At 43.7% G+C, this 72,089-nt stretch overlaps 1 protein-coding gene and 1 non-coding gene across 2 annotated transcripts; one reads left to right on the forward strand and one right to left on the reverse strand.

Annotated features, from left to right (window-relative positions):
• Nucleotides 1-1,874: 1,874 nt before the first annotated feature.
• Nucleotides 1,875-41,122, reverse strand: TMEM47 (transmembrane protein 47). The gene is made up of 3 exons (XM_038760449.1): nucleotides 40,701-41,122; nucleotides 22,170-22,310; nucleotides 1,875-5,340 (listed from the first exon to the last, which is right to left on the reverse strand). The coding sequence occupies exons 1-3, from the start codon at nucleotides 40,924-40,926 to the stop codon at nucleotides 5,162-5,164; spliced, it is 546 nt and encodes a 181-aa protein (XP_038616377.1). The 5' UTR covers nucleotides 40,927-41,122; the 3' UTR covers nucleotides 1,875-5,161.
• LOC119940471 lies at nucleotides 12,154-12,291 on the forward strand. The gene has a single exon (XR_005454949.1). It is a non-coding gene; the product is annotated as a small nucleolar RNA SNORA7 (small nucleolar RNA).
• Nucleotides 41,123-72,089: the final 30,967 nt, after the last annotated feature.

The raw sequence follows: 72,089 nt of genomic DNA on the forward strand, positions 1-72,089 counted from the left end.
TTCTCTCATGGGACTCACACTGTTAATCCCCATTTTACAGATGAGGTACCTGAGGCCCAGAGAAGTGAACTGACTTGCCCAAGATAATATATCATACACCCATGCACTGATGGTGGAATGACTATGTCCCAGCATGGCTCAGTGGAAATAGCCTAGGTTTGGGAGCCAGAGGTTGTGGGTTCTAATCCTGACTCCACCACTTATCAGCTGTGTGACTTTGGGCAAGCCACTTAACTTCCCCGTGCCTCAGTTACCTAATCTGTAAAATGGGGATTAAGACTGTGAGCCCCACATGGGACAACCTAATTACCTTGTACCCCAGTGTTTAGAACAGTGCTTGGCAAATAGTAAGCGCTTAATACTATTATTATTATTATTATTATTAATAATAATAATAATCCTGCCCTGTCATTTGATATTAATATGTGGCTCATGTGAGGATATTCTTATAAATCAAGGATTCATAGCCCTGTAGGACTCCCAGCAGTTGCTCTAAAGACCTTTATATTTGGTGCATGAAAATTATACCAAATATAAGATATACGGCATCAGAAGCAGCATGGTGGAGTAGTATCAGAAATAGCACGGTACTTGGCACAGAGTAAGCGCTTAACCAAAACAATTATTACTTATTATTTGTCACATGTTTAACTGACATGTAACACATCCATGTTTACCACACACACTCACCCATACAAAAAAACCCATCCAGGCTCTGAAGCTCTTGACACCGTAGAAATATACCGTTAAATGATTTTCTAGGGTGACTTGGCAGCAAATAGTAGTGAACACTGGTCATATGCTCCAGGGATAGGTTTGGAAAAAAAAATACTAGTCCAATAAAAATAATCCCCTAGAGGAAATTGTTTTTTTGTTTTTCACTATGTGAAACATTCTTCTAAATTCAAGATGGTGAAAATATGTCTTGACAAACATATCCCGGCTTTTCTTCTATTTAAAAAGTCTAGAGATGAAAGGGGATGCTAAGTTCAATATTTACAAATTCATGCAGATGTTTCATATTTGCCGTAGGTTTTTCAATGTAAGAATATAACACATGATTAAATTTAAGACCTTCACAAAACACTTCTGGCTTCTGCCCAAAGTGAATTTTATTGCAGCAATAATTTAAATTGCTTCCAAGTATATTCACCAATTATGTTCACCCCAAGTTTCTTCGAATTCTAGAGCTTAGTTTTGTAGGTCCTTTGTTCTACTTTTAAACTAAAGCTGGTTGTTTCTAAAGAAATCGATCAGAAGTAATGTAGGAAATGTTGTCTTGCTGTTGAAATCACACAGAAAGAAACTAAATTAACTTTTTCAATCATTCTCTTTTCTCAAAAATATGGGGTTAGCTGATATAGAAGGACAGTACACCAACTTCCCTTCCACTTCTCAGCTACCAGCATTTTTAGTTTAATGGATATCTTTGGCCATGGGCTTCTTTACTTCTCATGTTCTTGCTTAGTGGCAGATAAGAAATGAGAAATTCAAAGAAAGAGAGAAAAAGGCGGAGAATTTTGAAATCTAGATTTTAAGCAAAGAACCATCAGATTTAGACTCTCCATTTAGATGGTCCACTAGAAAGAGCACAGGCCTGGGAGTCAGAGGATCTTGGTTCTAATCCCACTCCACCATTTGTCTGCTGGTGACCTTGGGCGAGCCACTTAACATCTCTGTGCCTCATTCTGTAAAACAGGGATTATGACTATGAGCTCTATGTTGGACAGGGATTTAAATGACTAACCTGATTAGCTTAGTTACTAGCTTAGTTCCCAGCACTTAGTTACAGTGCCTGGCACATAGTAAGCGCTTAACAGATACCATTAAAAAGAAAATGATTTGTATGGTGTCAAAAAGGCAGAGGGCCAGAGTAACCATTATTATTTTTATTTTTTCACATAGATAACTTCAAGTCAGCTACAAAAGTTGTGAAACACAAAAATGGAAGTAGAATTTAAAACTTAAAACTGTTTTAGAGATAAACTCATTTTCCCCTTGATGAACAAAAAAATGAACTAGTTTCTGTGGATTCGCACTTCATAAGAAACATACCATACGGTTTTAAAAATAAATATAGAACAACAGTTAGATAAATTAATACCACCAATAGCATGAAATACATTTAGTTTTGTTTAAGACCGATGAAATCTCTAGGCACGGTTTTGGGCATTATAGAGGACAGAGAGGCATTAAATTGGTGTGCGCTGTTCTGTACAAAAATACAGTCTGAATAAATTACATTGCCAGCCATAAGATTAGACTCCACTTACCAGTCAGTTTGTTGCATGTTTAATAATATACAGTGACATGCGAATCCATATATATCATTTCTATTTCAAACACATAGGTCTTTCTATATTTATGTCTTTAAAATTTACATGTCGAACTTACAAAAGCTAAACATTGTTGTGCAAGGGATCCAAGAGAGTTGCTCCGTGTTAGCCAACACTAGACTTGAAGCTTCAGAAATACAAATAACTAGCCCTGCTCGAACTTTCTGCTCTACCTATGTGAGTAAAGGCGCGTTTCTCTGGAAAATTAAAAGTAAAACAGGCCCGTGCAATCGGAAATTGCGTCTGCTTATCGTAAAAAGCCTCGATAGCAGAAAAATAGAGAAGATGATTATACTTGTTCTGAAACTGGTGTGTTCTGGGAAGAAAAAAATGATAAAGTTTCCCTATTGGTTCAGTAGTGAAATACCATGATATGTTACTTGTGGTAGATATATCACATCAGGATTCTTCACCGGAGAGGAAAAAAAAGAATCATCCAAGAAATCTACGCTCCTATAAACTGCACATATGTAACCGCGAAACACTGTCAGGTGCTTTCTTGTTTGTCGTATAGCCAAAGAATGAAAGCCTGATAAGACTTGTAAGTGTGTTGTGGTCAAATGGCACACGCTGCATCCTCTTCTAGGACATAAAAAAGTGCCTCGTTTCTTTTCCCTTTATTTGGGAATAAAAAGTCTCCCTCCTTCACTAGAGGGGTTTTAGTAGCCTAAGTCCCTTTCCAAGCTCACCAATTTCTTTTCTACCTCTCAGGGACAATGTGCAGTTCACTCCAGGCATTTCAGGGCCAAATTTTCATAGAGTTCAGGAAAACTGATTCAAATTCTTTTTTGATGCTTTTCAGGAAAATGAAAAGAAGTCTTCTCTCCCACCGAATGGGTGTGTGTTCTTACCATGAGCCAGAAGAAAAGCCACAGGATTATTAAAAGCTACCTCACCATGATTCTTCAATCAGGTTGATTTTCTCATCTGGATATACGATTTGAGATTAAGAATCTAGCCACATGGTCAACCAAAGGAAAGGTGGTGCAGTTTTTGGCAACAGAGCTTTGGAAATCACAGGCTAGTAAGCGAGTTCACGAATTGTATGCTTATCACAGATTTCCCACCTGGTGAATTAGGTCAAATGGACTTAATGCTATTGATTTTAACAGGTTGGGTGATTCCATTTTGGATCGGCAATTCTACAACAGCACCCAAGACCAATGTGGCAGATTTTAAATTCTCTTCCTGCAGAGGGTGTCAAAACAGGGCATATTCCTTTACTTTATTTGTTAACAAAAATAATTATTTCTAACTCTTTATTATAATGGAATATATATATAATATATATGATATAAAAATATTAGGCAGTACCCAAGTTAGCATCCTTAAACAGAAATAAATGCTTCAGTTTTTGCAGCATGAAATAGTTCCAGATTTTACCCAACTTTATCTCATATTCCCTTCAGTTTGTTACTCAGATTTTAAGTAGGAATGCCATAACCAGGCAGAGTAGAAATTAGAGGCACAAAACTTTCAGCCAATTGGTTAAAATCCAAAGACAAAACTTACTTTGGAGTAACTCTGTTCCTCTACTAAAAATGCTTCCAAATAGTATTACCTTGGTTATATTGTTCTGGGAAGTAGAAGTATTTAGACATTTGGATTTTCTGGAAATAAAGGGTTAGAATTTTAAGGACTTTTAAAAAGGAAGTGATAATTCATTCTATCTTGGAAGCCCCAAAATGCTTACGGTGTAATAACGACTTTTTGAAGTCACCCCATTTTGGCTGGAAATTCTTATATGTGTTTCTAACTTAAATTCCCCCACAAAACAAGGTATGTTGAAGGGTGTATTTGTCAAATGTTTTAAGATAGGTCAGTTTCGCACATCAACTAAGAAGGGGTTACCAATCCAAGATTCTTAACGATAGTGTATTAGGACAGTGCTTAAACCACTTGACTACAGTAAAGACTATTTTTATGCGTTTACAGGTGTCTGTGAATATATGCCAAACTGTTTATACTCATGATGACCTTCTATAAAAATAGAGTCATTACTGATGCCCCATCTGTTCACTGTAGTGTTGGAAAAATGATTTCAAGAGGGTATTTAGGACAAATGAAACTCCTGCATTTTCTTTTCTTTCTGGTTGCCTTGAGGAAAGGCGAGGCCCCCTGTTTATCCCCAAAGCTAGTTACAGCTGAGACAAAACTTCTAACCACATAACAAGAAGCATATGGTCCAAATTCTGACTTCCCTCAAGCTCTGATTTCCCTCGCTGTTCTGCTGCAATTGGGAGGAGCTGCATGCCAATACATTAACTGTCCCCCTTTATTAAGAAGACTCTCGAAGGTGAAATTTCAGTCGTTAACCAGTTACATTCACTATGCCCCGAAGATGCCAAATGACCCCCTCATTCATTCGAGCAAGTGGCTGGGGGTTTGGCCCAATGAGACACTGGTCAATAAGCAGACTGTGTCAACTGTCTCCCTGAAATCTTTGTTTAAGGAACGTCTTAATGGAGCTGACGTCAGCTGCTTTCAACCCACAGCGCGTGAGAAGAGTCACAGGCCATTCTGTTGCAACTCGATTTCTCCGAAGGATCGCTGTCAGGTTGTGAGATCCTTCAGTTGTTGCCAGGAAAATGAAGTTTACATTTCAGAAGCTTGCAGCATTTGACTGTTTAATCAGCTCTCGATTTTCGCAGGTCCCTTAAAGGGATGGAAAAGCCAGATAGGATGTCAGCAGCCGAAGGGCAAAGGATATTAAATCGACAGAGCAGACGGCGTGATGCTCCACGAGTGTTCTAGAAAACAGTGAGTTAGAAAAGATGGAGGAGTAATCTCTTTTTCTGTTCATTTTCCTTTCGAGTAGCTTGCTTCTAGTAGTAGTCTTCGTAATTCTTAGGGTTCAGGCAATAAAGGATGGCACCCCCAAATGAAAATATAGTTGCTCCCCAAGCCAGGCCATACCCCCAGTTGAACTCGTGGTATATTTTCAGGCTCACAGTTTCGATGAACTTGATTGGGTAGAGGACCAAGCTGCACACCTGCAGAACCACTGAAAGAGAACCAAATCAAATCAGGAAGCGTGATAACAATAGCCACTGAATTGCAATCATATAAAAAAAATACCCAGCGAAAACCCTCGGATGAAAATTAAATCAAAGGAATATCGATTGAATGTCTTTAATATGTTTATGGACTATGGGAAAGTCCATAGTCCAACCAGGAGATAAAAGAATATTTTTTTTCTTCAGGTTGAAAAATGATAGAGGAGCAGCATGGCCTAGTGCGGAGGGAGTCAAATAGGTTCCAATCCCGGCTCCATCACTTTTCGGCTTTGTGACCTCGGGTGAGTCACTTAACTTCTCTGTGTCTCAGTTTCCTCATATGTAAAACGGGGATTAAATCTCATGCCCTCTTACACTGTGAGCCTCAAAAGGGACAGGGACTCTGTCTGATCTGACAGAGAAGCAGCGTGGCTCAATGGAAAGAGCAACGGGCTTGGGAGTCAGAGGTCATGGATTCCAAACCCGGCTTTGCCATTTGTCAGCTGTGTGACTTTGGGCAAGTCACTTAACTTTTCTGTGCCTCAGTTACCTCATCTGTAAAATGGGGATTAAGACTGTGAGCACCACATGGGACAACCTGATTACCTTGTATCACCCCCATCACTTGGAACAGTGCTTTGCACATAGTAAGCACTTAACAAATACCATTGTTTATTTTATAACCTCATATCTACCCTACCACTTAAGAAGAGTGCTCGACATAGAAAGCACTTAGCAAGTATAATACTCCTAAAAGGATAATAATAATAATAACAGTGTCATCGCTATGAAAGAGTCTTATATGGTTACTGATATCCAGGGAACAGCTAAACTGTGCAGAGAAGTTGGCCTTAGATACTTCTTAAACCCAACTTGAATATCACAACTTAAATAGCCACCAAAATGACATAAATTCCTGAAAAATGAGAACTAAACTGAAATGGAAAACCATAGAGGAACACAAGCATATCAGTGAGATCAACTGAAGTATATCAAAGTACTGCTGACCTTCGATTCCAGCCTAAATCCCAGAGAACGTTCTGTAGAAAATTTATAGAAAATGGGTCTCCAGGTGTTTGTTGGGAGGAAGTGGGAGGAGGGAAGAGGAGAGAATGTCTTCTTCCTTATAATTTTTTTTATGGTGTTAAGTGCTTACTATGTACCAGGTACTGTACTAAGTGCTGGGGTAGATACAAGTTATTCAGTTGGGACGTCCGTCTTTATCCCCATTTTACAGTTGAGGTAACTGAACACAGGGAAGTTGAGTGACTTGCCCAAGACCACAGCAGACGAGTGGTGGAGATGGGATTAGAACCCAGGTCCTCTGACTCCTTAGCTTGTGTTCAGTCCACTAGGTCACACTAGTTCTCATCTAGTAGGTGACACTGTAAACCTTGGGGATTATTCATTATTATAACTGTTATTACTATGGGATTTGTTAAGCACTTACTGTGTATGTATCAAGCACTGTTCTAAGCAGTAGGGTAGATACAAGTTAATAGGGTTGGACCCAGTCCTTGGCCCACATGAGGCTCTTGATACGAGGGATAACAGGGATTGAATCCCCATTTTACAGATGTGAAAACAAAGTCACAGAAAAGTTAAGTGACTAGCCCAGTGTCACACAGCAGGCAACTGGTAGGGCTGGGATTAGAACCCAGGTTCTCTGATTCCAGGCCTGATAGAGAAAACATTCCATCATTCACATACTTTTATTTCCAACGCTTCACCACAAGTACTCTGCATGCAATAGGTGCTTAGTTAACACATCTTATGCCGTCGAGTCGTTTCTGACCCATGGTGACACCATGGACACATCTCTCCCAGAATGCCCTGTTCTCCATCTACAATTGTTCTGGTAGTGGATCCATTGTGTTTTCTTGGTGAAAATCTGGAATTGGTTGACCATTGCCTTCTTCCGTGCAGTAAACTCGAGTCTCCACCCTCGACTCTCTCCCATGCCACGACGGGTGGGTTTTGCCTTGTAGGAGACCGCCTGCCATTTGCTAGCCACTAGCCAATCTAGGAATGGAATGGGTATGACCTCTGCTTGACTCTCCCTCCCTTAACCAAGACTGGTAGAGGAATGGAAACTCCAGGTGCGATCCTGAGAGGGGAATTAACACAACTACTACACTTACTACTACTACTACTAATAATAATAATTATGGTACTTGTTAAGCACATACTATGTGTCAAGCACTTTTCTAAGCGCTGGGGTAGATACAAGTTAATCAGGTTAGACACTGTCCCTGTCCCACATGGGCCTCACACTCTTATCCCCATTTTACAGATGACATAACTGAAACATAGTGAAGTGACTTGCCCAAGATCACATAGCAGATGTGGTGGTGCCGGGATTAGAACCCAGGTACTTCTGACTCCCAGGCTCGTGTGACCAAGTGACCTTGGGCAAGTCATTTCACTTCTCTGTGCCTCAGTTCCCTCAGCTGTACAATGGGGATTAAGAATGTGAACCCTATGCGGATCAGGGACTGACTCCAACCCGATCTGCTTGTATCTACCTTGGCAGTATTCCTGGCACAAAGGAAGCGCTTAACAAATTTCATAACTATTCATCATAATTATTAGGTTATGCCCTTAGGTATACACACTTCGAGGGCAGGGCAGATGCCTTTCACTGTCGGAAAATCTCCCGAAAGCCCCCCTACAGCTCTAACGTGCCCTATTAATGGCTCAGAGCCGTGCGCGGGAGTGATGTTTGTTGTTGGTCTCAGATGGCAGTGGCATATGGAAGGGAGTTGGATAAATCGCTGAAAGGGTCATTTTCACCCTCCCCGTCGAAAACCGCAAAGGAAAATTCTGCCCTGGAAGTTTAATTATGATGGAATTTAAAATCCATCCAGAATAACAGAATGGGGCATTATTACTCACATGATGAATGTTTTTAGAAAGTCTACCAAAATAATTCAAAACATTTTATCACCTGCTATAAAGTGACAACGCTCTTTAATAAGCAGTGAGTCATTTGCTGCTCAGAGAAAATCTATTTTTTAAAAAATAATCTATCCCTGGCAGAAAACTGATGAAAAAGAACAAATTCATGAAGCCATGATTTTTAAAAATCATTACTTTCTAAGACGCTGGTTATGGGGATCAGGAGATTTACCTCCGCCCGGCTCTTTGTACTGTATTCCAAACACATTTACAGTGTAACTCATTGTAACCCCTGGAAAGGGTTCTGTTCTATCACTGTTTTACCCTGACACTGGGTGGGTAAATTGGTTCATATAAATCAGAAACTCTCTGGCTCAAACCTTCATCAGAAATACAAATCCTGGCTCCGCCACCTGTCTGCTGTGCAACCTCACTTAACTTCTCTGGGCACAAGTTAACTCATAACAATAATAATAATAATGGTATTTGTTAAGCATTTACTATGTGCCAAGCACTGTTCTAAGTGCTGGGATAGATACAAGGTAATCAAGTTGTCCTACATGGGGCTCACAGTCTTAATCCCCATTTTTTAGATGAGATGACTGAGGCACAGAGAAGTTGGGTGACTTGACCAAGATCACACAGCAAACAAGCAGCAGAACCAGGATTAGAACCCACATCCTCTGATTCCCAAGCCCACGCTGTAACCACTAGGTCCTGCAGCTTCTGTAAATGATGCTCATCTGTAAAATGGGGCTGAACCCCATGTGGGACAGGACTATATCCAACCCAATTATCGATATCTACCCCACTGTTTTAGACTGTGAGCCCACTTTTAGACTGTGAGCCCACTGTTGGGTAGGGACTGTCTCTATATGTTGCAAACTTGTACTTCCCAAGCGCTTAGTACAGTGCTCTGCACACAGTAAGCGCTCAATAAATACGATTGATGATGATGATGATGCTTAGAACATTGCCTGGAAAGTAGTAAGCCCTTCACAAATGCTATTAAGAAAAAAGAAATCTAGTTGGATTTCTGGAAATTCTGGAATGCTTGGCTACTAAATTCAGGTTTCCATCAAGGGTCCAAATGTAGACTGGAAGACAAAATTGTAGGTTTCCAGACCAAATAAGATTAAAAAAAAACACAAAAACAGTTTTTTTTCCCTTGCCATTCTTTTAGCCTACTTTTCCTTCTCTGGGAGAGAAAGTATAATTCCTGCTTAGCAATGCATATTCAGTCACCAATGCCTCCAAGCAACCAGGATTTCAGAAGTACCAATTATCAACTGAGTTGAGACCAGTGAAGCTATTTTATGCAGATAATAACACTAATATCTATTGTAGTATTTGTTAAGCACTTACCTTGTACCAAAACTGTCCTAAACCCTGTGTTAGATACAAGATAATCAGTTCCCTTGGTCTAAGTAGGAGGGAGAACAGGTATAGAATCCACATTTTTCTGATGAAAGAACTGAGGTTCAGAGAACTGAAGTGACTTGCTCAAGGTCACACAACAGAAAAGTGGAAGAGCTGGGATTCGAACCCAGATCCTCTGATTCCCAGGCCCAAGCTCTTCCCATTAGACCACACTGCTTCTCCCTAAGACCTATGATTATTCTTCACGGAGCTCAATGGGAGGGAGCAGGGGTGGGGAGAGAGACAAACTTGGACAAGAGTCAGATCTAATAATAAAGGAGTTTAACACCTACAACTCATTTGATGAATCATCTGGTCTCCTGGTTTAAATTTGACCTCAATATATTTCTACTTAATAAAAGTTTAACCTGTAATACACCATCTTAATACAATTTTTAATTAGTGTGGGAGAAATCTTTACTATGCTATTGTCAGCCTAAAAATAAAAGGCTTTATGGCTAGGAATTAGTGTCTCTCACTGAAATGATTGAAAATACATTGAAATGAAAAGGATGATGAAAGATAGAAAATAATTGGGTGTGTATGAGTTTTCATTTTAATAAAATACTGAGAAGAGAGTAAAAAGCACCTTTCCCATTGCCCACTGTAAAGTGAGGACAATTAAAATATATGAATATTAAGGTCTGAATAATTAATCACTTTTAAATGAATTACTCTTATGCACATGAAAAGGACACAAATAGTCTTAAACTCTCTAAATTTTCTTATTGAAGAATAGACTCTTGGGTGATTAGTTTCGGCTATAACTCTGAGTTGATGAGATGTTGAAATGACAGTTTAGTTATTTAGAAAGAAATGATTCTGGGAGTGAATACCTACAAAGATAAATTCATTTCGCTACATTTTCCCAAGGGCTGCATGGAAAGAAAGATCCTGGACAAGACCTGCTGGTGTAATGTTAGATTATTGAGGGAAGAAAAAATGCTATTTTAGGCACTCAATACTTCCTCCAAGCATGGGTGGCTAGCAGTTTGAGAGAGACTGTCACCACTAAACCACCATCAGAGAAACAAGCAAGAATTGGGTATAATTAATGATGGTTTTTGTAAAGTGCTTACTGTGTGCCAATCTCCACACTGTCTCATGATTGAATGCTGTCTCATTCCCTCCACACTCCTGTTTCACGCAAACATGCCACGAAAATCCCCAAAGGGAGCGTGGTTGAAAGAGTTGGGTGTCTAAGTAGGAGAACTTGGAAGTGCATGAACAGAGTTGAAGACTGTAAATTCATTCTGGGTAAGGGATCGTTCCTAGCAACTTTTTGTATTGTACTTTCCCAAGTGCTTAGTAGAGAAGCAGCTTGGCTTAGTGGGAGTCAGAGGATGTGGGTTCTAATTCCACCACCACCACTTGTCTGCTGTATGATCTTGGGCAAGTCACTTAACTTCTCTGTGCCTCAGTTACCTCATCTGTAAATTGGGGATTAAAATTATGAGCTCCACATGGGACAACCTGATTATCCTGTATCTATCCTAGTGCTTTGAACAGTGCTTGGCACATAGTAAGTGCTTAACAAATACCATCATTATTATTATTATTATTACAATGCTCAGCACATAGTCAGGACTCAATAAATACCATTCATTCATTTGATTCATTGTCATATTTATTGAGCGCTTACTGTGTGCAGAGCACTGTACTAAGCGCTTGGAAAGTACAATTTAGCAATAGAGACAATACCTGCCCACAATGGGCTTACAGTCTAGGAGGGGGGAGACAGACACTGAAACAAGTAAACAGGGATCAATAGCATCAATATAAATAAATAGAATTATAGATATATACACATCAAAATGCCACTGATTTTGGGCTGGGATCATATCTACAAACTCCATTGTATGGTACTTGCCCAAGCACTTAGTACAGTGCTCTGCACAAAGTAAGCACTCAATGCATACCACTGATTGATGGATCGATTGATCGAGAGGAGTTTACTGACATAAGGATCCTTTGTTTCTCAGAGTAAAACATGCTTTCTTCTAGTGTACAGGGTACAACTTTCTGCTCAAGTCATGTAGCAAACTACCTCTTTTTTATGGTACATGTTAAGCACTTACTACGTTCATTCAATCATATTTATTGGATGCTTACTGTGTGCAAAGCATTGTACTAAGCACTTGGAAGAGTACCATATAAAAATAAACAGGCCTATTCCCTACCCACAACAAGCTTACAGTCTAGTACAATGTGTACTAAGCACTGGGGTGGATACAAGCTAATCAGGTTGGACACAGTCCGTGTCCCACATGGGGCTCACAAGAAACTCTTGTGACTAATGAGGAAAATTACCACCCAATATTTGACATTCACAAAGCTCTCTGAGAGGTAAGGGGATGTAGAAACAAAACAGACTGCCTAGTTTAGCCACAACAGATAACACTGGTATGTCGCCTTCTAGAATACTGCATGAAGTTTTTATAGCCACCCTTTAGAAAGTACTTGATAGAGAGGAGAAGGTATAGAAAAGAGGTAGCAAAGTGTGACCCCTCTCAGGGTCACACCTGGGGAGTTTCCAGTCCTCTACCTGACTCGGCTACGGGAGGGAGAGTCAAGCAGAGGCCTACCCATTCCATTCCTAGCTTGGCCAGTGGCTAGCGAGTGGCAGGCAATCTGCTACAAGGCAAAACTCATATGCTGGGCAGCAGCGGCACGGGAGAGAATAGAGGGCAGAGACTCTAGTTTACTGTGCGGAAGGCGGCAATGGTAAGCCACTTTCGGATTTTTACCAAGAATACTCTGTGGATCCACTTCCAGAACAATCACAGATGGAAAGCGGGGTCTTCTGGGAGAGATGTGTCCGTGGTGTCCCTGTTGGTCGGAAACGACTTGACGGCATAAGAGAAGAGCAAAGGATGAAAGAGATGGGGTTGACAATTGTGGACATAAAAATACAAAAAAGATTTCGACTTCAGGATGAAAGGTGAGGGCTTGATAAGGGACAAAAAGGAACTCAAAAAAGGTATGGACAGAGCATCGTATGTATCCCAGCGCTTAGCACAGTGCCTGGCACATAGTGAGCGCTTAACAAATATTATTAAAAAATATGGAGCACTAATTGTGTGCAGAGGACTGGACTAAGGAAATGGGTGACTATGGAATTGTTCACCAAATCCTCAATAGCAGGGGATGATCATTTCAGAACAAATAAAAAGAGACATTTATGCAGAAGACATGAACCATATGGGATTGATTACCACAGAAATTTGTGCAATCTGAAAATACCAAGTAGTTCAAGATGGGTTGAGATAAATTCATTTTGTGGCACTTCAAAGAGAGCTGTTAGCATACAGTTTCTCCAATATCCTCTTGCCCCTCCTGAAGACAAAATACTAGCTGGCTGATTAAACTCAATAATTGCACTGTTCATAGCTCCAGGCTTCCAAGGTCTGAACAGTTTACATTTAATAAGGGCATCATCTGTGAATCGTGTTGTAGCAGAGTAGTTCTTTCTTTAGCCTGGGGCCACGGACACACCCCACTTGGTCACAACCCAAAGAGCCTGGGCTTAGGAGTCATAGGTCATGGGTTCTAATACCAGTTTTGCCATTTATCAGCTGTGTGACCTTGGGCAAGTCACTTAACTTCTCTGTACCTCAGTTACCTCATCTGTAAAATGGGGATTAAGATTGTGAGCCCCACGTGGGACAACCTGATTACCCTGTATCTACCCCAGCGCTTAGAACAGTGCTTGACACATAGAAAGCACTTAACAAATACCATCGTCATTATCATCATCTCACCCCCCCAGGTCAGTAATGGATCTTCATGTTTAATGAATATCTTCTGGAGAACTCCGCTCCAGGCTGGCTGTTAATGGCTCTTCCAAAAAAAAAAAGAGAGAGAAATCCTTTCATGCTGTGTAATAAATCACCACTGACTTTATGTGGCAAATGAGAATCCAAAAGTGAATGACAGAGAAAAATTCACTATGCGTGTCAAAAAAGATTGTGTGAATTAAGTGAATTACATTTGCACCAACCTTGCTTGGAAGGCAAGAGTAGGGTCATCATTTTAGACTTCGACAGTTTGGAAAATGTTAGGGGAATTTATTCTCAGAGCTTATTTACTGTTACATGTGAAACAGCATCTGTTGTTTCCAAGGAAATCAGTTTTCAGGAACAAAGTATATGAACTTAGACACTCAATCAATCAATCGAAAGAGTAAGGGCCTGGGAGTCAGAGGACCTGGTTTCTAATTCCAGCTCCACCACTTGTCTGCTGTGTGACGTGGGACAATTCACTTAACTTCTCTGTGCCTTAGTTACTTCATCTGTAAACTGGGGATTATGATTGTGAGTCCCAGAGGAGCATGGACTGTGTCTAATCCGATTATCTTGTTAGTACCCCAGTGCTTAGTACAGTGCCTGGCACATAGTTGCTTAAAAAATACCATTAAAAAAAGTATTGAGCACTTACTGTGTGCAGAGTACTGCACTAAGGACTGGGCAAGTAAAGGAATTTATGGTCTAGTGGGGAGACAGACATTTCAATACAGATATGGGAAACAACAGACCATAAGGAAATGGATATAAGTGCTGTGGCATTGGGATTTGGGTGAATTTCAAAGTGGTTTGGGCATTCAGACCCAAGTGCATAGGCAATGCAGAGAGAGAGGTGGAGAGTTGGGGAAATTAGGGCAGAATCCTGGAAGGCCTCCTGGAGGTGTGATTTTAGAAGACTCTGAAGATGGGGAGAGCAGTGCTCTGTCAGATATAATGAGGGAAAGAGTTCCAGGTCAGAGGGAGGTGCAGACAAAGATTTGGCCATGAGACAGTGGAGATCGAGGTACAGTGGGTAGGATGGCATTGGAAGAGTGAAGCATGTGGGCTGGATTGTAATGGAAACTAGTGAAGTTAGGTTGGAAGGAGAGAGCTTCAAAGCCAATGGTGAGGAGTTTCTGTTTGATGCGGACATGGATGGCTGATCTTAGGAGACTTTTAATGGGTGGGGGACAGCCTGAATGTTTTGGGTGTTTTTAGAAAAATGATGAATTGGAGAGGGAAGCGACCGGAAGCAGGGAGGTCAGTGAGGAGGCTGAGGCAGTAGTCGATGCAGGATAGGATAAGTGCTTCGATCAGCACGGGAGTAATTTGGATGGAGAAGAAAGGCCAGATGCTAGAGATGGTGTGAAGGAAGAACCGACAGGATTTCATGACATTGCATGTGTGGGTTGAATGAGAGAGAGGAGTCAAGGATAATGTCAAGATACCGGCTCACTTGACAGGGAGGATAGTGGTGTTGTCTTCAGCAAGGGGAAAATCAGTGGGGGGGAGGGGTTTGGGTGGGAAGAAGAGTTCTGCTTCTGAGCCAATTTTAAAAGTGTATCTTACAGAACACTATCTCAAAGGGGGCACGTTACCTTATGCAACATGCACTCATCTTGGATTATATCTAATTTTTGGAAAACGTGAAGATGAATGATACCCTGTAGCTTGCCCTCCAGTTTGAAGATGACCCTGCAGATGGTGAGATTGCATCAATAGGTCCTTGAGACAGAATCTCTTGGCTACCTGCACACTTTGTTCATGAAAACACAGAAGGATAGCTTTCTCATTCTCTCGTTATTCAGGAAAGCTTTGGTCAGACACCGGTTGTGTCCAATCACCTGCAGGACTTGCTTTTGAGTTGTTTTTCCAGTAGTGGTGATGGTTTGCACTGCACTATCCACACCCTCTCGCCCAACCTCCCCAGACCCAGGAGCACATATTGCAAGACTGTGAGAATGGGTGCAGACTTCAGTCTAAGGACAAAATAGCTCTGAGACCTCAACAGCAACACAGAACACGGATCCCGTTGCCATTTGGTAAACTTTCATTGGATTCGAGGTTTGAAATTGGTGAAGGAGGGTGGAGGGAGGGGGGAAATCATTCCATCTTTCTGGTGGAATACAAGGGGAAAGCAAAGAACAAAAAAGTGGCAAACTAGAGTAGGAAAACGGAATATCAAAGTAGTGCATAGAAAGGGAAGAGAAGTTGTTTCAGGAGCGGTACTACTACTAATAATAATTCTGGTATTTGTTAAGCGCTTACTGTGTGCCAGGCACTGTACTAAGCACTGGGGGTGGATACAAGCAACAGTACAGTACAAAGCCTCTAGACTTCATTCATTCATTCAATTGTATTTCTCGAGTGCTTACTGTGTGCAGAGCACTGTACCAAGAGCCTGGGGGAGTTCATTCCAGCAATAAACAGACACATTCCCTGCCCACACGAGCTTACAGTCTAGAGGTGGGGAGACAGATATTAATAGAAATACATTACAGATGTGGGCATAAGTGCTGTGGAGATGGGAGGGGGGATAAACAAAGGGAGCAAGTCAGGGTAATGCAGAAGGAAGTGGGAGAAGAGGAAAGGTGGGTTTAGTCAGGGAAGACTTAATAATAATAATTATGGTATTCGTTAAGCTGTAATACGTACTAGGCACTGTACCAAGCGCTGGGGTGGATACAAGCAAATCGGATTGGACAGAGTCCCTGTCCCTTGTGGGGCTCACAGTCGTAGTTCCCATTTTACAGATGAGGTGACTGAGGCTGAGAGAAGTGAAGTGACTTGTCCACGGTCACATAACAGACAAGTGGCAGATCCAGGATTAGAATAATAATAATAATTGCATTTGTTAAGGACTCAATATGTGCCAAGCACTGTTCTAAGCACTGGGGCAGATACAAGGTAATCAGGTTGGGCACAGTCCCTGCCCCACGTGGGAATCACAGCCTTAATTTTCCAGATGAGGTAACTGAGGACCAGAGAAGTGAAGTGCCTAACCCAAGGTTATACAGCAGACAAGAGGCGGAGCTGGGATTAGAACCCATGAACTTCCGATTCCCAGGGTCGTGCTGTATCAACTGGGCCTTGTTACTTTTCTCAGGGAAGATTTGGAAGGCCCAATATCACCTGACTCGAATAGACAGATTATATAATACTAGACAGGTCTAGTCTCCAGGATTCAGTCTTTATGCTGTTGTTCAGTGTCCCTCCATGAGTGTGCTATGAGGCCCTCCTCATTCGGCCGGTTGACGTGCTATGAGTGATGAGATTCTTTCTGGGGAGGGATTCCCATTGACATGCACTGCCTCAGTTAGAGAGGGGGTGAGAGAGAAGCAGGGTGGCCTAATGGACGGACCCTGGGCCTGGGAATCAGGACTTGGGGTTCTGATCGTGGCTCTGCCACTTTGCTGTGTGACCTTGGGCCAGACAGTCAATCAGTCAGTGAATCATATTTATTGAGTGCCTACTGTATGCAGAGCACTGTACTAAGTGCTTGGGAAAGTCCAATGTAACAATAAACAGACACAATCCCTGCCCACAACTTTCATTCATTTGTTCATTCAATCGTATTTACTGAGCGCTTACTGTGTGCAGAGCACTGTACCAAGCGCTTGGGAGAGTCGAATGTAATAATCAACAGACACAATCACAAGACTGTGAGCCCCACGTGGGACAACCTGATCACCTTGTAACCTCCCCAGCGCTTAGAACAGTGCTTTGCACATAGTAAACGCTTAATAAATGCCATTATTATTATTATTACACATTTCCTGCCCATAACTTTCATTCATTCGTTCATTCAATCGTATTGAGCGCTTACTGTGGGCAGAGTAAGTGCTTGAGAGAATACAATACAACAATAAAAAGACACATTCCCTGCTCTCAATGAGTTTACAGTCTGGAAGAGGAGACAGACATCAATACAAATAAATAAATGTAGATAAATGTTGTGGGGCTGGGAGGGGGAAGAACAAAGGGAGCATGTTAGGACAACACAGAAGGGAGTGGGAAAAGAGGAAAGGGGAGGCTTAGTCAGGGAAGGCCTTCTGGAGGGAGATGTGCCTTCATTAAGGCTTTGAACCGGGGGAGAGTAACTGTTTACCAGATTTGAGGAAGGAGGGCATTCCGGGACAGAGGTAGGATGTGGGCAAGAGGTCGATGATGAGATAGACGAAATCGAGGTACCATGGGAAGGTTAGCGTTAGAGGAGAGAAGTTTGCGAGCTGGGTTTTAACAGGGAGAGTAGTGAGGTGAAGTAGGATTTGCTCAATGACTTGAACAAGTCATTTAACTTCTCTGGGCCTCAGTTACCCCATCTGAAAAATGGGGATTAAGTCTGTGAGCCCCATGTGGGACATGAACTGCGTCCGACCTGATTATTGTGTATCTACCCAAGCACTTGGTATAGTACCTGGAACATGGTGAACACTTAACAAATACCATTTAAAAAGAAGTGTGGATGCCATGATTTCCCCAAAGCCTTTATTTGGCAGGGCGGAGGGGACAGTGGAATTGAATATTTAAACTAGTCAATCATGACATGGTTCAGGGTCTTAGAGATGCCAAATATATTTGTTGTTGTTGTCTTATGTTGTCATGTCATGTCTGACCCATTGCAACTCCATGGACACATCTCACCCAGAATGCCCCACTTCCATCTACAATCATTCTGGTTGTGTATCCATAGACTTTTCTTCGCAAAAATATGGAAATGGTTTACCATTGCCTCCTTCCGCACAGTAAATGAATCTCTGCCCTTGATTCTCTCCTATGCCACTGCTGCCCAGCACAGTGAGTTTTGACTTGTAGCAGATTGCCCTCCACTCACTAGCCACTGGCCAAGCTAGGAATGGAATAGGTAGGCCTCTGCTTGACTCTCCCTCCTGCAGTCGTGACTGGTAGACGACTGGAAACTCTCCGGGTATGACCCTGAGAGGGGCAGAGATATTTAGTACATGATAATTCAAGGGTATACTCCTAGGCAATTTCTATACAGGTCGTGAAACCGTGAGGTTGGAGCCTAAAGAGGAAAGCCATTAAAGATGTGAAATAACACAGATATCTGTAATGAAATGAATGGACTAGCTCACTACTTTCATAAAATGAGAATTATTTGAGTATTTCCAAAGGAAGCAAAGGGTTCTAATTCTGGCCCTCTTGTGTGACCTTGGGACAGTTATGTAACGTCTCTGTGCCTCAGTTTCCTCATCTGTAAAATGGAAATTCAATCCCTGTTCTCCACCCCACTTAGACTGTGAGCCCCATGTGGGACAGAGACTGTTCTGACCTGATTAGCTTGCATCTACAGCATAACTCAATGGAAAAAGCACGGGCTTTGGAGTCAGAGGTCATGGGTTCAAATCCCGGCTCCGCCACTTGTCAGCTGTGTGACTTTGGGCAAGTCACCTAACTTCTCTGGGCTTCAGTTACCTCATCTGTAAAATGGGGATTAAGACTGTGAGCCCCCTTGGGACAACCTGATCACCTTGTAACCTCCCCAGCGCTTAGAACAGTGCTTTGCACATAGTAAGCACTTAATAAATGCCATTATTATTATTACCCCAGTGCTTGGGACATAGTGAGCACTTAACAGATACCGTAATTACAATTAAAGGAAGTTGTCATTAATTTGCTGTCAAAGTTATAGTATATGGTACTCATGCTAGGCTACTTCAAAAAACCCTTTTGTGTTCAGAATTTATTCTCCAAAAACCTGATAAATCATGTTACGTATAAACTGTAATGCAGAATTAAAGTTCCGTCCTAATTTAAGCTCAACAAGATGTAAAAAAAGGTGTAAAAAGATGATTTTAGACAGTAGAGGGCAGCAGAAATCTTCTTCATATCTATGTTTCAGTATGAGGATTTAGCAATTCGTAGATGGATAATGGCTTCTTTTAAATTCACCTAACAGTCAAACGCAGCTCATAAGGTGCTGAGTGTTCAGGGGTAAATTCATGCAATAGCTTTTTTAATTAGTATTCACGTCTGTTAGATCCTCTTACACTCCTGGGTTCCTCTAGCACTAATCTATTTTCTTTACCTCCATTTCATTTTTCCTGTTGCCAATTCTTTGCACACATATTCTTCCTGAAAACTGAAACTCGTTTCCCCCCTTCACGTCTGACAGTGCATCGTATTTCCCTCCTTCAAAATATGCCTAAAATCACATCTCTAGCAAGAGGCCTTCCCAGATTAATCCCTTTATTTTCCTCATCCTCTCCCCTCTAGACTTGAAACTCCCTGTGGGAAGAGAACGTATCTACCAATTCTTTTGAATTGTACCTCCCAGGAGTTTAGTACGGTGCTGTGCATACAGTATGCACTCAATAAATACCATTGATGATGACAATGACAGATCATTCTGTCTGTCTCTAGTACTGCCTATCGGACAGGTCTATTTTGCTTACTCCAACATGGAGTGGCTACCAATCAATCTGCGCATCACGCAGAAACTCCTCACCCTCGGCTTCAAGGCTCTCCATCACCTCGCCCCCTCCTACCTCACCTCCCTTCTCTCCTTCTACAGCCCAGCCTGCACCCTCCGCTCCTCTGCCACTAATCTCCTCACCGTGCCTCGTTCTCGCCTGTCCCGCCGTCGACCCCCGGCCCAAGTCATCCCCCTGGCCTGGAATGCCCTCCCTCCCAACATCCGCCAAGCTAGCTCTCTTCCTCCCTTCAAGGCCCTTCTGAGAGCTCACCTCCTCCAGGAGGCCTTCCCAGGCTGAGCCCCCTCCTTCCTGTCCCCCTCATCCCCCCTCCATTCCCGTCTTACCTCCTTCCCTTCCCCACAGCACCTGAATATATGTATATATGTTTGTACATATTTATTACTCTATTTATTTATTTATTTTACTTGTACATATCTATTCTATTCATTTTATTTTGTTAATATGTTTTGTTTTGTTCTCTGTCTCCCCCTTCTAGACTGTCAGCCCACTGTTGGGTAGGGACTGTCCCTATATGTTGCCAACTTGTACTTCCCAAGCGCATAGTACAGTGCTTTGCACACAGTAAGCGCTCAATGAATATGATTGATTGATTGATAGAATGAATGGGCTGAATCTCAAGAAAAAACACAAAGTACCATTTAGAGCAAAAACATCCTTGGAAATAATAATAATAAAGGCATTTGTTAAGCGCTTACTGTGTGCAAGGCACTGTTCTAAGCACTGGGGAGGATACAAGGTGATCAGGTTGTCCCACGTGGGGCTCATAGTCTTAAACCCCATTTTACAGATGAGGTAACTAAGGCACAGAGAAGTTAAATGACTTGCCCAAAGTCACACAGCTGACAAGTGGTGAAGCCGGGATTAGAACCCATGACCTCTGACTCCCAAGCCCATGCTCTTTCCACTGAGCCACGCTGCTTTCCCGTAAGAAATGAGGGAAAATGATTTTTAGCAAGTAGGTGGACTCTGAAATAATTTTTGGCCTCTTATTTTGTCTGCGGCCTATTTGATAAAATACCTCCTTTTTTTTTTGTATCCACATGTCCGTTTCATTGCTGGGTGGTGGTCTTTTTGTTTTTCCAACAACGTAGCCTTTTAGAGTATCCCTGTCATTAAATCAGAGTTATGGTTTCAGCTGATTAAAAAAAATTCCGTGTTGTCCTTTCAACTTAATCCTATTCCTCTTCCCAGTAAATGTTGACTTTCTCGTATATCTCACCTTAGATCCCTTGTCCGTATCCTCCCTCTGACCTGGAACTCCCTGCCCATCCACACGCAACAGACCACCTCTCACCCCACCTTCAAATGTTATTAAAATTATATCTCCTCCAAGAGGCTAAACCCCTTAAACTCTCATTTCTCCTACTTTCTATCCCTTCTATGTCACCTATGCACTTGGATCTATACCCTTGAAGCACTTGAAATTCATCCCACCCTCAATCCCATAGCCATTCTCTCCATATTCATAATGTATTTTAATTTGTTTTCCCCTCTAGACTTTAAGCTCCTCAATCAATTAATTAGTAAATGGTATTTATTGAGTGCTTACTATGTGCAGAGCACTGTACTAAGTGCTTGTCCTCATGGACAGAGAATGCCTACCAACTCTGTTTTCTTGTACTCTCTCAAGGACTTATTTATTTATACTAATGTCTGTCTCCCCTTCTAGACCGCATGCTCATTGTGGGCAGGGAATGTGTCTGTTATATTGTTGTACTGTACTCTCCCAAGCGCTTAGTACAGTGTTCTACACACAGTAAGCGCTCAATAAATAGTATTGACTGACTGACTACACAAAGTAAGTGCTCAACATTTACCATTGATTAATTTCATCGTGGGCAGGGAATGTGTCTACTTCTTGTTATATTGTACTCTCCCCAGCACTCAGTACAGTGCTTTGCGCACAGTAAACGCTCAATGAACATGACTGAATGAATGAATTGATTGATTGACTCAAAATAAAGATGGGCATCAAGAAAAACTGCCCACACAAACAAGGCCAATGGTACATCTAACTCCCGCATTTACAAAGTCCCTGTGCACAGACTAAGAGTACATTCAATTCGTCTTCCATCTGAGGCAAGGTCTTACGATTGCATCAGAAAAATGCTTAACACTGAAAAACATAATCTGATAACGCCTAATCCTATTTCCCTCGATGCAGAGAAAATACCTCGGACAAAGCACGCAGTGCAGAACAGGCCCCTTCTTGGGCAAGCACAAGAGCCGACACGCTCCTCAAACGTCAATCCGAGATGGGAAATGAGGGATGCGCTTTACCTGCTGCGAAAAGCATGACCGCGACCGGTCGGTAGAATCTCCTGCGAGAGCCCACGCAGATGGAAATCAGACCGACCAGGAAGGCCACGAGAATGATGGCAGCACCGCCCAGCAGCAGAGCCAGCGTAGCGATCTGCCAGTCTGTAACCAGGAAGGAAAAGAAACACAATGAGGGCCAAGAAAGAAATATGCAAAAAAAAAGAGAAAATCTATTTGTTTTCGGGTCCTCTCTGAGGTGGGAGACAGTGGTGGGAAGGAAATTAGGGGAGGTGGGTTCTAGTCTTAGCCTTGCCACTTGATCTCTGGGTGTTCTTGAGCAAGCCACTGAATGGCTTCACGCCTCAGTTTGTTCATTGGTAAAATGGGGATAAGATGCCTTTTCTCTCCCCGTCTTAGCCTGGGAGCCTGTATGGGATGGTGTCTGTATCCGATCTGACTGTCTTGTACAATGCTTGGCATGTAGTGAGCACCTAATAATAATAATGGTATTTGTTAAGCGCTTCCTATGTGCCAAGCACTGTTCTAAGCACTGGGGTAGATGCGAGGTAAGCAGGTTGTCCCACGTGGGGCCCACAGTCTCCATCGCCATTTCACAGATGAGGTAACTGAGGTGCAGAGAAGTTAAGCAGCTTGCCCAAGGTCACACAGCAGACAAGTGATGGAGTTGGGATTAGAACCCACATCCTCTGACTCCCAAGCCCGGACTCTTGACACTAAACCATACTGATTGTATTTATGGAGTGCTTACTGTGTGCAGAGCACTATACTAAGCATTTGGGAATGGACAATGGAACAATAAATAGACTCATTCCCTGCCCACGGTGAGCTTACAGTATAGAAGGGGAGACAGACATAATAGAAATAAATAAATTACAGATATAGACGTAGGTGCTGTGGGGCTGGGAGGGGGGGATGAATAAAGGGAGCAAGACAGGGTGACGCAGAAGGGCAGACTTAGTGAAGGCCTCCTTATGAATAATAATAATAATGGCATTTATTAAGTGCTTACTATGTGCAAAGCACTGTTCTAAGTGCTGGGGAGGTTACAAGGTAATCAGGTTGTCCCATGGGGGGCTCACAGTCTTAATCCCCATTTTACAGATGACGTAACTGAGGCCCAGAGAAGTTGTGACTTGCCCAAGGTGACACAGCAGACAGGTGGTGGAGCCGGCATTAGAACCCATGACCTCTGACTCCCAAGACCGTGATCCTTCCACTGAGCCACACTGCTTCTCCAATGCACAAGCTATGAGAGAAGAGGGTTTTTTATGGAATTGGTAAAATAATAATAATAATAACAATAATGGCATTTGTTAAGCACTTACTATGTGCAAAGCACTGTTCTAAGCGCTGGGGAGGCTACAAGGTGATCAAGTTGTCCCACGGGGGGCTCACAGTTTTAACCCCCATTTTACAGGTGAGGTAACTGAGGCTCAGAGAAGTTAAGTGCCTTGCCCAAGGTCACACAGCAGACATGTGGTGGGGTCGGAATTCAAAACCATGACCTCTGATTCCAAAGCCTGTGCGCTTTCCACTGAGCCACACTGCTTCTTTAAGCGCTTAACTATAATAATGATGGTATTTGTTAAGCGCTATGTGCCAAGCACTGTTCTAAGCGCTGGACTTGTGCCAGGCACTGTACTAAGCGCTGGGGTAGACACATGGTTACATAGTATCAGATACGTAGCCTAGCAGAAAGAGCACAGGCTTAGGAGTTAGAGGATGTGGGTTCTAATCCCAGCTCTGCTACTTGTCTGCTGTGTGACCTTGGGGAAGTCATTTCACTTCTCTGTGTCTCAGTTCCCTTGTCTGCAAAATGGGAATTCACTACCTGTTTCCCCTCCTACTTAGACTGTGAGCCCTCTGTGGGACAGAGAGTGTATCTGACCTTATCGTGTATCTTCCCCAGTGTTTACAACAGTGCTTGGCACATAGTAAGCACTTAACACCACTATTTTTAATGGGGGCAGGGAATGTTTCTATCAACTTTGTTATTTTATACTCTCCAAAACGCTTAGTGTGAGCCCCATGTGGGACTGGGACTGTGTCCAACCCAATCACCTTGTATCTACCCTAGCGCTTAGTAAAGTGCCTGGCACGTAATAAGTGCTTAACAAATATCACAATTATTATTATTACAGTGCTCTGCACAAGGTAAGCACTCAATAAATACCACTTAATTATTGATAAAAGCTCCTTAAGGAGCTTTTGGCCTAGCAGGCATGAAGATAGCAGAAAGATCCATGAATTATATGGAATCACAAGATGAACATGAGTTAGCAAAGTGGTGTTCTTTAAAAAGTCAACACTGAACTAAGAGTAGAAGGCCTAGCATTGAGAAATAATCCTTCCACTGTATTCCACATTGGTCAGACTTCATTTAGCGGGTCTGACATTCTTCAGGGTTGCCCAAACTGGAAACCGTGTGAATTTGAAGCTGTGGTGATGAAAAAGCTGTTGTTTTTTGCTGCCCTGTGCTCAATTTCTGCCACTTCAAGAGCAGAGGACTAGCTTCCAGCCTCCCAGCTGCTGCATGGTCCAGGTGAGTCAGAGCTATTCAGCTTTGTTCTTTGGCATCAGTAAATGGGAAGTCCAGGGCAGCCAAAGTTGGCCCTCATTACCTTTCCCGCAGCCACGCTTAAAATGCCAGGACGGCAGTGAAACGGCCAGTGAAGCCGTTGATTTAGTGGATGGAGCATGGGCCTTGGAATCCAAAGGGCCTGCTTCTAATCCCGGTTCCACCACTTGTCTGCTGTGTGACCTTTGGCAAGTCACTTTGATTCTCTGGGCCTCAGTTACCTCATCTGGAAAATGGGGTGGGGACCCTCATACACAACTTTCTCCAACTTCCTCATGTTTCTTGTCCTTTTCTCTATCTTCTCCAGTTGTATTATATCTTTCTTTATATGAGGTAACTAAAACTTTTTGCAACATTAAAAAGTGTAGCTGTACCACCAATTGGTGATACACCTACGTTTTTTTGCTCTGCTGTCTGCCCTTTTTTCCCCAATTACAATCGACATGTTGTTGGCCTTCTAAGCTGATGCTGCAGACTGAAAGATTTCTTTCCTGAACCATGAGTGAAAGCTCAGAAAAGAGAAGAATGCAACACAAACGAACTTTCCATATATAGGTTTAAGAAATAAAGCTTAGCTTTGTGGCATTAATGTCACATCTAATATGTTTTTTCTAATATGTTTGCTACCTAATAAGGCTCACCTTACGAATAAACTATATTGATATTGTTGTTTTGCTATTAGAAAAAACACTAGTATGAAAACACTTCAATTTGGTTTCCTTACTTTGAGAATCCAGAATTTTAATAATTATAATCAAGGCTGTCCTCAATCTTTGCTCCCCAAATACAAGTCCTTAGCAAGTATTTTATGTCTCCAAAGTGAATTTTCAGATTAACTCCACAAGCTTTTTTGTTTTTAACCTATGGTATCACGGTACTCTCCCAATGTAACATAAATGGCATGGCTCCAGCACGGTCTAGTGGATACAACATGAGCCTGGGAGTCAGAAGGGGATCTAATCCCGGCTCTGCCACATGTCTGCTGTGTGACCTTGGGCTAGTCACTTCACTCTTCTGGACCTCAGTTACCTCAATGGTAAAATGGGAATTTAGGACTGTGAGCCCCTTATGGGGCAGGGACTGACTGACTTGCGCTTAGAACAGTGCTTACCAAGGACCATAATCATTATTATTATTACTATTATTATTATATAGCTTCATATAGCTTTTCTCCTGATGAAACAATCAATCAATCATATTTGTTGAGCACTTATTAGATGCAGAGCACTGTACTATGCTCCTGGGAGAGTACAACAGAATTAGCAGATGCAAACAAGATATCGATGAGGCTGAAGGCAACTACTGCTCTGCCTTGATTGAATTCTATACATCACTATACATCACTGGCACATAAATAAAGCTAGAGCTGTACTCTAGACTGCGAGCTCATTGTGGGCAGGGAATGACACTGCTTATTGTTGTACTGTACTTTCTCAAGTGCTTAGTACAATGCTCTGCACACAGCAAGTGCTCTATAAATATGACTGAATGAACACCAGCCAAAGACTCTCCTGCTTCAGGCCCCGAAATGCACTTTGAACTGGAAAAAAGGTAGAGTACCAAAAACGTACCCCGTCCCTCTGTGAAATAACAATCTATTGCATTGTTGATATTAATGTAAAATGAAAACAGAATCGCAAAGTCAATGCAAAGGATTATTTTCACATCAATACAGGGTTTCAAAATGGTTTCTGTCCCCCTGAGAGCATTCTGTCAACCCATGTACATATCGTGTCGATAGATATTTTCCTGCTTATGGACAATGGGCCACATCTTCTCTTTTTCTCAATAATGATGGGGCTTGGTTTGTTTTCCCTTTAGAATTATTTTACAGTGGAATGGGAGTTTTTGTTGATTCTACTGTTTCTGCTAGCTGCCACTGATTTTTTTTTAAACAGTAAGAAACAACCCTTCAACTCCAAGTTTGGCCAACAGAAGTGCTACATTCAATAATGGCTTAAAAAGTGGAAGAGGATATGACTGTGTCTGAGACTGATAAAGTCTCAGTAATATTTTGCGTCATGGCTATAGACAGGGCCCATTAGCCCTACTAGCCAACTAATAATGCTTCTCGTTGGCCAAATGGGAAGTGGATGCCTATGTGTGTCTGGTTTGGTAGAGATTATCACCAATACTGCAAATTCAACTCCAGCTCCTCTTTAGGGTGGAAGGTAATTTTTCTTTGTCTCCCCAAATTACAACTTTGACTGGGCTTTGGGAAATGGCTGCCAAAGAGTCAGATGGGTTAATCAGCGGAACCCTTTTCATTCAGTACTACTTATTGAGTGCTTACTGTGTTCAAAGCACTGTACTAAGAGCCTAATGTCTTAGCAGCCTGGGACAGTCAGCCCTAAATCTTGACTAAAATAGCCCAATTTTAGAAGCAGCAGGGCCTGTAGCGGAAGGACCACAGGCCTGGGAGTCAGAGGATGTGGGTTCTAATCCTGCCACCTCATGTCTGCTGTGTGACCTCGGACAAGTCACTTTCACTTCTCTGTGCCTCTTTTACCTGATCTTTTAAAATGGGGATTAAGACTGCGAGCCCCATGTGGGGCATGGACTTTGTCCAACCTGATTAGTTTGCATCTACCCCAGCGCTTTGTACAGTGCCTGGCATATAATAAGTGCTTAACAAATACCATTTTAAAAAAATAGCCTCTGGAGGCAGTTAAGGAGAGCCTGAATGGCTGTTAATGTCCATTGGGTCATAAAAACCTCTTGTCCTTCCTTTCCTGGGGTGGACAGGTTTTGGGGCTTCCTACCTAGCAGACCCCTCAATCCTGAACCCCTTCATTCATTGCCACTTTCCCCATCTCACAACCCTTAGTGATTCATTCAATGTTTAGCCGAACTTTACCCCTTGCTCCACGGAGAGCCAACGTATTTGTCAGTCAGTAGTATTTATTGAGCACTTACTGTGTGCACAGCACTATACTAAGTGCTTGGAAGACTACAATATAACGGTATCCCTGCCCACAACGAGCTTACAGTCTAGAAGATGATTTGGGCCATCACATTACCTGACAAGGTAATGGATTGAAAGTACTTTGCTATATCTTTATGTGCGTAGACTGTCCTTCAGCAACTTTTTGATTTTATTATTTGTTTTAAGTGCTTACAGTGTGCCATGCATTGTACTGAGCGGTGGAATAAGTACAAGAGAAGAAGCGTTGCTCAGTGGAAAGAGCATGGGCTTGGGAGTCGGAGGTCATGGGTTCAAATCCTGGTTCCACCAATTGTCAGCTGTGTGACTTTAGGCAAGTCACTTAACTTCTCTGGGCCTCAGTTACCTCATCTGTAAAATGGGGATTAAGAATGTGAGCCCCACATGGGACAACCTGATCACCTTGTATCCTCCCCAGCGATTAGAACAGTGCTTTGTACATAGTAAGCGCTTAACAAATACCAAAATTATTATTATTATTATTAATTAGGTTGGACACAGTCCCTGTCCCAAACAGGGATCATAATCAGTCCTAATCCCCATTTTACAGAAGATAGCTGAGGGAGAGTGAAGTTACGTGACTCGCCCAAGGACACATGGCAGACAAATGGAGGAGTCAGGATTAGAACCCAGGTCCTCTGACTCCCAAGCCCATGCTTTTTCCATGTCTGTGAGGTGCCAATCCCAACAGCACTCTCTGTCAAAAGGAAAGACTTCTATATGTCTACACGCACAGTCACAAAGAGTTGAAAATCCATCAATTAATCAATGCATGGTATTTATTAATAATGATGGCATTTGTTAAGCGCTTACTATGTGCAAAGCACTGTTCTAAGTGCTGGGGAGGATACAAGGTATTCAAGTTGTCCCGCATGGGGTTCACAGGCTTCATCCCCAATTTACAGATGAGGTAACTGAGGCTCCGAGAAGTTAAGTGACTTGCCCAAGGTCACAGCAGACACGTGGTGGGGCCGGGGTTCAAACCCATGACCTCTGACTCCAAAGCCCGTGCTCTTTCCACTGAGCCACGCTTCATCCTGAGCACTTCTGAATACCCTTTCATTCAATTATTCCCTCCCTTATTTATTTTGACTACTCTTTATTTATAAGTAAACTCCCCGAGGACTAGTGTCACTTCTTAGTTGTGTATTTCCCAAGTGCTCAGTACACTGCATCGCATCCAGAGGGCACTCAATAAACATTACAACAAGAACAAAGCACCATGGTACTGAGTGCTTACTGTGTGAAGACTGTACTAAGCACTTGGGAAAGTACACTACAATACAGTTGGTAGACATTCCTGCCCACAAGAAGCTTACAGTCTGCAGGGGAAGACCAATGCTTACCGTTTGTAGAGCACTGTACTAAGCGCTTGGGGGAGGACAGTACACAAGAATTGGTAGACACAGCCTCTGCCCACAAGGAGCTTACAGTCTAGAGGGGGAGACAGACATGAATATAAATAAGTTATTTACAGATCCGTACCCAAGTGCTGATGGGCCGAGGGTGAAGAAAATAAATGGTACAAATCCAAGTTCAAGGGTGGGGCAGAAGGGAGAGGAAGTTGGGGAAAAGGAGGCTTAATTGGGGAAGCACTCAGCAAGTGCTCAATAAATACAATCGAATGAATGAATGGAAGGCCTCTCGGAGGAGATGCGACCTTAATAACATTTGAAATTATTTTTCATTAGAAGAGTTACGAGTTTCAGATATGAAGAGAGCTCCTTGACAGCTAAGAAAAATGGGGAAAATGTGGAAAATAATACAACTGATGTATACATATTGATATAATGGTGAGTATATTCAAAAGTGAGAAGCAGCGTGGCTCAGTGGAAAGAGCACGGGCTTTGGAGTCAGAGGTCACAGGTTCAAATCCTGGCTCCTCCAATTGTCAGCTGTGTGACTTTGGGCAAGTCACTTAACTTCTCTGTGCCTCAGTTCCCTCATCTGTAAAATGGGGATTAAGACTGTGAGCCCCACGTGGGACAACCTGATCACCTTGTATCCCCCCAGTGCTTAGAACAGTGCTTTGCACATAGTAAGCGCTCAATACCATCATTATTATTATTCTTATATTGATGAGTATATATCTATAATTCTATTTCTCTATTTTGATGCTATTGATGCCTGTCCACTTGTTTTGTTTTGTTGTCTGTCTCCCCTTTCTAGACTGTTAGCCTGTTGTTGGGTAGGGATTGTCTCTATCTGTTGCCGAACTGTACTTTCCAGACGCTTAGTACAGTGCCCTGCACACAGTAAGCACTCCATAAATATGACTGAATGAATGAATAATAATTCTTTGAAATAATGAGCTCCTTGTGGGCCAAAATACTTCTACCAACTCCATTATATTGCACCCTCCAGAGGGTTTAGTACAGTGTTCTGCCTAAAGTAAGCACTCAGTAACTTCCATTGATTGACTGATAATGCTACCTTGCATTTACGTAGAACCTTGCAAGCCACTTGACGCATACAGAGTGTGTTCCTTTCCTGATACCTATTTTCCAAGATACGTAGAGAGCAGATGTTGGATGACGATTTAAGAAAAGGTGAACTGAGAAACTCAAACTTGATCTATATTTGTGGTACAGATGCTGCAATTCAGGTCCAGATTCATGTTGAATATACGTGTTGCTCTGAATTTTCCATTCAGAGTACTTGAATATACATGATGCCCTGAATTTTCCATACAGAGTACTTGAATATACATGTTGCCCTGAATTTTCCATACAGAATATTTCAGAGCCAATGATTTTTTTTTTTTTGCTTTTGCATGAAATGTTTCTTTAACTCAGGCCAAAGATTCATCTGAGGGTGCAGTGTTAAATTCGTTGCATGATTCAGTCCTTACCTAGGGGTGGTTTTCCCTCCAGGTAATTTTCAAGCATCCAAGCTAGTCATTTCTATTTTTATTAGTTCAAGACTCTGCTTATTCCTATAATTAACTACATCTGGTCTGTTTCTCCACCCCGGGTGGAGGAGAAGGAGAAGATATGAGTGAAGGGCAGGGAATGTGTCTGCCAACTCTCCCAAGTACTGTACTATGTACAGTAATCTGCACATAGTAAGCACTCAATAAGTACCATTGATGATAAGGATTACATAAAGGAAAGTTAGCACAGGCAGGCAGATTCAGGCTGGGCCACCCACCTCTTCCCCAGCACCAGCACGAGCAGAGCAGACCCGTGTGGGATCTGTTTATTTATATAATTATTTTTAGGTATTTGTTAATCACTTTCTCTCTGCCAGGCACTGTACTAAGTGCTGGGGTAGATGCAAGATAATCAGGTTGAACACAGTCCCTGCCCCTCTTGGGGCTCACAGTCTTAATCCCCAATTTACAGATGAGGTGAGTGAGGCACAGAGACATTAAGTGACTTGACCAAGGTCACACAACAGATAAGTGGCAGAGCTAGGATTAGAACCCAGGTCCTTCTGACTCCAAGGCCCATGCTGCATCCACTAGGCCACCCTGGATCTTCTCACATAAAGCCTCCTTTACTCCCTCCTCCTCTCCTCCTGCCAAAGCATGCAGGGCAATCAATTAATGCTATTTTCTGAGCACTTACTATGTGCAGAGCACTATATTAAGAGCTTGGGAGAGTACAAAATGGCAGTTGGTAGACACACTCTCTGCCCACAAGGATCTTACAGCTAGAGGGGGAGACAGATATTTTTATAAATAACGTATGGATATGTATATAAATGCTGTGGGAATGAGAGTGATGTTAATATCAAGCACTTTAGGGGTACAGATCCAAAGGCATAGGCCACGCAGGAAGGAGAGGGAGTAGTGGAAAAGATGGTTTAATCGGGAAAAGCCTATTGGATGAGATGTGATTTTCATAAGGCTCTGAAAGTGCAGGAGAGGAAAGTTGTCTTCTCTGGGATGGCAAGTAAGGTCTTTCTACCCAAGTTTATGGAACCTGCTCTCCACCAGAAAATGAAAGTGCAGTAATATTTCCTTTTTCCTGGTTCTACACAGAGCTGGTAGACCAGTTTCCAGGGAGGCCTATTTATCCAGGAAATGGAAGTAGAACTTCAGGAGAAGTTTGCTCTTCCCCTCAACCAGGCCTGTAAAAGACACGTTTCCAACAATGAAGAAAACTGAGCTAATTCAGTCGTTTACGGTACGTATAGTTGGAGTTCATCTTTCTGTAATTACTAAATGAAGCTAAATATCTTTCCCATGGCCTTTTTCCTTAAACCAGGCATAAGCGAAGAAGTAAAGCAGATGGGTTTCTATATTGGAATATCGACTGGGCAAAATGACCAAGAGTAGTGGACTACTATTTATTTTAATCTGTCCATTAGGTTGTTTCTTGAAGAAATCATTATTTTACTATATCTCAAAAAAAAGTCTTTCTCCGAAAAATCTCTCAAATGGAGGATTCAAAATTATTAACACAAATATATGAGGCACAAAAAGAATGACATTTATCAAATTAACTTGTAAAAGCATTCAACTAATAAAGAAAGTCTTTTATTCTTACCTTAGATCTCATAAATTAGTTTACACATCCTCTTTGGCTCATTTTTTAAACTTCTTAAATCACATATTAATCAATTCATTTCAGCAAAAAATAAGCTATTTTTTTAAAAAAGGTATTTTGTTAGGTGCTTACTATATGCCAAACACTGTTCTAAGCTCTGGGGTAGATACAGGTTGATTAGGCTGGATACAATCGCTGTCTCACATGGGGCTCAAAGACAAAGTAGGAGAGAGAACAGGTATTGAATCCCCATTCTCCAGTTGAGGAAACTGAGGGACAGAGAAGTGAAGTGACTTGGCCAAGGTCACACAGCAGGAGAGTGATAGAGCCGGTATTAGAACCCAGGTGCTCTGACTTCCAGGTCTGTGCTCTATCCTAGCCTCTTCTAGACTGTGAGCCCATTGTTGGGTAGGGATTGTCTCTATCTGTTGCTGAATTGTACTTTCCACAGTACACAGTAAGCGCTCAATAAATACGATTGAATGAATGACTGAATGAGAGAGAATTGGTATTCAATTCCCATGTTCATTTATTCATTCATATTTATTGAGTGCTTACTGTGCGCAGAGCACTGTAGTAAGTGCTTGGGAGAGTACAAAATAACAATAAACAGACACATTCCCTGCCCTTGTAAAGCAACGTTCAGAAAAATGAAATGACTTGCACCACGTCACACAGCAGGCAAGCGGTAGGGCTGGGATTGGCCAATGTGTTTCCATTTATTCTACTTCATAATAATGCACGGAGATGTGATTCATTTCCCAAATTAAAGGAGAGTCCACATAGAAAGGAGAATTGCTTAAGTAGCCCATCCCTAGGAATCAGTGGAATAGGCAATCAATAGTAAGTCCATTTCCTCGTATTCAGTTTTCCTTGAGCACGGAAAAGGATGGACCAACGTTCTCTAAATCTTGAGCTCATTGTGTGCCTGTTTGTTGTTGTATTGTACTCTCCCAAGCGCTTAGTACAGTGCTCTGCACACAGTGAGCATTCAATAAATGTGACTGAATGAATGAACATTCTCCTCGTAGCCCTTCATTATACTTGGACGTTGTTTGGTGATTCCTTGGAATCTATCTTCCAGCCAGAGAACCAAAATTATTCTATCCTTTCCTTGAGCAGTCCATTTTCTAACCCTTTCATCATTTTTGCTTTTCTTCAGTGTCACCACATCCGTTGGTTTGGTTCTATAACTGAATTGCTATGATAGTGAGTTTGTCATGAAAACCCACTTAAGGGGGACTGGACTCCAGTCCTGTGTAGTAAGAATCACATGGCTTTTAAAAACCACGTGTTTCTGTGTAGTCTCCTCCTTGTAATGCTCCCTAAATGAAATTCTGGCCGAAGCGCTTTTGCAAATCTCTGGCGGCAGGTCAGAATCAAGTTAAAGATTTCCTAAGAGACTGGACTGAATGCCTACATAGTAATAATAATCGTGGTATTTGTTGAGCACTTATTCTGTCCCAAGAAGATCAGCCACAGTCCCTGTCCCTCACAAGGTTTACAGACTAAGCAGGAGGGAGAACAAGTATCAAATCCCTATTTTACAGATGAGGAAACGGAGGCACAGGAAAGTTGAGTGACTTGCCCAGGGTCATACAGCTGGCAGGTGGCAGAGGCAGGATTAGAACCCAGGTCCTCTGATTCACAGACTCATGCTCTTTCCACAGGGCCAAACAGCTGCTTCCCAAATAATTCAGTGCAAGCAAGGAACACGTCTGCCAACTCTGTCGTATCGTACTCTCCCAGGCGCTTAGTACAGTGTTCTGCACGCAATTAGTGCTCAGGAAAAACCCCTGACGGATGCAAAAACAGTGTGACCTACATCCAACAAATCCATTTACTCCAAAAGATCTCCCAAGTGATTCTCTGGAGATTAAGGTTTCTCTTCCCTCTTCAAGGAAAAAAACCCCAGAAATATCCGACACCACTTTTTGCCAAGCTTTCTGCTTCTCTGAGTAAAGTCTGGTAATCTGAACAATTAAAAAACCTATATTTTCTGATAGCCCTGAAATGGGATTATATTTATTTTCCTTGAGTCAAATATAAATTAAACATGAGAACCTTAGCTGGATTGATGTCTGTCTCTCTCTCGACTGTAAGGTCATTATGGGCCGGGAATGTGTCTGCTAATTCTGCTGTATTGTACTTCCCAAGTGCTTAGTACAGTGCTCTGCCCACAGTAAGCACTCAATAAATATGATTGAATGAATGAATGAATGAATGATAATAACCATTATGGTATTTGTTATGGGCTCACTACTTGTCAGGCACTGTACTAAGCACTGTGGTAGATACAAGTTCATCAGGTTGGACACGGTCCCTGTCCCCCATGGGGCTCACACTCTTAATCCCTATTTTCCAGATGAGGGAACCGAGGCCCAGAGAAGTGAAGCGACTTGCCTAAGATCACACAGCAGCCATGTGCCAGAGGCAGAATTAAAACCCAGGTCCTCTGACTCCCAGGCCCATGCTGTACCCACTAAGCCACGTGGCAGTGCTCTACACATAGTAAGCGTTCGATAAATACAGCTGATTTGATCATTAGTTTACAACAAACGTTTAAACTTTTAATAACCCAATGGCATTTGTTCTGTTTTTGCTACTTGAATAGCACATTTCAAAGCCAATACCAATCTTTCAGAGCTATTTACTTCCAGAGCTATTTGCAAAGATGCTAATATCAACTCATTGAAAGCAACAGTGACATCCTTTCTGAAAGAAGTCGTGTTCTAAACTGACACTTTTGCTTCACATCAATGGTACAGATGCAACATATTCAGATTGGCCCAGGCCAAGCAATCTAGGACACTCATCCATTTTCAGGGATATTTCACACTGACTTTATCCCGATTATCTATCCCAAGGAAGCTTTTTTTTTAAAAGGTTTAGTGAATTAGTGGAACATTTTAAAAGACATTCTTTCATATGACAGCATTTTTATAGCCATAACCTATATTTAGTATAAATTGCAATTTCAAAAATAGGCTCGTGATTTTCGGCACTCTTTGAGATGTCAATATAGTCCACCTTATAGGTAAGAGCCCGTTATGTGGATTCCTTCACCTAGGTTATTACTACTGAGCTCCCCAAAACAGACTGGACCATTCACTCAATGAGTGGTGTATACGTGGCTAGGCTTCATAAACCAAAAATACACACTGTTCATAAATGAAACCGATTCTATCATTTTCACAACAACCCATTAGTTTACTCTATACCCCAAAGTTCCTAGTGGAATAGTTGCAGCACAACTATTTAAAAAAAAAAACAAACGTGCAGGGATACACACGGTCACATTTGCATATGTTTGCCTTTGGTGAACAAATAGTTTATAACCCACTAGTCTCTATACCGACCCCAGTGGATGCTAAGCTCTTGTGTCACTTTCATTAGAAGAGTCTATACAGAACAGATTCATTAGACATAACTATGAAAAGTAGAGATGCCCATTCCATACTATTATGCATGCTTATTTTTTAAAGATCCCATTTAAGAATCAGCAATGCCAGTTTCTGTCACATTGCACTTGCAAAGAGATTCCAACGACCCATATCGCAAAACATAAAACCGTGTTTTGATGTCTCAAATGCATAAGCTCCACCGACCCTAAATGTGAAATCAGCTTGCCACTACCTGAAAACGTACAACTCCTTATTTTTCTTTTTTAGAATTCCCCCTGCCTGCTGAATTTCAGTCCCAGGGACGAAAACAAATGTTACAACTGAATAACCCCCTCAAGATTACTGCTTCATACTAGAAGTGCTGGCCCAATCTGGTAGGCATACAGTGGTAGAGCTGTGTTGAAAATCTATTACAAAGAGCAAATGATGCATGATTCATTAAAAAATAAAAATGGTACTTTTTAAAAACTGGGAGAAAGAGAAAGTGTGAGGCATGATGAATCAGCACCGGTATGTTCTTAGAACATTACTTGTAGTAAACACAAACTGGCCATTTTATGACAAATAGAGGTTATAGCTGTCATTAAGACATAGATTTTAATCGCATCTTGAAGATGCCATGAGGGCCTTTGGTAAAACTTTGTTCTCGGCACTCTCTCTCAAGGAACTTTATTTCGAGCGACCAGGAAGTCCATCTCTTTAAAGATCAGTGGAGAATCTGTGTTCTGTTGGTTCTCACAAGGAGCTAGTGCAGTTTACTCGGGAACTGGAAGCAAATAGGAAAGATCATTTTAAGTTCCTCTCCTGCCTTATTCACCCTAAGGTACAAATATGGACTGTAAGCCCGTTGTGGGCAGGGAACGTGTCTACCAATGCTCTTGTACTGTACTCTCCCAAGTGCTTGGTACAGTGCTCTCTGAATGCAGTAAATGCTCAGTAAATACCATCGATTGATTAATGTGAGACATTCTGTATGCTGGAAAATCTGCTTAAAATATTAAGACAACATATGCTAGTATAAAGGGCGGGGTTCAAAATTGTGGGGTGGGGGAGCTGCTCATATATCTGGAAATCTTCTAGAACAAAAATTTGTGTGTTAAAGACGCCTTGGATCAAACAATCGCCACTTCTTTTCTAGCCGTTCGTGAACGGGCTCTGTTAGCCTGAAAGTATTTTAAGTAAAATAAGCCAGGCTGCTATTCAAGAACCTGAACAGAAATGACTGCTGTGGTATGAATTTCTACAGGGGGCCAAGAGGAGGTAGCCAGGGAAAGACAGTACTGAATGTGCCTTGGGTTTTTATGGAGCAGCGTCCTGCAGCCTACTAAATAGGGGGATTTTTTTTTAATTTTTACTAGAGAGAAATAAGGTTAGGAGGTGGATGACTAGGAGAGTAATTACAGAGAGAGTAACCAACATTATTAGATCCTGCTCAGTAAATTCAATCTAGATTTTTCTCAGTACCCCACATTCTTTGGTGAGGTTGAAAGGGTTGGGGTTTTAAAGGGAAAAGGGATTTGAAGTCGCTTTCTGACCCTGAATCCTCTCCCCTCCCCACCCGCCAATACCCAATCTATCTTAGCAGTCTTTATGTAATCAGCGAGCATTATTTCAGAAGATAGTGAGAAAGGAGAAAGAGATTCAGGTTGCTAAGGAGACAGTGTTGAAGCTGACATTCCTACATAAATTTCCATTTATATCGGGGAGGGAAAATAAAAGGTATTTCCCTCCAAAGTTGGTGTTTCCTAGTTACTGGCAGCCTCATTTGAAGATTTACTCTACATTCTGAACTGAAACCAGATCCAGAAGAATTCAAAACACAAATTTTGCCATTTTGCTACAATCCAAGCCCTCTTTCCTTCTGAACTGAACAAAAAATAAAAATAGGGGAAAAAAACAACAACAACCCTTCAATTCTGACATACGGTTAAGATTTGAGGTGCTAGCAAAAAAAGAAATGAAGACTCGTACTGAAGAACACTAAACCGACAGTGACAATTCAACAAATCGGAACAGGTCCCTTTTTTAACTAGAAACAGAGGACAAAGACAGATCCGAGCAGATTCCTGTTACTGCGGGCCTTGGGAGCAACTTTTACCCTAATCAGAGAAGGATTCAGAAGTAGCTGCCAAAAAGTCCAAACAACCCATAAGGGAGTCTAATAAATCGAATAGATTTCAACCTCCAGTCGGATTTGAAATGAGAAGAAACGGCACCGGAACAAATAGCTGAAGATATGAGAAGTGACAACAGAGCAGAGGTGACTTGGAAGCAAGAGGCTGGCGGAGGGGGAAATGAAGCTGGGGGAGAATCCAGGCAGGAGAGAAGCTGGAAAGCAGGAAATAGAGAGTGGATTTGACCTCAGATAGGCCAACTTGAGTAAGGAGGGTGGTTGGGGTTAAGGTTGGGGGTCACTGTCTCCCTTATACCCCTCTAGACTGTAAGCTCATCGTGGGCAGGGAATGTGTCTAATAATAATAATAATGGTATTTGTTAAGCACTTACCACTGTTCTAAGCACTAGGGTAGATACAAGGTAAACAGGTTGTCCCACGTGGGGCTCACAGTCTTCATCCCCATTTGACAGATGAAGTAACTGAGGCACAGAGAAGTTAAGTGACTTGCCCAAAGTCACTGATAAGAGTCAGAGGCGGGATTAGAACCCACATCCTTTGACTCCCAAGCCCATGCTCTTTCCACTAAGCCACGCTGCTTCTTTATGCACTCTACCCACTCTGTTCTACCGTACTCTTCTCAAGCACTTGGTACAGTGCTCTGCACACAGTAAACGCTCAAAAAATAGTACGTTAATCGACTGATTCCCCCCCCCAACCTTCCCAGCTCATTGAGCAGTGTGGAAACTCCAACTTTCTAGCCCTCAGGACAGAAAAGAGAGGGTATGCAAGGAAGGGATTTGAAGACAAACGGAAAATAGTACACGGCCCCTGAATGGTATCACCAAAAAAGGAAACTCCAGCTCTCTCCTCCCAACTGGCGGTTCCATAGTGGAGCACATAGACGGAAATAAATCCTGAAATAATATTCTTCTGGGGGGGCGGTTAAAAAAATCTAGTAAGGAAGAAGAGGAGGGGGAAGAATGCAGGTGAACATCACAAGAACTCTTCCAAATTACTCATTCATGTAAAAATATCAGGGCGAGGAGTATGTGGGGGTTGGCGATTTGTGAGGGGGTTTAGGTGTGCTCATGGTCGTCATAATAATAATAATAATAATAATGGCATTTCTTAAGTGCTTACCGTGTGTCAGGCACTGTACTAAGTGCTGGGGTGGACACAGGCAACCTGAGTCGGACACAGTCCCTGTCCCATGTGGAGCTCACAGTCCTGATCCCCATTTTAGAGGTGAGGGAGCTAAGGCACAGGGAAGTGAAGTGACTGGCCTAAGGTCACACGGTAGATGGTCCATTTACATTTGTAGTACAGTATACAAGTTTGGATGCCCAATTCTATCAAAATAGGGAATGAATAGGTAACTCTCCACCTACAGAAAGTGAAGGTGCCCAGGGAAGAGACTTGGTGCAGTGATGGGAAGATAGGGGGATTGGTGATGGGGGGGCGGGGGGGGCAGGAGGGGAGGATGGAGTTGTGGGGGGGGAAGGGGAGGAAGTTGGAACCCCAAGATTTGGAGGCGGGGAGGCCGAAGGCCAGAATTGGGACACCGAAGGCAAAGAAAGCTGGGCAGGGTTGTCATGTTGGGGTTGGATTTGAAGTTAAAAGCTGGAAAGGGCAGTGGGGCAGATCAGGGAGAAAGAGGGGAGCATGTGGGAGAGGAAGGGGGGTAGAGGGGAAAGTAGGGGGGTGTGGAGGGATGAGAGAAGGGAGGGGGAACCACCCAGCCTGTATACCTGCTGTGGACTACTCTGTGATAGCGTACTCTCCCAGCGCTCAGTACAGTACCCTGCACTCAGTAAGCACTCAATCGATAGGATAATAATAATAATAATTCTGGTATTTGTTAAGTGCTTACTGCATCCAGGCACTGTACCAAGTGCAGGAAGAGTGATAATAATAATTATGACATTTGTTAAGTGCTTACTTTGTGCCAAACACTGTTCTAAGTGCTGGTGAATAATAATAATAATAATATTAATAGCATTTGTTCAGCGCTTGCTTTGTGTCAAACACTGTTCTTAGTGCTGGGGAGAGCAATAATGACAATAATTATGGCATTTGTTAAGCATCTACTATGTGTTAAGCACTGTTCTAAGCACTGGGGAAAGTAATAATAATAATAACAATAATAATTATGACATTTGTTGAGCGCTTACTATGTGCCAAGCACTGTTCTACACACTGGAGAGAGTAATAATAATAATGGCATTTGTTGAGCGCTTACTATGTGCCAAGCACTGTTCTAAGTGCTGGAGAGAATAGTAATGATAGTTATAATAATAATAATCGTGGCATTTGTTAAGCACTTACTATGTGCCAAACACTGTTCTAAGTGCCAGGGAGAGTAATAATGATGATAATAATAATAATAATCATGGCATTTGTTGAGCGCTTACTATGTGCCAAGCACTGTTCTAAGTACCGGGGAGAGTAGTAATGATAACAATAGAAATAATTATGGCATTTGTTGAGCGCTTACTGTGTACCAAGCACTGTTCTAAGCGCCGGGGAGAGTAATAATGTTAACAATAATAGTAATTATGGCATTTATTGAGCGCTTACTATGTGCCAATGTTGTAAGCGCTGGGGAGAGTAATAATAATGATCATGGCATTTGTTGAGAGCTTACTATGTGCCAAGCACTGTTGTAGGCGCTGGGCAGAGTAATAATAATAATCGTGGCATTTGTTGAGCGCTTACTATGTGCCAAGCACTGTTGTAAGCGCCGGGGAGGTCAGTAATGATAACAATAATGATAGCGATGATGGCATTTGTTGAGCGCTTCCTGTGTGCCAAGCACTGTTCTAAGCGCTGGGGCGGATAGAGGGGCAAGGGGAAGAGGGGAGAAGAGGCGGCCGGCCGAGACCCCCGGGCTCTTCCATCCCTCCACCTTCCCGACGCGGGACCGGAGGGGCGGAGGGGGGGGACAACGACCGGTCCAAGGTGACTGGGCCGGGGCGGGGGTTGCGGGGTTGTCTCACCGCTGCCAAGCGTGGACTGGCAGTGCCAGGAGGGGCCGTTGGCGGGCTTCCTGCAGGCCTCCCAGAGGGACAGGGCGTACTGCTGGTCGGCGGTGACCCAGGCCGGGCTGAGCAGGGCGCCCAGGTCGAGGCAGAGGGCCAGGAAGATGCAGACCAGGCCCACCAGCTTCAGGGGGGTCAGCCCCGACACCCGCACCTCCTCCATCCCGCTGCCCGACGACGCCATAGGGGCCCCCCAGGACCCCCGGCCCGCAAGGAAAAACTGCGCCCCACCGGCCCGCCGAGACCTCCTGGGGCCTGGGGAGCTGGGCAGCTGGAAACTGGGTGCTGGGAGCTGGAAACTGGGAGCTGGAAGCTGGAGCTGGAAGCCGGGAGGTGGGAATTGGTGCTGTGGAGCTGGAAGCTGGAAGCTGAGACTTGCTGGGAGCTGGGAGCTGGGAATTGGTGCTGGGAGCTGGAAGCTGAGACTAGCTGGGAGCTGGAGCTTGGTCCTGGAAGCTGGAAGCTGAGACTAGCTGGGAGCTGGAGCTTGGTGCTGGAAGCTGAGACTTGCTGGGAGCTGAGACTTGAAGCTGGAAGCTGAGAAGTGGAACTTGGTGCTAGAAGAAGCTGGGAACTGGAAGCAGAGACTTGAAGCTAGGAGCTGGAATCTGGGAGTTGGAAGCTGGGAGCTGCGAGCTGGAAGCTGGCTCCAGCTCTCTCTGTCTCTCCCTCCTTCCAGCTGGGCAGGGCTGTGTCTCCCCCCGCCCCCAGCCCCGCCCCACGTCCCCCTCTTTCCGCGGGAGCGTCCGGGGAGGAAAGGGTGGCTCCGCAGGGGGAACTCCCTCGCCCCCGGCCTGGGACCAGCTGGGGAGAGGGACAGCAGACCCCTCCCCACCCCCTTACTCTCCTTCAGCTCCTAGTGCGGACCCCCCCCCCCCGGGATCCCCATGACCCCCCGAGAGCCCCCCTCCCCTAATCCTCCTCCTCCTCCTCGTCCCCCTCAAACCCGCTGGTGCGGTTGCTTGGCTTTTTCTTTCGGTGCCCGAGGGCTCGTTTGCCTTTTAGCTCCTCCAACCTTTCCCCCCCACCCCCACCCCCCTCGCAGGGTGTGAGATTTCCCTACGGGCTTCCCGCTCCCGATTTGGAAAAAGGTGAGGGAGAGAAGAGTTATCGGCAATTCCCCTGCAAGACTCCCCGCCCCGCTCCCCGACCCCCACCCCCACTCATCATTCAACCGGTTCAGCCGGGCCTCTCCCCACTTTTCCCCAAATTTGGATGTCCCACCTCCCCGTTTTTTGCGCTTTCTTTCTTTCTCTTCCTCCATCTCTCCCCATTTTTCTCTGGCCACTCCTGAATCAAGACCTTGGCCTGTTTGAAAGATGGGGTCACTGAGATCTAATCTATTCCCCCTTGGTTTTTGCACAGCGCTTTCATCCCCAAAACTCTCCTGTGATACTAATAATCATTATGGTGATGGTTCAGCATTCACTATGTGCCAAGCACGCTTCTAAGCGCTGGGGTAGATTCAAGTTAGTTTGGATACAGACCCTGTCCCACTTAGGGCGCACACTCTTAATCCTCATTTTACAGATGAGGTAACCGAGGCCCAGAGAAGTGAAATGACTTGCCCACTGTCACCCAGCAGACATTTAGCAGAGCTGGAATTAGAACCTTCTGACTCCCAGGCCTGTGCTTTATCCTCTGAGCCACGTTGCTTCTCCTTTGGGTCCTCGTGACCACCCCATGAGGTAGGTAGAAAGTCAAGCATTATTAATTGTTTTTAATAGTAGTTATTATTGAATTACTAATTATTATTGTCTCCTTGACCCTCTCCAATCTGGCTTCCATCCCCTTCACAGAAACCGCCCTCTCAAGGGTCACCAATGATCTCCTTTTTTCCAAATCCAACAGCCTCTACTCCATCCCAATCCTCCTTGACCTCTCCACTGCCTTCCACACTGTGGACCCCCTCCCCTCCAACTGCTACCATGTTACTTTCACTCACTTATCTCCCCCCACCTGATTACTCCTCCTTGCTGACCTCCCTCCCTGCTGAAGTTCTCTCCACACTTCAGTCCATATTCTACTGCCGCAGTCATTTCTCTACAAAAACGTTCAGGACTTGTTTCCCTACTCCTCAAGAACCTCCAGCGATTGCCCATCTACCTACACATCAAACAGAAACTCCTTACCAATGGCTTTAAAGCCCTCCATTAAATTGCCGCCTCCTACCTCTCCTCACTATTCTCCTACTACAAGCCAGCCTGCTCGCTTCAGTCCTCTAACCTTCTCACTGTATCTCCATCTTATCTATCTTGCTGCCGCCGAGATAAAAATAGTAATAGTAGTAGCAGTAATAGTAATATTAGTAGTAGTAGTAGTAGAAGCAGTAGTAATAGTAAGTAGAAGTCAGCACGTACGCTAAAATTGGAACGATGCAGGGAACATCAGCATGGCCCCATGAAAGGATGCTGACCTCCTGCTTGCCAAATCCAACGGCTCATACTCTGCCCTAATCCTTCTTGACCTCTCAGCTGCCTTCGACACTGTGGACCACCCCCTTCTCCTCAACACGCTATCTGACCTTGGCTTCACAGACTCCGTCCTCTCCTGGTTCTCCTCTTATCTCTCCGGTCATTCATTCTCAGTCTCTTTTGCAGGCTCCTCCTCCCCCTCCCATCCTCTTACTGTGGGAGTTCCCCAAGGTTCAGTGCTTGGTCCCCTTCTGTTCTCGATCTATACGCACTCCCTTGGTGACCTCATTCGCTCCCACGGCTTCAACTATCATCTCTACGCTGATGACACCCAGATCTACATCTCTGCCCCTGCTCTCTCCCCCTCTCTCCAGGCTCGCATCTCCTCCTGCCTTCAGGACATCTCCATCTGGATGTCTGCCCGCCACCTAAAACTCAACATGTCCAAGACTGAACTCCTTGTCTTCCCTCCCAAACCCTGCCCTCTCCCTGACTTTCCCATCTCTGTTGACGGTACTACCATCCTCCCCGTCTCACAAGCCCGCAACCTTGGTGTCATCCTCGACCCCGCTCTCTCATTCACCCCTCACATCCAAGCCGTCACCAAAACCTGCCGGTTTCAGCTCCGCAACACTGCCAAGATCCGCCCTTTCCTCTCCATCCATACCGCTACCCTGCTCGTTCAAGCTCTCATTCTATCCCGTCTGGACTACTGCATCAGCCTTCTCTCTGATCTCCCATCCTCGTGTCTCTCCCCACTTCAATCCATACTTCATGCTGCTGCCCGGATTATCTTTGTCCAGAAACGCTCTGGGCATATTACTCCCCTCCTCAGAAATCTCCAGTGGCTACCAATCAATCTGTGCATCAGGCAGAAACTCCTCACCCTGGGCTTCAAGGCTCTCCATCACCTCGCGCCCTCCTACCTCACCTCCCTTCTCTCCTTCTACAACCCACCCCGCACCCTCCGCTCCTCTGCTGCTAATCTCCTCACCGTACCTTGTTCTCGCCTGTCCCACCATCGACCCCCGGCCCACGTCATCCTCCGGGCCTGGAATGCCCTCCCTCTGCCCATCCGCCAAGCTAGCTCTCTTCTTCCCTTCAAGGCCCTACTGAGAGCTCACCTCCTCCAGGAGGCCTTCCCAGACTGAACCCCTTCCTTCCTCTCCCCCTCGCCCCCCCTCCATCCCCCATCTTACCTCCTTCCCTTCCCCACAGCACCTGTATATATGTATATATGTTTGTACATATTTATTACTCTATTTATTTATTTATTTATTTAACTTGTACATATCTATTCTATTTATTTTATTTTGTTAGTATGTTTGGTTTTGTTCTCTGTCTCCCCCTTTTAGACTGTGAGCCCACTGTTGGGTAGGGACTGTCTCTATATGTTGCCAACTTGTACTTCCCAAGCGCTTAGTACAGTGCTCTGCACACAGCAAGCGCTCAATAAATACGATTGATGATGATGATGATGATGATGATGAAAGGATGCCACACAAATTCGTAAAGCATTCCATATTTTTACTAAGTGGGTGCAATATATTAAGCTTTTGGTCCAGCCCTTGCCGACTTTGCACTAACCTGGTAAAATGAATGTTCCTTCCCATGCCAGTCTGTATGTTGTAAAGTTGCATCCTTGTTTGTGTTCATTGTCTTTGGTTTGTAATGAGCAAATCCCAGTTTGGGCACCCTTGGTTAATCCCCTGCCTCAGCGGGGCTGGCAAGAAGGCTGGTGTTTCTTGGAAAGGAAATGTAACCATGTTGTTTGGACCACAAAAAAGGAGCAAGTGAGAACAGAAAGTTGCCTTTTGAAATTTTTAAAAGACCCTCCGGGAGTTGAAACACAAAGAGTTCAAGTTTAGCGACAAGATGATAGGGAAATATCCCTATCATCTCCCCCTTCTAGACTGTGAGCCCGTTGTTGGGTAGGAACCGTCTCTATATGTTTCCGATTTGTACTTCCCAAGCGCTTAGTACAGGGCTCTGTACACAGTCAATAAATACGATTGAATGAATGAATGAATGAATACGCCCCACTTTTCCTCAGCTCCCACTCCCTTCCACATCACCGTGAGTCACTCCCTTTGCTTGTCCCCCCCTGCCCCAAAGCAATTTATATATCTATAATTCTATTTATGTATGCTGATACCTTCTAGACTGTGAGCCCTAGACTGTGTTGGGTAGGGACCGTCTCTATATGTTGCCAACTTGTACTTCCTAAGTGCTTAGTACAGTGCTCTGCACACAGTAAGCACTCAATAAGTATGATTGAATGAATGAATTAATACCAGCTTACTTGTATTGATGTCTGTCTCCCCCCTTCTAGTGAGCCCGTGGTGGGCAGGAATTGCCTCTCCTTATTGCTGTAGTGTACTTTCCAAGCACTTAATACAGTGCTCTGCCCGCAGTTAGTGCTCAGTACTACTAACGAATAGTAGAAGTGGGAGCAGTAGTAGTAGCATTTATTGAGTGCCCATTTCAAGCCATTGTATTTATTGAGTGGTTTCTGTGTGCAGAGCACAGAGTTGGTAGACATGTTCCTTGCCCACAACCAGCTCCAAGAGCCGTACACTGTACATTTGCTGCCACGCTTTGAAGAATAACAAGGTGATATGTTCCCTGCCCACAAGGAGCTTTACACTCTAATGGGAGAGGCAAACAAAAATGTTTACAACTAAAATGTTCAAAATAAATAAATTGAGCTGACATACATACGTTGGGGCCAAGGAGGTGGTGAATGAATACATAAATGCTAATGAGGCAGTACTTTATTGATGCAGCTGAGGCATTTAATTTCCCAAGACCATACAGCTATCTCCCCACTTCCCTGCTCCTGCTTCGGTCCAAACATCTTGAATGGGTTGTTTACCCCCACTGCCTTCCCTTTCTATCCCCTAACTCTCTTCTCGACCCACTATAATTGGCTTTTCAACCTTCACTCAACTGGAACTGCGCCTTCCAAGGTCACCGATAATCTTGTCCTTGCCAAGTTTTATGAGCGCTACTCTATCCTAATCCTTCTTGAACTCTCTGCCATCTTTGACACTGTGGACCATTCCCTCCTCCTCAAAATCAGAATAATTCTGGTATTTATTCAAGTGCTTGGAGAAAAGGCCTAGCAGCCATGGGAAGAGGAAAGGAGAGGCTCATGTAGATGGTTTAAGGATTTTTCTACTAAGAATAAATTCCAAATAGTGGAAATAGTACAGTATTGCCATAAGTGCTGTGGGGTTGGGGGTGAGTATCAGAGAGAAAAATAATAATAATAATAATGATGATGATGGCATTTGTTAAGCGCTTACTACGTGCCAAGCACTGTTCTAAGCACTGGGGGGGATGCAAGGTGATCAGGTTGCCCCACATGGGGCTCACAGTCTTAATCCCCATTTTACAGGTGAGGTAGCTGAGGCCCAGAAAAATTAAGTGACTTGCCCAAAGTCACACAACTGACAAGTGGCGGAGCCGGGATTAGAACCCATGACCCCTGGCTCCCAAGCCCATGCTCTTTCCACTGAGCCACGTGTGACCTGAAAGAGCATGGACCTAGAGTCAAAGGACCTGGGTTCTAATCCTGCCTCTGCCAATTGCTTACTGTTTGACCTTGGGGAAGTTGCTTCACTTCTCCATGCCTCAGTTTCCCACACAATGGGGATTAAGTGTCTGTTCCCCCTCCTACTTAGAATGTGAGCCCCATATGGGACAGGGACTAGGTCCGACCGAATTAACTTGTACTTACCCCAGGGCTTCTGCCCTATGAATCGACTCTTTCTGGTGGCAGAAGAGTTTGCATATGCCGATGAAGCTTAGAGCTATGCCTTAGAGGGCTACCCAGAATGGTAAAGTCTAAGCCGAAGCATCAGATAAAGTCAATTCTCCTGTGCTGGGCAGCAGTGGCATGCGAAAGAGTCAAAGGCAGATGATCGGACGATCAAAACGGTGATCAAAGACAACGGCAGAGACTCGAGTTTTTTGTATTGCGTGGAAGAAGGCAGTTGTAAACCACTTCCATATCTTTACAAGAAAACTACGGGTACACGTAGAAGAACGACTTTATGGCAGGAGGCGTTCTGGAGAGGGTGTGTCCACGGAGTCGCTATGGATCGGAAACGGTTCGACGGCCTTTGGAGAAGACGAGACCCCGGTGCTTAGAACACTGTTGGCTGCATAGTAGGTGCTTAACAAATACCATAACAAAGTCGTCCTTAAGGGGTAAACAGCCAAGTGCATAGGTGATGCCAAGGGGAAGGGAAATAAGGGCTTAGTCAGGGAAAGATTGTCGGAGGTGGTGTGATTTTAGTCAGGCTTTGAAGGAGGGGAGAGTGGTGGACTGTCTAATATGAAGAAGGGAATTCCAGACCTAAGGGAGGACTCTACCCCGCAACAATCTCTGCCGCTGGCCATGATGGGGAAGATTTATTTCCTGCTCTTTTTCTTGAAAAACCATTGCATCTAAGATCCTGAAAAGCATAGTCAGTTTAATCCCAGCAGGAAAACAAGGCATGACAATCACTCCTCCATTACCCGTCTATAGGAATGCAATGACCGCTGACCTCCATGACCCTAATTTTACTGAATGACACCAAGCAAATTCACCACTTCATTTCCTCTGGGGACCGCTACCTTCCATTTACATCTTAGACCATCGACACGAAGAGGGCGGCAGGACGGAAGTGATCCGTCATCAGAGCCAAGATGTCTGGGGTGGCCACTGAGGGGGGCGGGAGAGGCGGCGGAGAAACTCTCTTCTGCAAAATCTTGTGTTTGGAAGCAGTGTGGCCTAATGAAGAGAGCGTGGGCCTGGGAGTCAGAAGGACCTAGGTTCTATTCCTGTCTCTGCCACTTGTCTGCTGGGTGACCTTGGACAAGTCACTTCATTTCTCCATGCCTTGGTGACCTCATCTGGAAAATGGGGATTAAGACTGCAAGCCCCATGTGGGACAGGGACTGTGTACAACCTGATTAACTCGAATCTCAAACACATAGTAAGCGTTCAACGAATGTCATAAACAAAAAAAATGTTACTTATGTCATCGTGTTACATTGCAACTACGTGCATCACAGTGATGCGACATCACTGAATTGGGGAGTGGCTAATTGCCCTTACCTCAGGAAGGGCAAAAATGTCTGCAAGGAAGAGCATTGTTAACGATCCCCTCCAAGAATCACAATGTGCTTTCACACCAAACAGGAGCTAATCAGTCACATTTAACAGACATGGGAGAAGAGTAAAGAGGAACAAAGAAGCAGTGAAGCCTAGTGGATAGAGCACAGGCCTGGCTGTCAGAAGGACTTGGGTTCTAATCCCTGCACCACCGCACATCTGCTGTGTGACCTTCGTTAAGTCACTTAATTTATCCATGCCTCGGTTACCTAATCTGTAAAGTGGGGATTAAGACTGTGAACCCCATGTGGGACGTGGACTGTGTCCATCCTGATTAGCTTGTATCTACGCTAGTGTTTACAATAGTGCCTGGCACACAATAAGCACTTTGACTTTCACAGCATTGCTAAAATCCATCCTTTCCTCTCCACCCAAACCGCTACTACGTTAATCCAATCATTTATCCTATCCTGCCTGGATTACTATATCAGCCTCCTTGCTGATCTCCCAGCCTCCTTTCTCTCCCCACTCCAGTCCATACTCCACTCTGCTGCCCAGATCATTTTTCTACAAAACCGTTCAGGCCATGTCTCCCCATTCCCCAAGAAACCCAATGATTGCCCATCCACCCATTGGCTTTATAGCACTCAATCACCTTGCCCCATCCTATCACACTTGGCTACTCTCCAACCAACATCCCTCGTTCCACTAACGCCAACCTTCTCGCTGTGCCTTGATCTCGTCCATCTCACCGCCGACCCCTCATCCACCTCCTGCCTCTGGCCTGGAACGCTTTCCCTCCTCATGTCTGACAGACAATGACTCTCCCTGTCTTCAAAGCCTTACTGAAGGCACATCTCCTCCAAAAGGCCTTCTCTGACTAAGCCCTTTCCTCTTCTCCCACTCCCTTCTGCATGGCCCTGATTTGCTCCGCTTTATTCATTCCCCCTTCCAGCCCCATGGCACTTATGTGCATACCTGTAATTTCTTCATTTCTAATAATGTCTACCTCTTCCTATAAACTGTAAGCACATTGTGGGTAGGCACTGTGTCTGTTTATTGTCATATTGTTCTCTCTCAAGCACTTAGTAGGGTGCTTTGCACCCCATAATCCCTCAATAAATACGATTGACTGACTGACCAAATATCGTAAAAAAAACAAACCAAAAAAAATTCTTTTTTCAGTATTTGACAGCAATCTTGCAACACAACTGAGGAGGATGCAGGCATGAAAATTCCACATTTCAGATAAAAATACAATGGATTACTCATTGTATTCCACGTGTGTATGGATACACACACACACACACAAACCGTTTCTTCCAGTACCATGGCACACTATTTCCCAACAGGATTAATCTAACTAGTGTTATGTTACGCTAATTTATTGCAAATTCACGCTACGGCAGAATTGCGTGTTCTATGAAAATTAGGTTGCCCAAAAGGCTAACCAATCCCTATAGATCAATCAGTCATATTTACTGAGCACAGTGTGCGGAGGACTGTACTAAGTGCTAAGGATCTGCACAATGCGTCTCGTCCTTTAAGGGCAAACTGAAGATGTCCCACCTGATTCTTTCCCCATCAGCAGCTGGACTAGGCAAAAGTGTGTAACAAGTCTAGTCAAATATGGCCCGTAAAATCAATTGGCCTGCCTGCTTTGTTATTATTAATACAATAATAAGAGGGATGACAATAATAATTGTGGTATTTGTTAAGCACTTACTATGTGCCGAGCACTGTACTTAGGGTTGGGGTAGAGACAAGAAGCAGTCTCTGTCTCACTTCTCCATTTTGGGGAGAAGCAGTTGGGTCTAGTGGTTAGAGCACAGGCCTGGGGGTCAGAAGGATGTGGGTTCTAATCCTGACTCTGCCACATGTCTGGTGTGTGACTCTGGGAAAGTCATTTCGGTGACACCCAGATCTACATCTCTGCCCCTGCTCTCTCCCCCTCCCTCCAGGCTCGCATCTCCTCCTGCCTTCAGGACATCTCCATCTGGATGTCCGCCCGCCACCTAAAGCTCAACATGTCGAAGACTGAGCTCCTTGTCTTCCCTCCCAAACCTTGTCCTCTCCCTGACTTTCCCATCTCTGTTGACGGCACTACCATCCTTCCCGTCTCACAAGCCCGCAACCTTGGTGTCATCCTCGACTCCGCTCTCTCATTCACCCCTCACATCCAAGCCGTCACCAAAACCTGCCGGTCTCAGCTCCGCAACATTGCCAAGATCCGCCCTTTCCTCTCCATCCAAACCGCGACCCTGCTAATTCAAGCTCTCATCCTATCCCGTCTGGACTACTGCACTAGCCTTCTCTCTGATCTCCCATCCTCGTGTCTCTCTCCACTTCAATCCATACTTCATGCTGCTGCCCGGATTATCTTTGTCCAGAAACGCTCTGGACATATCACTCCCCTCCTCAAAAACCTCCAATGGCTACCGATCAATCTGCGCATCAGGCAGAAACTCCTCACCCTGGGCTTCAAGGCTCTCCATCACCTCGCCCCCTCCTACCTCACCTCCCTTCTCTCCTTCTACTGCCCAGCCCGCACCCTCCGCTCCTCCACCACTAATCTCCTCACTGTACCTCGCTCTCGCCTGTCCCGCCATCGACCCCCGGCCCACGTCATCCCCCGGGCCTGGAATGCCCTCCCTCTGCCCATCCGCCAAGCTAGCTCTCTTCCTCCCTTCAAGGCCCTGCTGAGAGCTCACCTCCTCCAGGAGGCCTTCCCAGATTGAGCCCCTTCTTTCCTCTCCCCCTCGTCCCCCTCTCCATCCCCCCGCCTTACCGCCTTCCCCTCCCCACAGCACCTGTATATATGTATATATGGTTGTACATATTTATTACTCTGTTTATTTATTTATTTATTTATTTTACTTGTACATTTCTATCCTACTTATTTTATTTTGTTGGTATGTTTGGTTCTGTTCTCTGTCTCCCCCTTTTAGACTGTGAGCCCACTATCGAGTAGGGACTGTCTCTATGTGATGCCAATTTGTACTTCCCAAGCGCTTAGTACAGTGCTCTGCACATAGTAAGCGCTCAATAAATACGATTGATTGATTGATTGATTGATTGATTTCACTTCTCTGGGCCTCGGTTACCTCATCTGTAACTATGGGTCCAATCTGATGAACATGTATCTACCCCAATGCTTAGAAAAGTGCTTGGCACATAGTTAACAAGTACCATGGTAATAAGTAATAATAAGCATGGCTTAGTGGAAAAAGCAAGGTTTTGGGAATCAGAGGACATGGGTTCAAATCCTGGCTCCGTCACTTGTCTGCTGAGTGACCTTGGGCAAACCGCTTAACTTCTCTGTGTCTCAGAGACCTCATCTGTAAAATGGGGATTAAAACTCTGAGCCCCATGTGGGACAACCTGATTATCTTGTGTCTCCCTCAGCACTTAGAACAGTGCTCGGCACGTAGTAAGTGCTTAACAAATACCATAGTAATAATAATAATAATAATAATAGTAATACTTGACAGTCACAGACTAAATAGGAGAGAGAAAAGAAATTAGACTAGCTAACACTACCTGAAAGAAAGCTACTTTTACATTGCATGATTAAACATAAGAAGCAAGAGAAGACACAGCTAACTTCCTAGTGTAGGTATATGAAGACGTGGAATTGAACTATTTTTATGTATGATGGAAAGGGGTTAATTGGTAGCTGTACTTTACAATCACTTAGACAAACCGATAGCCTTATTACAAAAACCGATAGCCTTATTACAAAAACCAATATACCATGTTTGTCCTAGAACAAAAATGATTGATGGCACAAGTCTCTGTTTGGACATCTCTGTCCTGCAGGAAACAGGACATAACTGTGGGTTTGAGCACCCTTTATTAGCTCTTGACAGAATATTGCCAATTATGATCAAGTAAAATATCACGAATTCCCAAATGCATTATACAGGAACACATTCCTTATTCGTGCTTTTCCTCAATGCCTGTTGGAACTTCTGTCATAACGTTTTGCATTTTTCCAAACTCCAGGTACTCTTTACTTTTTACATGGTAATATCTGTGTGTCTGCAAAGAGGACTAGATTTTTTTTTCCTTATTGACTGAATCCATGTGAACTCCTCTAGCCTCACTCCTGAGTGGGGGGATGATAATAATAATAATAATAATAACAATAATAATAATAATAATGGTATTTGTTAAGCGCTTACCGTGTGCAAGGCACTTGGGGGGATACAAGGTGGGTTGTCCCACGTGGGGCTCACAATCTTAATCCCCATTTTACAGATGAAGTAACTGAGGCACAGAGAAGTTAAGTGACTTGCCCAAAGTCACACAGCCGGTAAGTGACAAGTGAAACTGTCACCAAAAGTAAGTTTTTTTAAAAACTGCACTCGCAAGTTTTCAAGCTCAGAGTGAAGCTGATAGAAAGAAAACACATTCTAGATATACTCTGAGGCTCACAAAGCTGAAATAAGTCAAAATAACAAATACTCTTTTTTATTTTGGAAGCGAATGACATTACTAACACTTTGCTTTTTGATACACACTCCATTTGTTCTGCATTCCTCTAAGACATTGCATAAAAAAACAGTGTGCTTTCTTCTGTGATATAGTCAATGTATTTTTTTTTCTCCCTACCGGGAGATTTTTGAAAAACTCTTAGAGGGATATTTTAATGCTGACCATCATTCCATCTCTTTCCATTTTCAATCTCAAGTTCTTTTATAAATCGTATCATCTCACCCGCAGACAAATGAACACAGGGACCCTTTCTTGGAATAAGAAAATAATGGTGATATCTGGTACTCTAAGGACAGATTGGACAAAACTTCACCAGGTTTCTGTTTGTCTTAAGCAATGTCTCTTTGATCCACTGAAATTGTTCTGATCAGACCCCACCTAGGCTATGGAAGAGTCTTTTTGCTCTTCCTCCTGCCTTCTAATCTCTATTAAACACTGCTGCAACAATCAGCATCTCAAGGAATCACTTGACCCAAATCTCTTCTCTCCTCAAAATCCCCCATTGGCACCTGGCATCTCCACATATCAAATGATAATTCCTTACGGTCGGTTTCAATGCCCTTCCCAATTGCCCTCCCTTGCCTATTTGCTCTCTTAACCTGCTCTTCCCCAACTTGTTCTCTTCATTCTTTCCAACCTTATTTCATTCGTTCATTCATTGTCGCATTTCTTAAGTGCTTACTGTGTGCAGAGCACTGTTCTAAGCGCTTGGGAAAGTACAGTGCAACAATTAACAACGACATTACCTGCCTACAGCGAGCTCACAATCTAGAGGTGGGGAGACAGACATCAATACAATTAAATAAAATTACAGATAAATGCATAAGTGCCATGGGGCTGGGGCAGGGTGGAGGGAGAGCAAACAGAGAAAGTCAGGGCTCTTTGTTCATCCCCTCTCCCAGCCCCACAGCACTTATGTACATATCTATATTATTTATTTATTTTAATAACTGTCTGCCCCTCTCAAGACTGTAAACTCATTGTGGGTAGGGAATGTGTTTGTGACTAAGTGCTTTGCACCTTTTTCTCTTCTGCTAGATTGTAAATTGCTTGAGGGCATGTATTACTTCTAGCCACTCTACTGTACTCTTCCAAATGCTGAGCACTAAGCATTAATAGATAATTACTGATTGATTAGTAGTAGTGGTGGTAGTATTTACTTAGGCCTACTGTATTCAAAGTACTGTACTAAGTACTAGGAAAGAAATACGAAGATACATAGGTCCCTGGCATCAAGAAGTTGGAAATCCAAGAATGAGGAGGAGGTGATTGGCAGCAGAATGTAAGGAAAGGCGTCCTAGTGGATAGACCATGGGCCTGGGAGTCAGAAGGACCTGGGTTCTAATCCTGGCTCCGCCACTTGTCTGCTGTTTGACCTTGGGCAAGTCACTTCACTTCTCTGGGCCTCAGTTACCTCATCTGGAAAAAGGGATTATGACTGTGAGCCATTTCATTCATTCAGTCCTATTTATCGAACTTGCAAAGCACTGTACTAAGTACTTGGGAGAGTACAATATAACAATAAACAGACACCTTCCCTGCCCACAGGGACCTCATAGTCTAGAGAAGACAGACACCAATATAAGTGAATTGCAGATATGTACACAAATGCTGGGGGACTGGGTGTGGGGATGAACAAATAGAGCAAGTCAATCAGGATGAAACAGAAGGGTGTGGGAGAAGAGGAAAGCGGGGCTTAGTCAGGGAAGGCCTCAGAGTTGGTGTGACTTCAATAAGGCTTTGAAGAAGGGGAGAGTAATTGTCTGTCAGACTTGAGGAGGGAGGGCATTCCAGGTCAGAGGGAGGATGTGGGCGAGGGGTAGACGAGATGTAGGAACAGTGAGAGGATTAGCACTAGAGGAGCGAAGTATGTGGGCTGGGTTGTAGTAGGAGAGTAGTGAGGTGAGGCTGGAAGGGGCAAGGTGATTGACTGCTTTAAAGCAAATCCCTCCCCATGCCCTCCCTCCTCAAATCCGACAGACAATTACTCTTCCCCCCTTCAATGCCTCATTGAAGGCACATCTCCTCCAAGAGGCCTTCCCAGACTAAGCCCAACTTTACCTCATCTCCCACTCCCTTCTGCATCGCCCTGACTTGCTCCCTTTGCTCTTTCCCTCTCCCAGCCCCATGACACTTTTGTACATATCTGTCATTTTATTTTATTTATTTGTATTGATGTCGGCCTCCCCACCTCTAGACTGTAAGCTCGTCGTGGGCTGGAATGTGACTGTATATTGTAATGTACTCTCCCAAGAGCATAGTACAGTGCTCTACACAGAGTAAGACTAAACAAATAAAATTGAATGAATGAATGAACAATCATGAGGAGTTTTTGTTTGATGCAGAGGTGAGTGGACAATGACTGGAGTTTCTTCAGGAGCGGGGAAGCCCGTCTGGAACGTTTTTGAGGAAAAGTGATCCGGGCAGAGGGGGAAGTATGGACCCGAGTCAGGAGAGACAGGAGCCTAGGAGGTCAACAAGGACTATCCGGTACAATAATCAAAGTGGGGTAGGATAAGTGATTGGATTAACATGGTAGCAGTTTGAATAGAGAGGAAAGGGTGGATTTTAGTGAGGTTGTAAAGGTGGAACCGACAGGATTTAGTGATGGACTGAATATGAGGGTTGAAAGAGAGAAGTCGAAGATAACGCCAAGGTTTCAGACTTGTGAGACAGGAAGGATGGTGGTGCCGTCTACAGTGAAGAGGAAGTCATGGGGAGGACAGGGTTTGGGTGGGAAGATAAGGAGTTCTTTTTGTACATATTAAGCTCTGTCCCTATGTGGGACAGAGACTGTGTCCAACCTGATTATCTTATATCTACCCCAGCTCTTAGTACAGTGCCTGGCACATAGTAAGTGTTTAACAAATAGCAAAACTATTATTTTTATTATTAAAGACACAAAAGGTGTAGATGATGACAAACACTAAAGAAGTGTCAGGATTTTAGGATTCTGACTACCCAGGCCAACAGAAGTCACAGCTGTGGGTTCAGTGATGACATTCTCAACATTCTAAAAATTCCAAAGGTTTCCTGTCGATTTTCAAGTCCTTGCTCAGTCTCAAGCAGATGTTCTGGGGTGGGGCAGCTCGCCTTCCGACAATCAACCAACTGATTTTGATTCTGCTTTTCTTTAATGCTATTTGCTTATAGCACTTGTAGGTACAAGATAGTCAGTTTGGACACAGTCCCCGTCCCACATAGGGCTCACGGTCCTTACCCCCATTTTCCAGACGAGGTTCAGAGAAATTAAGTGACTTCCCCAAGGTCACACAGCTGTCAGGATTAGAACCCAGGTCCTCTGACTCCCAGACCCGTGCTCTTTCCACTAGACCATGCTGCTTCTTCGTGGGACAGACACACAGACGTTTATCCTTTGCATGGGACAGGCAAAGCTGGAGCTCAGATCTAAAGCATCACATGGCTCCCCCTCTAGACTGTAAGATTGTTTTGGGCAGGGAAAGTCTGTGTTTATTGTTATATTGAACTCTCCCAGGCACAGTACAGTGTCCCACATGCAGTAAGCGCTCAATAAGTATGATTGCATGAATTATCCAGAAGAGATGTAAGATTGTTTTGGGCAGGGAATGTCTGTGTTTATGTTATATTGAACTCTCCCAAGCGCAGTACAGTGTCCCGCACGCAGTAAGCGCTCAATAAGTGTGATTGCATGAATTATCCAGAAGAGATCAACTGCTCCTTCTGATTTTGCCCAATGTAAATTAGAAATAACTACAGGGCTCTGGGAATCAGAGAAAAAAGAGACAGGGGTGGTGGAGACGCTCTTGTTGTTCTGCAGATGAGTGTAAGACCACCATCAGGAAGAAGAATGTTGTGCTGTGCAATTGTCTATCCAAAAAACATTTTGGTTTCTTTACCAACACTGTGTTCTTCAAGGGTCTTCTGAACTGGAAGAGAATCATGATGAAAGAGAAATGGACACGAAGAATGGCTTTAAAATAAAGGATTGGAGATGGCCCCAATCAACGAATCGGTGGTATTTATTCGTTTATTCATTTATTCATTCAATCATATTTGTTGAGCACTTACTGTGTGCAGAGCACTGTACTAAGCGCTTGAAAAGTACTGGTTTCAGAGCACTGTGCTAAGCACTTGGGAAAGCACAGTACAGTAGAGTTGGTAGTCACAATCCCTACCCCCAAGGAGTTTACAGTCTGTAGGGGGAGACCAGCATTACAATACATTTCAGACAGGGGAAATAGTAAAGTATAAGAATATATGCAGAAGTACTGGAGAGAACCACCAGAGGTATAACAAATTTCCATCAATCTGTGGTAGACCTCAACTTGAGAACTGGTTTTGGGAAATTCTCGAGTGAGTAAATTGTCAAGAAGAAAAGAAAGAGATTTTCCTAAACCTTTCTGCTACGACTCTTCAGAGGATTGTAGTATAGGGAAACAGCATAGCCTAGAGGAAAGAACATGGGCCTGGGAGTCAGAACGACCTGGATTCTAATCCCAGTTCCGCCATTTGTCTGTTGGCGGACTGACCTTGGGTCAGTCACTTAATTTCTCTGTGCTTCAGCTACCTCATCTGTAAAATGGGGATTAAAACTGTGAGCCCTGTGCGGGACAGGGACTGTGTCCAACCTGATCAGCTTGGATCTACTCCAGTACTAGTACAGTGGCTGGCACATAGTAAGTACCATAAAACAAAACAAAACAAAACAAAAAACACTCAAAGAGCAGCTGGTTCCAGGCCAAGAGCCTTTATTCCCACTCCATCCCCGGAGCTCAGGGCCTTGGGTCCTGGCACTAGGCATTGGCTTAGTGGATAAAGCACGGGCCTGGAAGTCAGAAGGTCATGGGTTCTAATCCTGCCTCTGCCACTTGTCTGCTGTGTGACATTGGACAAGTCACTTCACTTCTCTTTGCCTCAGTTACCTCATCTGTAAAATGGAGATTGAGACTGTGAGTCCCACATGGGACAGGGACTGTGTCCAACTCCAGCCCTTAGTACAGTGCCTGGCACATAGTAAGCGATTAACATATACCACAATCATTATTTTTATTACCCCCCCCCCCACACAGCACTTATGTATACATTTGTAATTTTATTTATTTGTATTCATGTGTTCCCCCCACCCCCAAACTGTGAGCTTGTTGCGGGCAATAATTATCACTCTTTAGTGTTGTATTGTACCTTCCTAAGCGCTTAGTACAGTGTTCTGCACGCAGTAAGCGCTTAAAACATACGTATGAATGAATGTTGCCCACAACTCTGGCCTTTTATGCTTACTCATCCCCTTTTACCCAAACCCTCCCTGTCCTCCCATTGGTTTCCCGCCTGTCAATCAGGTCTCTCGGCCAATCAGCAGCCGCCTCCATCAGCGTCTCCTCCTCCCGCCCGCGTGCCGACCCCAGGGTGGTGCGAGCTCTGGGCGGGGTGCGCGCGCATTCCCTCGTGGCCGCCCGCTTCCCACCCCCGTTCTACTCAGCCTGGATCAGGTAATGACAATGGTGATGGTATCTCTTAAACCCTTTCCCTGTGCCAAGCGCTGTACTAAACGCTGAGGCAATAATAATAAAATGATGGGAGTGCTTTTTGACTTGAGAGATCCCAATCAGTAGTATTTATTGACTGCTTACTCTGTGCAGAGCACCGTGCTAAGCACATGGAAACACACAGTATAATAGAGTTAGTAGATGTGATCCCTGACCACAAGGAGTTTATCTCAGACCCGAGTATTTTTCGACCTTGGGTTATTCAGATAAATTGGATTTTTAGAGCCTTGCAGAATCAGTTTCTATTTCCCCTGAAATAATAATGATGGCATTTATTAAATGCTTACTATGTGCAAAGCACTGTCCTACGCACTGGGGAGATTACAAGGTGATCAGGTTGTCCCACGGGGGGCTCACAGTCTTAATCCCCATTTTACAGATGATGTAACTGAAGCACAGAGAAGTTAAGTGACTTGCCCAAGGTCACACAGCTGACAATTGGCAGAGCTGGGATTTGAACCCATGACCTCTGACTCCAAAGCCGGTGCTCTTTCCACTGAGCTATGCTGCTTCTCTGCATTACTCAATATTCATTCAATCATATTTATTAAGCACTTACTGTGTGCAGAGCACTGTACTAAGCGCTTGGGAAGTACAAGTTGGTAACATATAGAGACGGTCCCTACCCAACAGCGGGCTCACAGTCTAAAAGGGGGTGACAGACAACAAAACAAAACATATTAACAAAATAAAATAAATAGAATAAATATGTACAAGTAAAATAAATAAATAGAGTAATAAATGCATACAAATATATACATATATACAGGTAGTGTAGCAGGCTAGGCTCACTGTTTTAAAGGAATAAAAAAATTTGGCTTGTGAAATAAGGGACTATAAAACCATGAAAAGACTGGGGAAAAGCATGCTGATGCATGATTGATGTGAATCTGTGAAAAAAACACTTTATCCACTGTGTCTCAGGAAAAATATGATCCATAGCTTTTGTTGGTGGAACAGTCTTTACAAAAAGAGGGTCATCATAATATTCCTCCTAACTTGGTGTCATCCACTTTCTTCATTATTATCTGAAACTAATGAAGTATAAATTCTCTTATAAAATTGGCAGAAAGACTCGTGGTGGCATTTAGCCCTCGACGGATTATTTTTTTATCTTCTGGATGCGTCTTGCCTAAAGAGGCAGTTTACTGAGGTGTGCTAAAAGAAGCGTCAAGTGTTCTGCCAGAAAGGTCCTGGGTAGCCTCCTCTTGATTGATATTCTGGTGGAATTGGGGTTGCCCAATGCTCACAAAGCGTGTGCAGGTCATTTCACATGGGCCCCTTCCTCAAGACTGAGTAGCAGCGAGCACTCCAGATGTCAGTGGGATTCCACGGAATGGACTCATATTTCGGCCATGATCCAAGCAACTCTTCCATCTAAATCCTTTGGTCTGATTCTTCCTTCCTGTTTTCCTACTTTGGTATCTATTTTTAAAGTAACTATTTTTCATTGGCAAAAAACGTTCTGCAATGATCAAAGCTACTAAAGAAGATCTGAGAATACATATGAGTCTATTATATATACTACTAAAGAAGATCTGAGAATACATATGAGTCTATTACATACAGAAATTTGAGCAACAACGGTAAAGTTATACACATGAGAATCGGCCTGAAGCATTGTCAAAGAAACAACTACTCTTGAACAGCAAAGCTTTGAAGCTGTAGTATTTGATGCTAATAGAGCACATTTCTCAGATTATTAACATCAGTGCATAAAGTAGTTATATGTTGGTTTATTTCTATCCATTTTCAAATATGGGTTCTTTACTTCTGATATTCCGTATAGCTTATACACAGTCCTTAATTATTTTCTGTCATATTCTGAAGTAAATGTGTAAGCGCACCTATTAAATATTTTTCTTATTGAAATCAGCAGTTTTAATTTCCTTCTCGGATAAACGCTGAGAAGAGCCCATCTCCGGTGTAGGTGGTAAATACTAGTAGTTGAAGTATGCAGTCAAACAGTAAAGATAGAAAAGCAGCAAGGTAGTGATAAAACAGAAATTGAATAATGAGCCTGGGACCATAGATACAGCCTGGTGGAGCCTGGCCACAGGATTCTATAAGATTCAGAAAAATGCTTTATAATCTAATTGAAATACAATGGCTCTGTGGGTGGAAGATTAGTACACCGACATCACGGGTGAAATCTTTGTCAATGCAGACATATTCAGGGAAAGCTCAATAGTATGATGGTGTACTGCAAAGGAATAACAATCAGTTCTAGCATTTTATTATTATTATTGTGTAATATTATGGTATAATAATAATACTTGTGGTAACAGTTAAGCACTTAGTACATGCCAAGCATGGTACTAAGTGCTGGAGTAGTTGCAATATAATCAGATAGGACACGGTCACCGTCTAAATAATGCACTAGTGTATTGCCTAGCACATTGTAAGCGCTAAATAAATACCATAAAAATGAAAAAAAAAACACCCCTTAGAAACCTAAGGGGAAGGAGAACAGGTATTCAATCCCCATTTTCAGATGAGGAAACTGAGACAGAAAAGTTAAATTCATTTATTCAGTTTTATTTATTGAGCGCTTACTGTGTGCAGAGCACTGTACTAAGCGCTTGGGAAGTACAAGTTGGCAACATGTAGAGACGGTCCCTACAGTTGATTGATTGATATCGCCATCATCATCAACTTGCCATTTAGCGAGAAAGTGGCTTGATGTAAATTTTGATGTGCTGGATAGAAAAGCCAGATATGGCTTCTGTATTAGGTCCAGATCTCACAATTCTCTTCCTCGCCATTTGGACTCTTTCAGAAGACAAGACTCTTAGCCAGTCATTCTCAGCTGGCTTCCAGTTAGCTCGAAGGGGCAATCGGTTCCACTGATAAAATTTCAAATGTCTGTTTTAATGTATTCTGCGGCGATGAAATGCAGTGTAGATTTCAAGAGCTGCAAGAGGAAATCCTTTTTTTTAAAAAAAATGGTGGTATTTCTTTAAGCACTTACTATGTGCCAAGCACCGCACTGAAGAGTCAAGATAGGTCAGAGGCAGAGCCTTGTCACACACGGGGCTCACGTCTTAGGTTGAGGGAGGACGAGCATAGAACCCAGATGAGGAAACAGATGAGGAAACTGAGGCATAGGAAAGTCACAGCAGACAAGTGGCGGAGCTGGGATTAGAACAGATTCCTGACTCCCAGACCCGTCAGTTTCTTTCGATTTCTCCTTCCTATTCCCTTCCTCAATCCCCTTTACTCCCACCTACCCCCCGACTCCTCTCTGCCTTTCTCTTTCCTTAGAAGCTGCTTAACAGGCAAAAACACCTCTTTGGAGATGGTGTAAGAATTGGAAACCAGAATAAGAGAAAGATATTCATTCATCTGTTCATTCAATCGTATTTATTGAGCGCTTACTATGTGCAGAGCACTGTACTAAGCGCTTGGGAAGCCTTTCATTGCTGGTACTATTCTTGATGCATATCTTTGGTCTGAAGCCCAGTAGTGGTGGTAATCAGTCAATCAGTGGTATTGAGCACTTTCTATGTTCAGAGCACTGTACTAAATGCTCTGTACAGTACCACAGAGGTAGCAGACACATTCCCTGCCCACAACAGGCTTACAGTCTAGTGGGGAAAAGAGACATTAATATAACTAAATCATTTATAATATATAACTTAGAGATATGTACCTAAGTGCTGTAGGAATAACATTATTACTACTAATAATGCTAATATCATAATATAAGTAATATAATAATAATTATTGACAATTATCTACTTTGCAGCAATCATGGAGGGATGGGGAAATGTTTTAAAAGAAGTTTGAAGATAAAAGTAACTTAGAAGTGGTAAGTGTTGCATCTTATTTCTCTCCATTACCTATTTTTATTTTCCTTCTCGACTTTCTTAGCTCACAATAATGGATGTCATCTATAGAAAAGAAAAACAGATAAAAAGGAGTTTTTTTCCCTCTTCCAGCTCGTTTGCCTGCTTTTTTGTTCTTAGTCTTTTGTTTTTTTTCTCCTACATCCATCTCTCAGCATGGGTTTCCGTCTTATTTGCTCTAATTCCCTAATGTCTCCGTTTCATGTTTTACCTTCTCATTTCTGTCTTGGTAATTTCCCCTGTCTCGTTTAGTTATTGGTTAGATGGTGGGTTTTTTCATTTGAATTTGATGTGGAAGAGGGAGAATGGATAATGGTGATTAATTGTACATGCTTTGGCCTGGTCTTTTGGGGCAATTTTTGTTTGACTTTTAAGTGCTGTAAAAATAGAAGTTGAAGAAATTAGCAAGAATCTGACTGTCCAGGGATAGTCCCTTATTCATTTTTATATACCTGGTGTTCTAAATTGGCTTTCAAGTCTTTAGAAAAATTGTAGCGATTGCACATATTAAAAATGAGGACAACTTCCAATAGTTTACCTTTAGTGTTCTGTACAGTTGATAGCCTACAGTCTAGCACATATGCAGGGTGAAAGAGTGGTCTAGTGGATAGAGTAGTGGCCTGGGGTTTAGGAGGACCTTGGTTTCAACTCGAGCTGTGCCATTTGTGTGCTGCTGTGTGACTTTGGGCAAGTCACTTCGTTTCTCTGTGCCTCAGTGGAAAATGGGGATTGAGACTGTGAGCCCCACATGGGGCAGGGACTGTGTCCAACCCAATTTGCCCATATCCACCCCAGCACTTAATACAGTGCACATAATAAGAGCTTAATAAATACCGCAATTATTATCATTATACCCACTTAAGGTTCAAAGATAGAAACTCTGCAGACAGTGGCCACCACATTAAGAAAATTCTGTCTTGCGGTTTAATTTTCTTGACTTGCATGATTAAAAATTGGGACAGTTTCTGTTTTGAAGAGGCTTCTAGAATATCCTAGTTCTTATTGCAGGCAATAAGATCTCACCTCCACCTAGCAATAATCACATGATATTTCCCAAAGCTTCCAGGTAATCAGAGACTTCAGTTCATAAACCAATGTTTTAACTGGTAGAAAACGACAAAGTTTGCCCAAAGATTTTCATTGGTTGTGGGAGTTGCAGATTAGCAAACTGCAAACTTGTTATGTGGTTCCTCGAATATTGTGAAGATCATCCACAGGGTTCGCTTCTTTGCAGACTCAGGCCTGCCGTAATAATGAGCTATCTGAATTTTCACTTTCTTCCGTTCACCCTTTCTTAAAAATGAATGTTTTCTAATAATAATAATAACTGTGGCATTTATTAAGTGCCTACTATGTGCTGGGCATTATATTAAGTACTGGGGTAGATACAAGTATATTAGGTTGGATACAGCCCCTGCCCCTCATGGGGCTCACAGTCTTATTCCCATTTCACGGATAAGGGAACTGAGGACCAGAGAAGTGAGGTGACTTGCCCAAGATCATGTAGCAAACAAGTGGCAGAGCTGGGATTAGAACCCAGGTCCTTCTGACTTCCAGCCCTGTGCTTTATCCACTAGGACACACTGATTTTCTGTCACTCAGAGCCTTTCTTTTATTTCTATCTTTATCTTAATTTCACTTTCTTATAATAGTAATAATGATGGTATTTGTTAAGCAGTTACTATGTGCAAACCACGGTTCTAAGGGCTGGGGGGATACAAGGTAATCAGGATGTCCTACGTGGGGATCACAGTCTTCATCCCCATTTTACAGATGAGGTAACTGAGGCACAGAGAAGTTAAATCACTTGCCCAAAGTCACACAGCTGACAAGTGGCGGAGCCAGGATAGAACCCACGACCTCTGACTCCCAAGCTCGGGCTCTTTCCACTGATACATAATCAGTGAGAGAAATTCAAGCCTCTCGGGAATTAAACAACAGTATAAAATAGCTGTGCACTTCATTCTTCATCAACTTTAGAATCAGAGACTACAAAATCAATCTATCATATTTATTGAGCACTGTACTAAGCACTTTTACAATACAACAGAATTAGCAGACGTTCCCTGCCCATAACAAGCTTGCAGTCTACTGGGGGGAGACAGACATTAATATGAATTAGTAAGTAATTCACAATAATTTAATTTAAAGGAATGCACAGTAAGTGCTTTGGGGGTGGGACAAATATCAAATGTCCAAAGGTCAAAATGTCCAAAATATAAGGTGGAAAACACGTATCAATCAAGCATAACACAACATAATTACCAACTCTATTATAGTAATATTAAATCTCTTCAATCATCACTCTCCTAAATTACTAGTAGTAACACTCTAGTATGGTCTATGTTGTAATTATGATATTGTCTTCTTAATAAGATAATCTGAAAAATTCCAAACACCCACTGGGCTTCTGTGATACCTTGATACTTTCTCAGTCAGCGATGAACGTTTCAAGGTGTCATGTTGGTAACATCTTCCAGTTACTCTAGCTTTCATTCTCCACAGTCACAACAAGCGCAGTTAAATATAGCCATTATAGGAAAGCAAATAATGTATGAGTTCTGTGATAGCGTCATTTTTGAACGCGATCAATTCTTTAGTCCTCTTTTGCATTCTTGTATTTGAAAATAACTTCTGGGAATGGAATGTCGTGACCCATTAACCATCTCTGTCAAAATACATATCAGTAGAAGCCCATTCGACCTCAGCGCTCCTCTCTTCCTAAGACTCTCTTTTATATTGATGTGCAGACGCACCATTTTTAATTAGCACCTTAAATTTGCAAATGTGATGAGGCTCACATGTTCATCCCCATTTGAGCTGCATATGATGGGAGCATAAGCACATGAACTCTGCTTGGAGAACTGAGCTCTGCACACAGAACACTTCGAATCAAATTTATTGAGCACTTCCTATGTGCAGAGCACTGTACTGAGCCCTTGTGGAGAAGCAGCGTGGCTTAGTGGCTAGAGCACGGGCCTGGGAGTCAGAATGGCATGGGTTCTAATCTCGGCTCTGCCACATTGTCTGCTGTGGGACCTTGGATGAGTCACTTAACTTCTCTGGGCCTCAGTTACCTCATCTGGAAAATGGGGATTACAAGTGTGAGCCCTATGTGAGACAGAGACTGCGTCCAACCTGACTACCCTGTATCTACCCCAGCGCTTAGAACAGTTCTTGGCACATAGTAAGTGCTTAGCAAGTACCATAATTATTATTATTATTGGGGGAGTACAATATCACAATAAACAGACACATCCCCAGCCCACGATGAGCTTACGTTCTCAAGGGGGAGGCAAATACTAATATAAATATGTAAACAAATACGATTGACTGTTTTCCTTCATATTCTCTTTTTGAAGTGCATTAAACCAACGGAAACAGCAAACTATGTGAACATAGCACAGGTGCGCTGTATTTGAGCACCTTTGAAGACCGTAGTTACCTTTTAAAAACTCTTCCCACTACAGTAGAATCTCCTGAACTGTATCCCGTTTCCTTAGCTGCTAAGAACCGGGTCTGTTTGAGAAGGCCCTTAATGACTCAGATACAGGCTTGTAGCCTTTCACTGACCACATTTTGTTGAATGGTGTCTATCCCTTGACTTCTATGTTGACAGAGCCAGAACTTTAGATCCCGGCATTATCCAGGAAGCTGGGGATGGTATTTGCTATCAAGACAAACTACATTAGCAGTCTACTACACAGTCCCTCCACCCCCTAGGGAACTGTCATGGATATTTAATTTGGCAATTCTGAAATAATCCCGGGCTTTCTCCAAGGGACTAAACTCTCGGTCAAAAGTGTAATCTCCATATTATCAGAGTCCCCATGTACATTCTTCATATCAGATCGAGTCACTTGCCATTGCTTCATGAGATGCCTGCTGCTTGAAACCAGTTTGGCATTAAAAAAGTGTATCCGTAATCCAAATCTGTGTAGGATAATGCCAGTGTGACCTCCGTACGGGACACGGACTGTGTCCTACCCGATTGGAGTGTACAGCTGCCAGCTCTCAGTACAGTGCTTGCCACGTAGTAAGTGCTTAACAAATATTATTATTATCACTCCCCCACTTCCCCCGGTCTTCAAAGCCTTATGGAAGGCTCACCCCTTCCAAGAGGTCTTCCCTGACTAAATCCTCCTTGCCTCTTCTCCCTCTCCCTTCTGCGTCGCCCAAACTTGCTCCGTGTATTCATCCCCCATTCCCAACCACACAGCACTTAATGTCCATATCTGTCATTTATTTCTTTCTATTAATGTGTGTCTCACCCTCTAGACTGTAAACTTGTTGTGGGCAGGGAATGTGTCTGTTCTATTATATTGTACTCTCCCAAGCGCTTAGTACAATGGTCTAAACACCATGCCAACCTTGTTCACTTCAAGTTTATCCTTTCCTGCCTTAACTCAGCCCTCTCCTCTGCCAGACAAAACTATTTCTCCTTTCTTATTGACACCCATGCCCATCATCCCCGTCAGCTCTTCCGTACATTCAACTGCCTTCTCAGGCCCCCGGTTCCTCCCCCTCCTCCTTCCCTCACCCACAATGATCTGGCCTCCTACTTCATTAATAAAATTAAATCCATCAGGTCCAACCTCCCCAAAGTCACTCCCCCACCTTCTCCAACCCTCCAGCTCTCAACACTCTCTGCTACTCTCCCATCCTTCCCAGCAGTATCCTCAGAGGAACTCTCCTCCCTCCTCTCAAGTGCTACTCCGGCCACCTGTGCTTCTGACCCCATTCCCTCTCATCTCATGAAATCTCTCGCTCCATCCCTTCTCCCATCCTTAACTTCCATCTTCAACTGCTCACTCTCCACTGGTTCCTTCCCCTCTGCCTTCAAACATGCCCATGTCTCTCCCATCCTAAAAAACCCCTCTCTTTACACCACCTCACCTTCTAGTTATCGTCCCATATCCCTCCTACCATTCCTTTCCAAACTCCTTGAACGAGTCGTCTACACACGCTGCCTCGAATTCCTCAACACCAACTCTCTCCTCGACCCCCTCCAGTCTGGCTTCCGTCCCCTACATTCCACGGAAATGCTCTCTCAGAGGTCACCAGTGACCTCCTGCTTGCCAAATCCAACGGCTCATACTCCGTCCTAATCCTCCTCGACCTCTCAGCTGCTTTCGACACTGTGGACCACCCCCTTCTCCTCAACACGCCATCTGACCTTGGCTTCACAGACTCCATCCTCTCCTGGTTCTCCTCTTATCTCTCCGGTCGTTCATTCTCAGTCTCTTTTGCAGGCTCCTCCTCCCCCTCCCATCCCCTTACTGTGGGGGTTCCTCAAGGTTCAGTTCTTGGTCCCCTTCTGTTCTCGATCTACACTCACTCCCTTGGTGACCTCATTCAGTCCCACAGCTTCAACTATCATCTCTACGCTGATGACACCCAGATCTACATCTCTGCCCCTGCTCTCTCCCCCTCCCTCCAGGCTCGCATCTCCTTCTGCCTTCAGGACATCTCCATCTAGATGTCTGCCCGCCACTTAAAACTCAACATGTCCAAGACTGAACTCTTTGTCTTCCCTCCCAAACCCTGCCCTCTCCCTGACTTTCCCATCACTGTTGATGGCACTATCATCCTTCCCGTCTCACAGGCCCGCAACCTTGGTGTCATCCTCGACTCCGCTCTCTCGTTCACCCCTCACATCCAAGCCATCACCAAAACCTGCCAGTCTCAGCTCTGCAACATTGCCAAGATCCTGCCTTTCCTCTCCATCCAAACCGCTACCCTGCTCGTTCAAGCTCTCATCCTATCCCGTCTGGGCTACTGTATCAGCCTCCTCTCCGATCTCCCATCCTCGTGTCTCTCCCCACTTCAATCCATACTTCACGCCGCTGCCCAGATTGTCTTTGTCCAGAAACGCTCTGGGCATGTTTCTCCCCTACTCAAAAATCTCCAGTGGCTACCAATCAATCTGCGCATCAGGCAGAAACTCCTCACCCTCGGCTTCAAGGCTCTGCATCACCTCACCCCCTCCTACCTCACGTCCCTTCTCTCCTTCTACAGCCCAGCCTGCACCCTCCGCTCCTCTGCCACTAATCTCCTCACTGTGCCTCGTTCTCGCCTGTCCCACCGTCGACCCCCGGCCCACGTCATCCCCCTGGCCTGGAATGCCCTCCCTCCCAACATCCGCCAAGCTAGCTCTCTTCCTCCCTTCAAGGCCCTACTGAGAGCTCACCTCCTCCAGGAGGCCTTCCCAGACTGAGCCCCCTCCTTCCTCTCCCCCTCGTCCCCGTCTCCATCCCCTCGTCTTACCTCCTTCCCTTCCCCACAGCACCTGTATATATGTGTATATGTTTGTACGTATTTATTACTCCATTTATTTATTTTACTTGTATATATCTATTCTGTTTATTTTATTTTGTTAATATGTTTGGTTTTATTCTCTGTCTCCCCCTTCTAGACTGTGAGCCTACTGTTGGGTAAGGACCGTCTCTTTATGTTTCCAACTTGTACTTCCCAAGCACTTAGTACAGTGCTCTGCACACAGTAAGCGCTCAATAAATACGATTGATTGATTGCTCCGCACACAGTAAGCGCTCAATAGATAGGATTGACTGACCAATGATGATGATTATTTTTATTATTATTACTAGCATCCATCATTAGACCCCCGAGACAATATCCCAAACCCCATCTTTTTGCGGTGTCACTAGGCTAAATTGCAACAAAGAATAGCTATAGGAATCTCCCTATTGTTACGTGCAAATGAGTCATTAGTTACTTATTTTTTTTAAAATGACATTTGTTTAGTGCTTTCTATGTGCCAAGGCCCATGCCCCACATGGGGATCAGAGTCTCAATTCCCATCTTACAGATGAAGTCATTGTGGCAAAGAGAAGTGAAGTGACTTGCCCACAGTCACCTTCACCACTTGTCTACTGTATGGCCTTGGGCAAGTCACTTCACTTCTCTGTACCTCAGTTACCTCATCTTTATAGGGGGATGAAGACTGTGAGCCCTTTGCCTGACAGGGACTGTGTTCAACTCAATTTGCTATTATCTACCCCAGTACTTAATACAGTGCCTGGCACACAGTAAGCTCTCAACAAATACTGTAATAATAATAATAATAAAATGGCAGAGCCGGGATTAGAACCCATGACCTGCCAATTCCTGGGTCCGTTCTCTTTCCACCAGGCCTCACTGCTTTTCTAAACTCGACAGAGGAAGGTTTTGTTCCTTTGACCTTTGAGTTACGGGCCCGGCATGCTTCACTGTGCCACTCTGCTGCTCTCTTATTTTGACCATTATCCAGATTATGTCTAAAATGCATGTAGACTCTTATGAACTTCTGTCAACCTACCCAGGGCTTTGTTTGTCTCTTAAGGAAACAGGAAATGAATATTTATACAATATTATCTTGGTACCTGGAAATTTGCCTCTGGAACTGAATGACTGATGCTATTTAGGATCCGTTCCACCCCCCAGGACCCACTTCTCAAATTACGGGGCGAGAGATGAAGTATTCTTTTGAATATTGCCCTTTTTCAACAGTAGGGATCAATGTTTCGAGATAGTCAAGTGAGAGAAGAGATTAGATAGCTTTAAATCTAATAAAAAGGATTAAAGAGGTTCTTAATTTAACACTTATTTGAGATGTGCTCCATTCTAATATAAAAACCGTAGGGTGATATTTGAAGGGTCCTTGGAGTCATAGTATGTTTATTCTTTGGAGGATAATTAATGGGTGGGAAGCCTCTTTGTTCTAAGAGATATGTATCTGAGAGTTACACCTATCGGAAAAGCCCTTAATATCAATGATGAGACACGTCATATAATAATAATAATTATGGTATTCATTAAGTGCTTACTATGTGCCGAGCACTATTCTGAGTGCTGGGGTAGATACAAGGCAATCAGGTTGTCCCACGTGGGGCTCACAGTCTTAATCCCCATTCGGCAGATGAGGTAACTGAGGCACAGAGAAGTTAACTGGCTTGCCCAAAGTCACACAGCAGACAAGTGGCAGAGTCGGGATTAGAATCCGCATCATCTGGCTCCCAAGCCCGCGCTCTTTCCACTAAGCCATGCTGCTGTACCTCGCCATCTTAAAAAGATGCTTGAAGTTGTTGTATATTTGGCATGCCTGCTTCTATGTCCCTTTGAATATAAATCCTCATGGTAGAGCACCCCTATTGAGAAGCAGGACTTTCAGCCAGGAGTCCTGGGTTCTAATTCAGCTTCCATCGACACATCAATCAACGAATAGCATTTACTGAGCGCTTCCTGCGGGTTCAGCCTTGAACTAAGTGCTTGGGTGAGTACATTATGACAGTGTAACAGATATATCCCCTGCCCATAACGAGTTTATAGCCTAAGAGGGGGAGACAGACATTAATATGAATAAATAATTCAAAATAGATCAGTTAAAGATATGTACCTAAGTGCTTTGGGGTTGGGACTGGGGCAAATATGGAATGTCCAAAGGTCACAGAACCAAGTGCATAGATTCAGAAGGGAGCGGGAGCCGGGGAAAACAGGGCTTAATAAGGGAAGGCCACTTGGAAGAGGTGTGACCTTAGCAATGCTTTGAAAATTGGGAGAGTCGGTGTCTGACATCTTTAGGGGAGGGAGGGAGTTCTGGGCTCTGGAACAATAATCTGTTAAGAGTTTACTTTGTTCCAAGCACTTAACTAAATTCTAGATAATCAGGTCCGACATGAGGCCCTGAGATTGTTCCCTGTCATCCCTAGGGTTTTTTAGGGGAAGCAGCATGGTGCAGTGGTTAGAGCCTGGGCCTGGGTGTCAGAAGGTCAGGGGTTCTCATCCCGCCTCCACCACTTATCTGCTGTGTGACCCTGGGCAAGTCTTTTCACTTCTCTGGGCCTCAGTTCCCTCATCTGTAAAATGGGGATTGAGACTGTGAGCCCCATGTGGGGCAGGGACTGTGTCCAACCCGATTTGCTTGTATCCCCCCAGCGCTTAGTACAGTGCCTGGCACATAGTAAGCACTTAACAAATGCTATATTATTATTATTACAACAGTGGCTGTCTCACATGGACTCAGAAGGAGGGGAATAATAGCCCTCACTTTGCCCAAACACACAGGTTATTGCCCTTATGTAGCCAACCTTCCCCTGCCAAATAGCTCCCAAAGTGGTTAGGACCCAAAGCAGAGAGGGAAGGAGATGGGATGCAGGAAGTGCACTCCATCAATGACGTCCTTTGCCTTCCTGCCAATTCCCTTCGGTTCCAGGCTTCAGTGGAATCCTTTGGCCACTGCCGATCCAGTCTTGTTGCTCCCTGAACTTCCTCATGGTAGACGGAAAGCTTTTTGTGGGCAAGGAAATGTGTCTACCAACTCTGCTGTACTGTCCTCTCCCAAGCACTTAGTACTGTGCTCTGCACACAGAAAGCGCTCAGTATCATCATCAATCGTATTTATTGAGCGCTTACTATGTGCAGAGCACTGTACTAAGCACTTGGGAAGTACAAATTGGCAACATATAGAGACAGTCCCTACCCAACAGTGGGCTCACAGGGGATGATGATAATCTCCCACCTTACCCTGTTCCCCAGTTGCTCTTATTTCCTTTAGCTGCTTGGTTATGCATGTTGGTCCTGGAGTGTGCCCAGCATTTTTTAGCTTAATGTCCTTAAGTGTTCTGGGACAGCCTGGAAGAATGCCCAGAGATCTAGAGGAATGATTATGTTTAGGAGGATGTGACCTGGGACAAGAAAAATTCACTGGGGATGAGATTTCAGAAGGGCTTTGATCATCTGATACATTATAATAAAATAATGGCATTTGTTAAGCACTTACTATGTGCAGAGCACTGTTCTAAGCCCTGGGGAGGTAATCAGGGTGTCCCACGTAGGGTCCACAATCTTCATCCCCATTTTACAGATGAGGGAAATGAGGCCCAGAGAAGTTAACTGACTTGCCCAAAATTGCACAGCTGACTAGTAGCAGAAGAGGGACTATGACCCACACCCTCTGA

This window comes from Tachyglossus aculeatus, chromosome 18, assembly GCF_015852505.1.
Source record: "Tachyglossus aculeatus isolate mTacAcu1 chromosome 18, mTacAcu1.pri, whole genome shotgun sequence".
Taxonomy (NCBI): domain Eukaryota; kingdom Metazoa; phylum Chordata; class Mammalia; order Monotremata; family Tachyglossidae; genus Tachyglossus; species Tachyglossus aculeatus.

Coding starts and splice junctions, on each gene's coding strand:
- TMEM47 (XM_038760449.1), bottom strand. CDS start 40,926: ATGGCGTCGTCGGGCAGCGGGATGGAGGAGGTGCGGGTGTCGGGGCTG. Junction 22,311..40,700: donor CCAGTCCACGCTTGGCAGCG/GTGAGACAACCC, acceptor TCCTGGTTACAG/ACTGGCAGATCGCTACGCTG. Junction 5,341..22,169: donor GGTCATGCTTTTCGCAGCAG/GTAAAGCGCATC, acceptor GTTCTCTTTCAG/TGGTTCTGCAGGTGTGCAGC.